Source organism: Myripristis murdjan, chromosome 5, assembly GCF_902150065.1.
Source record: "Myripristis murdjan chromosome 5, fMyrMur1.1, whole genome shotgun sequence".
NCBI classification, from domain to species: Eukaryota; Metazoa; Chordata; class Actinopteri; order Holocentriformes; family Holocentridae; genus Myripristis; species Myripristis murdjan.
The window spans coordinates 20,079,075-20,148,014 of record NC_043984.1 but is presented as its reverse complement, the minus strand read 5'-3'; the positions used below and the strand labels follow the sequence as shown (position 1 = coordinate 20,148,014).

At 41.4% G+C, this 68,940-nt stretch overlaps 4 protein-coding genes across 6 annotated transcripts; 2 read left to right on the top strand and 2 right to left on the bottom strand.

Annotated features, from left to right (window-relative positions):
* Positions 1 to 9,000: 9,000 nt before the first annotated feature.
* On the top strand, positions 9,001 to 35,964 carry LOC115359975 (zinc finger protein 385A-like). Of its 2 annotated transcripts, XM_030052689.1 has the most exons (8): positions 9,001 to 9,330; positions 21,378 to 21,523; positions 24,849 to 24,959; positions 31,090 to 31,264; positions 32,014 to 32,334; positions 33,173 to 33,360; positions 33,496 to 33,582; positions 33,734 to 35,964. In XM_030052689.1, the coding sequence occupies exons 1-8, from the start codon at positions 9,321 to 9,323 to the stop codon at positions 33,980 to 33,982; spliced, it is 1,287 nt and encodes a 428-aa protein (XP_029908549.1). In that variant the 5' UTR covers positions 9,001 to 9,320; the 3' UTR covers positions 33,983 to 35,964. The 2 variants fall into 2 exon arrangements, with proteins under 2 accessions (XP_029908549.1, XP_029908550.1); XM_030052690.1 differs by lacking the exons at positions 9,001 to 9,330; positions 21,378 to 21,523 and adding an exon at positions 22,989 to 23,028.
* A 4,521-nt stretch (positions 35,965 to 40,485) lies between these two features.
* gpr84 (G protein-coupled receptor 84) lies at positions 40,486 to 42,286 on the top strand. Its single transcript, XM_030051669.1, has one exon. It carries the CDS (start codon positions 40,613 to 40,615, stop codon positions 41,822 to 41,824), a length of 1,212 nt encoding a protein of 403 aa, XP_029907529.1. The 5' UTR covers positions 40,486 to 40,612; the 3' UTR covers positions 41,825 to 42,286.
* A 506-nt stretch (positions 42,287 to 42,792) lies between these two features.
* On the bottom strand, positions 42,793 to 56,728 carry stat2 (signal transducer and activator of transcription 2). 2 transcript variants are annotated; one of them, XM_030051667.1, is made up of 24 exons: positions 56,505 to 56,724; positions 55,523 to 55,654; positions 55,253 to 55,397; positions 54,687 to 54,785; positions 54,086 to 54,178; positions 53,879 to 53,957; positions 53,647 to 53,735; positions 53,387 to 53,538; positions 51,772 to 51,930; positions 51,583 to 51,672; positions 50,871 to 50,930; positions 50,719 to 50,739; positions 50,501 to 50,594; positions 50,173 to 50,220; positions 49,989 to 50,072; positions 49,741 to 49,839; positions 48,368 to 48,503; positions 47,489 to 47,541; positions 47,279 to 47,373; positions 47,014 to 47,153; positions 46,721 to 46,909; positions 45,845 to 45,899; positions 45,499 to 45,590; positions 42,793 to 43,852 (listed from the first exon to the last, which is right to left on the bottom strand). In XM_030051667.1, exons 2-24 carry the CDS (start codon positions 55,651 to 55,653, stop codon positions 43,626 to 43,628), a joined length of 2,430 nt encoding a protein of 809 aa, XP_029907527.1. In that variant the 5' UTR covers position 55,654; positions 56,505 to 56,724; the 3' UTR covers positions 42,793 to 43,625. The 2 variants fall into 2 exon arrangements, with proteins under 2 accessions (XP_029907527.1, XP_029907528.1); XM_030051668.1 differs by lacking the exon at positions 45,499 to 45,590 and having other exon boundaries at positions 43,675 to 43,852; positions 56,505 to 56,728.
* A 2,715-nt stretch (positions 56,729 to 59,443) lies between these two features.
* apof (apolipoprotein F) lies at positions 59,444 to 62,481 on the bottom strand. The gene is made up of 2 exons (XM_030052044.1): positions 62,414 to 62,481; positions 59,444 to 61,658 (listed from the first exon to the last, which is right to left on the bottom strand). The coding sequence occupies exon 2, from the start codon at positions 61,607 to 61,609 to the stop codon at positions 60,284 to 60,286; it is 1,326 nt and encodes a 441-aa protein (XP_029907904.1). The 5' UTR covers positions 61,610 to 61,658; positions 62,414 to 62,481; the 3' UTR covers positions 59,444 to 60,283.
* Between the last annotated feature and the right edge of the window lie 6,459 nt (positions 62,482 to 68,940).

Below are 68,940 nucleotides of genomic sequence, written 5' to 3'. Positions count from 1 at the left end.
AACGTCCCTGTCAAATAAACCAAATAAAAAAACAAAGTAAAAAACAAAATAAGATATGTGAAGAAGATCTATGAGAAAAGAATACTGAGTAAATGAGAGAGGGATTTTTTTTTTTGCAACATCTTCATGCTGGTTGGTGCAGCAGTTTAATGTGCAGGTGGAGAGAACTGGTCCCAACAGCTCCTCATACTGAGGAGAATGGAGAAGCACATGAACTAACATACTGTACATACAACTTGCATTCACACACACACGCAAGCATGCACACCTGCTGTCTTTTGGATACATGAGCACTCACTCTCTCTGTCACACCCACACATGCACACACATACACATACTTCTTTTTACGCATACACTCACTAGCACACATTTTTATCATGTTTTTGTTGATCCGTTGTTTTGTTTTCTTTCCTTGTACCTTGACTTGCATCAATCATGTCACTTGTTTTGTCTTTTGTGCTTCATCCCATTTTCTCTATTTGTATTTTTATGTTGTTATTTTGTGTTGTTGGTGAGGCTTTGCTTTCAGGCTTTTCCCTAACTCTGAGTTTTTTTTTCTATTTAATGTCTTTTTAATGGGTGCATAAAATAAGCAAAAGTTAAATGGGACATATAGATCAGAGAGAAAGGGAAATGAGATGTCCTGTATTAAGATACCATACTTGATGGCAAGTGTTCTTGTAAAAATTTTATTAGAATGAAATAGAGGGAGCCAGAGAGAGAGAGTGGGAGAGAGAGAGAGAGAGACAGACAGACAGACAGAGAGAGAGAGAGAGAGAGAATAATTTTAAGAGAAGAGAGGAACCTTGAGAGGGAGGGGGCAGGGATGAAGGAGTGTGTGTCCCTGTAACACTATCCCACTGCTGAAATGTGCTTACCGCTCCACTTTGCTGCCCTTCCACACTGTCCCTTAACCTAACCCCTACGTGACACGTTGCCAGGAGGTTTTGGTGGGCGTATGCATGTGCCTGTGTGTGTACTAACTAACTAACTAACTAATAAATAAACAAATAAATAAATAAATATCAAAGCAGAGGTGTCTACCTTGAATTAAACTGGCCTATGAGTTGAAACAGGCATCTGTTCCTCAGAACTCATACCATGGGACACTGCCAAGCCAGTGCCATTACTGCTTTACTGCTTGCATTAAACACTTACATTTTCAAATACCCTATCTGGTTTCCGCAGGTATTACAAGAGCCCTCACACATTAATAACCTACTGCCAATATACTGTTAATATGTCTTTGATAGGCCGCACTTGCACCGGCTTGTAGTCATATTCTGCAAGTGACTTGTAATGTGCAAGAAGGCAAAGGAGAGCTGACTTCTTCAAAGAGTTTTTAGCATAGCAAAATTAGACTGACATTTACTCGACATTGCGCCATGCGTCAATCTCACCTCACTCCTCACCTCCTCTTCTCCACCCGCCGCTCTCCTACCTCTCTTAAATGACACTTGCAAGCACATTTATAATATCCGATCTAAATTTACACTTAAACTGGCAGTAGCAAGGAATTGACATGCTAGAAAACAGGAGTCGGACAGTATCAGGTTTGTATTGTATCAGCATTTGTCACTGTGTCGTCATCTAAGAAGTATCCACTGATCTCACTCAATTTCATCATTGCAGCTATTTCCAGCTATCAGTTTGGAGGCTTCGCTGAAGGAAGAATTACACAGAATAATGAATGACCCAACTAAAAGCTGGTAGGTCTTGAGGGTGTTTAAGCCTTGCAGAGGATCTGGAGTTTGAAAAATGTCCGCTTACTGTACACACACATAAGTTATTTTCCAGATGTTTGATGCTTTGCACGGTGAGATGGCTTTGGAAAAACGAATGGCATTTTGGGCACTGCAATCTATTTAGACTACCTCTGCTGCTATCGTCAAGCACCTGATCAAGTGGATGAAAGGAGGCTGAAACACAAGAGTGGAAAAATGACAGAGTGATGGAGTGTGGGTTTTTTTATTCAGCCATTTTTTGTTCATTGGCTGCGTGAATAAACAACTTTTAGTTTATGAATTATTAGAGCCATATGTCATTCGCTGTATCCCTTTTATGTGAGACAGACGCCTATTCGGAAAAGCCATTTATGTGTGAATTTATGACCAGATCAAACAAGCAGACAGACATATATCTGTAAGACAACTGTTTCACCTGCCAATCATATTTCTCTTTGCCCCCTCCCAGGTCAACTTTTTCTGCGTCTCCTTGATGTATCAAGTTTCAATGACACACACACACACAAACACACACACACACACAGACACCATTTCTTGTTTCCTCTGACTGACCATCCGTTGGTCAGTCCCCACCGTCTCCCGCCCCTCCCTTTCCTTACACTCTCTCCCTGTCTTCGCCCTCCTTTCACAGTTGTCCTCACATATTAGGTTCCCTGTCCTAAGAAGCAGAATTAGCCTCAGGAATCTTGTGCACTTGTTACCTTCTCTCCCAGGAGTTGGAAAACCAAGGAGGAGAGAGGAAAAACAGAGAATCTGAGAGAAACAGGGGTGGTTCAGAAACATTTGAAAAGAGCCAGGTAGTGAAAAGAGAGCGAAGGGGCAAAGGAATACATGCAAAAAGATGGAAGGGGTTTCTGCGAGGTAAAGAGAATAGAGAGAAGATGTCTGCTGTTTGATCTCAGCTGCACTGTGGGCATGTGGCTGCCTGCGCTCAACTTTCCCCGCTCTCCGCTCTCCAGCCAACTGGTGCAGCGTCTGAGCGCTACTTTATATATCTCTGCACAGTAACGTGAGCTACTTTGATTGATTTCTGTTGCTTGGTCAAAGGGGACAACACCTCTGTATCTTTTTTTTTATGCTGACGGACACACTGACCAGTGGAATCTGTACTGGACCGAGGCTCTGGATCAGTTCAAGCCTCCAGCAGAAGAGGAGCCACCAATGTGGGGCTCAGGTAAGACATGACTGACTAATGAGCAATGCATACTGACCCACAACTCTGAGTGATCTTCTTTTGATCTGGGTAAAAAGTGAACCGAGCAGTGGATAAGCTGCGATCTCATTATCACAATGCTCCATGCACAAATAATGCGAGCCAAGTGACAGTTTCACATGAGGCTTTGAAGGCTTCACGCACATGAATTTTAGAGCAGTTTCCAGTATACATCAGCACCGAGTGTTAAACAAGACTTTGCAGTTACGCTCGGCCTGACCTTTGACCTTCGACATACATCGTCACCACTATGAAGGAGGGAGGGTGCGGGATGAGAGAGGAAGAATGTGCACTCTGTCGAAACAGACAGAGCACTGGGTGAACGCTACCCAACATCCACAAACAAATGTTTCGGTAACACTTTACAATAAGAGTACAACAATTAACATTAGTTTATGCCGTAATAAACATTAAGTACCGGATAATAAACATTAAGTAACAGTTAACTAACAGTTAACTAATGTGTGAATCATGTACTAATGCTGTTCATGCTAAGGTATTAATTCATATGTTATTTAAGGGTTATTGTAGATATTATTAACATTAGTAAATGCCATAATAATTATTATCTAACAGTTAATTAACCATTACGGTATTAACTAACATTAACTAACGGTAATTGTTGTACTGTTATTGTAAAGTGTTACCAATGTTTCAGTTAGCAGCACAATAGCATGGAAGAAGTTTGCACGTTTAGAAAATAGAAATGTGATGTATAATAAAGTAAAATTTAAAAAAAAAGCAAGAAGAATGAAGAAGAATTCATGAGACATATTTCATACGTTGCTGATGCAAATGACTGTCCAATGTCAGGTCAAACTTTAATAATCCTATGAAAAAAAGACACAATTTGAAGTTTTTTTAGCTCACTTTTTTGATCAAAGTATTAAACTTTTACCAAGATGTGTTCAAACGTGTTTGTGTACTTAAAAAAAAAAAAAAAAAAGAAAGGGTTAGGGTTAGAAAACAGAAGAAACAGAAGCAATGCAACCTCTTTTTCATCTGACATTTGTAAAGGACTCCATGAAATTCAGATGGAATGTGAGGTCTTTTTTTTTTTTTTTTTTTTTTTTTTTTTACAAATGCATGATTAATCAGTCCCTCTTTTATCCCCTATAACTAATCCAGCTGACAATTTTCTTATGGCTTTGAAATCGCTTGCGTAATCAAATTCAGTTGTTTTGACATGGATTATTTTCTGCTTTATGAGTACAGGTATGTACAATTGAACAATGCCAAGAAAAATATGAATAGATGGATGACGCAGGCAGCAAGAGAGGTAGTAAGCTGAAGTCCAATCTGCAGTGCTGTTACATATTTAATGTGCATCCGTGTGATCAGGTCTTTATTGAAGGGGGGAAATTTGTTGTAGTCTGATCTAACCGCCACAGCATAAAATATATAAGTCTGTCAGAGTCTGTATGTTTGGCTGCATGTGCATTTACAGCTGGGTGTCTCAGGTCTCTATTCAAGAGAAAGCTATTTCAATCGCTTCTCTGACTATAATCCGAAGGTGAAACAAACAGCCAGTCCCCGGCAAACAGGGCTCTGTTGTGTGCCTGGACCGCCTCCACCCTGTCACCAGTGGGGAAAGAAACTCTGCTTGTCAGTTTCCATCAAAGAGATTAACAGCCGCATACAGTTGGCTGCCTCTCCGTCAGCGGCGTTTGGGCTCCGGACAACTGGAGCCTCTGACCACAGCGTGCGCTCAAAGTAAAAATAGGAAATAATATTGTTGTAATCAGTCATCTGGATTTCTGGAGAAGCGCTGCCTGCTGGAATTTCACAACAAACGTTTGATCTTGTAACGTATGTGTGGATAAAAGTATGCTTTTGCTCATGTCTGTGGTACGAGAACGGCAGAGGGGTGGGCAGGAGGGGTTGAAAGGTGGGAAGTTGAGCTGTGCTTTCATCCGTCATCGGTCTGGCCACTTCAACCTGTAAGTGGCTGATTAAAGACATGCTTTAGGCTGTTTCATTGGTGTTACACATCAAATGAAGACTTCATTAAACACTGGCAGGGCTCCTCAGGACTCACTGTTAACGATCACGGTTAAAATTAGAGTTTAACAAGCCTGTCGACACAGTTACGGCCTCCTGGGGCAATTGGAGGGAGGGATAGGGTGGTAGGGGTCAAAACATACACACACACACACACACACACACACATACACACACACACTAGTATTATGACAACTGCAAGGGCACTATATTGACCTGCATTCATTCCATAACCCTTGCTTACTTACTTACTTCAGCTTTTGCATTCCCTGTGGAGCACAGACCATCGACGAAAGCCCTCCATCCTCTGCAGGCTTGTGCCTTTCGATCCGGTTGGTGCCATGACAGCCGCTCAGCCTTAATCTCTTCTTCTGTGCTTCTTCTTCAGATGGTTCTCGGTCTCCCTCTGTTTCTTTCACCTTGTGGGTTCCATGTTAATGCCTGTTCGGTGATTGTTTTACTTTGTCTTCTGAGTGTATGGCCTGCCCAGCTCCACTTCCTTCTCCTTGTTTGAAATTCTGCAGGTTCTTGTTTGGTGTGTCGGAGTCAGTGATTGATGAATGTTGGTGGTAATTTTCCATGTTCCAACACAATGGATTTGATGTTTCAATTAAAAATTTTCAGTTTGGTTTGAAGTGCAAGTTTTTGTTGTTGTTGTTGTTGTTGTTGTTGTTTCCCAGATGTTATTTGGGATGTTGAATTTCTTTCTAATCTGGCTTTGACACGTTCCTCCATTCCTCCAAACCCAGTGATTATGCTCCCAAGGTATGTAAAGCTGCCTTCCTCCTCTAGTTGGGTGTGATCTATGATTATTGGTGCGCTGTTCTTACTGATTCTCATGAATTTTGCTTTTGATGTGTTGATTTTGAGCCCGAGTGTAGCAGCAGGTCTCTCTAGTTGGTGAGTGTGTGGAAGTCGTGCTGTATTATCAGCAGTTCGGCATACTGTATGCCACTTCAGTTGTTGTTGGTTGCTTGATTCATGGTTCAGTCTGTGCAGAGGAGGAGGCCAGTCAGGACCTCGAAGGCCTCTGATGGGCATCCTTCATGAAGGACTCAACATCGCATGCCAAGGTTGATGATGATCCCACTTATGTTTTTTTCCCCCTTCTCTCACTCATTTTCTTGTACGTTTAGCCAGCGTTTTCTTTAAGTCTTTTTCTCTCTACCACTTCTTCATGTGTCCTTCCTTATGGTCTTCAGATCTTTCCACCTCTTCTCCAGTGAACTTGGGGATTCTGTTTCTTGTCTCATAAGTGCTTGAAACTGACTGTGTTACATGAACTGGTATAGCTCCAATTTGCCTATATCTTAAAATTGCTGTACATTGAATTTGAGTCTTCTCTCTCTGGGATGCATGCATTTCGACTTGAGCTGTGTCCCTGCTATGGCTAGGCGATGGTCAGACCCAGCATCAGCTCCCGTTTTCACTCCAGCAGTGAATGCCTGAACTCCTGATGCAGATGCAGTCAACCAGATTTTCAGTGTTGCTTTATGGATGTCCTTTTCTTGGGACAACCGAGCCTCTGCACATACCTTTGCAGATCTTTCTCCATTTTCATTCATGGTACCTAGCCCTTTCTTTCCCATTGTCATTTCATAACCATTGTTTCGCATGTTGTTTCCCCTATCTTCATGTCCATGTCTCCTGTTAAAGTCATGATGTCCTTTCCTGTCTTGGTCTGGAGTATGTGATGTAGTTGGTTGTAAAAAGGGTTGTTGGTCTCATCATCTGTGTTGTTGGTGGGGGAGTGACATTGTTTATGTTCTTATGCGTAGCATGATATTTTGCTGAAATTAGTTAATTGGTTTCCAGCTGATGAGTGCCTTCCGGGCTTCTTTGGATAGCATGAACCCCACTACCCTTGACAAGTGGTATGTGGTGAGCTACAAGTGTGCCCACATCGTCAGCGTTTTCTTGTTTTTAATCAATGTTTCTGTAGCATGTATGTTTTTTATGGGTTAGAGTTGCTACCCCAAGGCTGACCTTCCACCACCTCTGGTTTGTGGTGTGTTTTAGAGTCAGACTTCCCTCCCCTAGCTTAGGGCAGACAGGCTTAGGGTCGTGTACGAGCTGTCTCAGCACATCAAGCACAACCAACTCCTGCTACTGTGTAATGAAATCTGCAACAACAGTGTATCTATTGCAGTCATGTCATACCAGCAGTGCAAGACAGCCCTAACCCTTGAGCCTAACTTAAAACTTGGACTAAAAGAGTATTAGGAACAATCCTGACTCTAGAGGAATAGATTTGGCAAATGCATTACCAAACAGGGCTCTTTGATTGAGGGGTTGTAAGACACGAGGAATGTAGCATCTTCACCTTCACGTAGTTAGTGTACTATGGTGCTCCTACAACGCACAGTCATTATAGTATTTCCGAAAACAGATCACTCACAAAAGTATATTTTGTAGAGGTCTTTATTATTGCAAGTGGTTGTTTCATTTTCGTATGAAACTCATGTCTCTTGAACACACACAGGTGGAACAGACTTTCTTTGCAAAACATTGGCCAATTCCTGTGACAGTGGCTTCTCAGTAGTTCTCACAATAGGTCCTCACAAGTATAGCAAAACAAGCCCACACACACACACACACACACACACACACACACACACACAAAATGGTTTGTTACCTGAGTTCAGCAGTCCGGTTTCAGTTTCCCATGGTGACATCAATTAAAGTCATGCTGTGTCTGCCCTCTGCCCAGAGACAGCTCCATTAGCACCTGGCCCATTGGCCACAACAATACCCCTACCTGAATTATTCAGCCTGCCTCTACTAATGAGGTAACATTATCTTATACACACACACACAACCCCGATCTTAGATGCACATAAACTCACACACACACACACACACACACACACACAGATAGAAAATATTTTGTGCCATAGTAACTGTGGATCTGAGTCTGAGGTGCATCACTCCATACTGACTTTCACTGTGAAAGCCAGAGGTCATGCTTTTTCCTTTTCATAAACCTAACTGAGTTTGATGAAGTGTCACATATTCATTCATAACGCACGCCACATGGAAGATATTATTCGGTTAAATGTTGATAGAAAGGTGTGTGCAGTGAGCCTGTTTCTTCTTCTTCTTCTTCTTTTTTTTTTTTTTTTGCTCATTCAGCACCCACTGCCTCTGCCTATCATACCGCTGTCAGCTCCTTTATCCGCCTGCTTCACCCCATCTTCCACATTTCCTCACCTTCCGCTTTCATCCCCAGTCAGTCTGCGTTTACCTCAATCTCCCCCCTCCCCTCCCTCAGATGCTTCATCGAGTCTCTCAAGCTGTCAGTCTCCATACCGTCTCTGCGTCTGCTTTCCTTTTTTGTTCCGTTCGCACATTTCTGTAGAATGGCAGCTACCTACCCGCTCAGCATTTTCAAAATATACAACTGCTTCGTGTGTAAATACCCAACATCCCACAGTAAGACAGGAAGGAAAGGAGCCTGGAGCAATTACACAGCCTCATATGGGCTGAGGATGTGGTGATGGCAGAGACAAAGGCAGGCTTCAGACCCCTGCAGTGTGAGGCAGAAGGCAAGGAATAGAGGGAGAGAGAGATGAGGAAAAGAGGGAGGAATAACTGCCAAAAGTTGCTAGCATAGAGGAGTGGGGAAAAAAAGACAAGAGGGAAAGGGAGGTGGAGAGAAGGGGAGAGCAGAACTGACAGCAGCATTATCACACTAACGTATGCCTCCTGATTCAAACGCCCCGAGAAAAGGCTCAGCACCGGCTGCTCTCATTGGCTGAGCCTCCCACCAATCAGGTCCCAAGAATGTAAGGTGCCTTTAGGTTATACCCAGCCCCAAAAACAGAGGGAGAGAGAGAGAGAGAGAGAGAGAGAGAGAGAGAGAGAGAGAGTGAGAGAGAGAGAGTGTGTCTGATAGGCATACTGTGGTGCAGAGGTTTCTCCAGTGAGGAAAGGGTCCGTCTGAGCTCTGTTCTCTAGCGTTCCCTCTGCTGGAGTGAATACATAATAGTGAATAAATTACGGGGCTTCCTTGCAGCAGATTGAGTGCAGGTCTGTGTTGCAGTCAGGACTGCTGTGCGTCTCCTCTACCAACAGCTGGCTGCAGCCTCACATCACAACACAACACAACACAACACAACACGAGCCCGAGATCTGAAGAATCCACATCCTGCGTGGACAAGAGGGGGGAGAGGAGGAAGAAAAGAGACACAGTGTAGGGATCCAAAGAGAAGGGTTGCAATGTTGGACATTTTCTCCACGTTCTTTTGAGAGCCAAAGGGCGGGCATTTGAGATTTGAGTCATCTTTTATAGCTGAACGACAGAGGAGACTTGAGCGAGAAGATAAGTTGGAATAGAGGAGTTGACAGTGGAAGGCTTCAGGATGATCTTGGGTAAGAGAGTATTGTTTTTCTCTCTCTTTCTCTTTGCTCTCATGGATGTGATTGTTTAGTTTGTGACTACACTGTGAGGAAAAAAAAAGTCTTCTTAAGAAATATAGCCTCATATTCAGGCTTAAAATTTGAGTGTGGTGAGACAATTCCACTTGTTTCCAAGGCTAATCAACTTGTTTCCAGAATTTTCTTGAATCAAATGTCAATTTTGTTGATAGGCTCATCTGCCTCATTCTGCCTTGTTGAAAAGTGGGATTATCTCATCGCTCTTTTCACCTGTTTTAAGAAAAAATGGATGTTAAAACTGAATATAAGACGGGTTCAGATGATTTTTTTAATGTTGCAGTGTATAATTACTGCACTCCATTTGCCTCCGAGCAGAAACTTTTGGTTGCGTGTCCTGCTCTTTTCAGTTTATCTTGTATTTATATACTTTCTCACAAGGTGGGCTGTGTATCTTCTGAAAACAGCAGCCCGGTCACTGATCTGATGTTTATGGATTGCCAGCGTGCAGTACAAGGGCTTCTCTCTCTCTCTGCTTGGGAAAGCTGTAGGATGGTATTTGTGAGGCTCCCACAGTCTCATTGCTGTTGTTCCTGCGTTTCATTCATGTAATGTTGATGCTAGCTTTCCATTCCCATCTATTACTGCGTTGATGTATCCTGCTGTGATCACCGTCACTATATAAAAGGTTTACAGTCAGTCCAACATGGGACTGGAGTCTTCCATTAACAAGGTGCCAAGCTCAGGGAGCCACGTTGCCTCACACATGCTCGCACTAGCCCAGTGCCGCACACACATATAAAACTATATGTGTGTGTGTGTGTGTGTGTGTGTATTTAAAGAGAGAGAGAAGAGACAAAAGAAAGATAAGGAGGTTGTGAGTGTTAGAGGAAACAATGCAAATGACTTTCATTAGTAAATTGTTCACCTTAATCCCAGTAAGGAAGGAGGACCCAGTCTGCAGTTATGGGGATTAAGGTGAACAAATACAAAACAGCTGCTAATTAAAATATTCTGATATGATAATACAATATAAATATTGCACATCAATATAAAATGCAAGGTGCTTCATTTTCATCTGTGGCGATAGAGTGAGAGAGAAATTTACAGTTACTGAACCGTACACTCAACCCAACACCCTGAAATCCTTACATTATATTTACATACAGGCAGAATAAGAGAGATTTCATGTACTCTTGCAAACCACATAACTTGAACACATCACCCCCTTTTTAGGCTCCCCGAAGGCTGGCATTTGCACCTCTTGATTATAAAGTCTAAGTACGGCGCATCACATGACCTTTCCTGTCAATTTCTCACAGATTTACCCGCTCCCAATGAGACTTCCTTCCTGTACTCTCCACTTGCAAGACTCCATGTCATTCTCCGCATTTAGGAGGAAAACAGATGAGACAGAGCCTTCTTCTAAAATGCCCACCCCCCTTTACCAGTGAGCCTCATCATCAAGCTTCATCAGGAAATCAGACACACGTTTAAATTCAGAGTCAAGGTCCGTTTATTCAGTAGAGTCCACAATAGAAGGCAATCCTCTCTTTTTGTCTGCCTCCCTGCAGTCTGCTATTGTGCCACCTCTCCGGCAGGATTTTAAAATCCATTCACGAGAGTGAACACAGGCGACCACATATGAATGTTATTTATATTTTTGTGACAAACCTGTTTATTTAAAGTGGTTCAGATACACAAAGTCGCTGTTGGAGGAAAACCTTAGTCATCCAAAATATTATATTTTCAGAAATCAGTAAGAACAGATGTGTTTTTAGTTTGACAACAATGTTTTGTTTCGTTTTTTTTTTTTTTTTTTTTTTTTTTTTGACATCTGATGGAAATTTGATGCATTTTCACAAACACAGGAGTTATAGACTTTCCTGAGCTCATGTGATCTTTCAGCCTGAGGTCAAAACGTCATGTTTTGACCTCACAACACTGACCTCTGAACAACGCAGAACATTGGAGTTACAAGGCTTTTATGACAACAGGGTCATTATAACAGATATGCAAATTAGACTTTACTTGCCTTGATTATTACTGCATTCTTCAGAAATCGTTTTATTATACTTAGCCTAATCCAGTTCAACTACACTGATTTTCAGCACCAAGCAGAATGTGACAGAAGTGTGTTAAAAGTTAAAAAAGAAAGAAAAAAAAACAAATTTGTGAATTACTCTAGCAGATGTATGTTTTATTTTGATCAAATAACTGAAGTGCAAATTGTCTGGATCATTTTCTCATCACTCTGTGTGACACACTACACAGCCAGTCTCTTAAATATCATTGCCTCACCGTTCTGTTTTCATCGAAGGCTTTTCAGCATTTTACTTTTTCAGTTTTCTATTTCAAACAAATTACTTTCAGTCTTAGTAAACTGCAATGACCCTGTTCTCTCTCCCTGTTTGTGTATGTGTGTTTACTGAACTGCATATTTAACTACTTTATTTTTGTGTTTGTTTGCTTGCTCTTATCCACGCTTCAAAACTTGCTGTGATCTCTCCTTGAGCTTGAGCTCTTGGTAATCCTTGTGCCTGGTGCAGAAGCTCTGACTCTGTGTCTATCAGACACTAAACGCGCTGACACACGATCCCAATAACATGGAGTGACGGTGTTCGCTACACTGTATTAGTTTCCCTTCGCTAAGTCAGAGATGTGCAGCCAGAGACCAAAATAGTGTCGATGATAGAGTGATGACAGTGATTGTGTTGACAAAGCAAAGATGGAAGGAGAGAGAGAGAGAGAGAGAGAGAGAGAGAGAGACGATGAAGATGATGTGAGTCAGTGCACATTTTGAGTACTGTGTGCGAGCGCTTATGCCCCCTGGTGAAAGTCTCTAACTTCCTCCTCTCCTCTCCTTGTTTCCTATCCTTTCCTTGTTCCCTCTGCTCTCCTTGTTTCTTTTCTCCTCTTCTCCCCTCTATTTGTTTCCTTTCTTCTCTCGTCTTCTCTCCTTTAGTTTCCGCTCCTCGTTTCCTCTTCTCTCATTTCCTTGTCTCCTTTCCTCTCCTGGTTTCCTCTCCTTTCCTCTTCTTGTTTCTTATCTTCTGTCCTGTCCTCTCCTTGGTTCCTTTCTTCTCTTCTCTTCTCTTCTCTTCTCTTCTCTTCTCTTCTCTTCTCTTCTCTTCTCTTCTCTTCTCTCACTCTTTCTTATCATCTCCTCTCCTTGTTTCCTCTCCACTCCTCCTCCATCAGCACCATCCTCTGTCTTCATTCTGTCCATCACTGACAAAATCTCTCCTCTCTCTGTCACTCCATCCTTCCTTCTCTTGAAATTCCTAACTTTTTTTTTTCTTAGACTGAGAGTAGAAATCCAAACATGTCTACATAATCAGCAGTGGCGTATGAAATAAATGTGCTAAAGCTGGCTCACCTCCCTTGGTGCAGGGCTGTGTGGAAAGCAGTTTAGTAACTCCTGTGTGATTTTATGATAAATATTTCAGAACCAAAAGTTTGAAGTCTTTATTTATTTAGAAATGGGCGCAAAGTCCTCAGTCAGCACCATAAAAAAAGTTCCTGGCTTGCGTCACTGTTCACTGAACCAATATAAGTAGGCTAGTCCATAAATGTGTGCGTGACTGACTGTGTGTGTGTGTGTGTGTGTGTGTGTGTGTGTGTGTGTGTGTGTGCACCAGTGTAAGACCCAGAACACACATAAAAATCTCACCACACATCAATGTCCTCCAAAGGAAACACAGGTGCATGTGTCCCTGATAAACAACCTGACCTTTAAATCGAGGCAGCGCACTGAGGGATGAAAAGTATTGACATTTAAAGTGGAGAAACCCGCTTGTCATTCTGTATGTTTGACAAACTGACACACAGCACATGTGTCTGCGAGGCCTGACGCTCTATTACCCACAACAAAGCCAGTAGCCAGCGCAGGCGGGGGGACGGGAGAAGGTCACATTTCTTCAGAGGTTTCCGTTTATCACGCATGTCATTTCATTTCTTGGTCTTGTGGTTACTGAAGGAGTCGGCAGGGCAGAGCGGCTGCACACGAAGTGGGCTTTGTTGTTATGGATCCAAAACAAAATGACTGTAATTTTCTAGTCGCTGTGGAGCTGGCTGTAGGTTTTTGAAGCCTTCACAAAAAGAATCCATCATAACAAGCCACTTGGTCTCATATTCTCATCGTCTTCAGATAGATAGATCGATAGATAGAGAGAGAGAGGGTAGGGATGTAACAGCTCAATAAACCCACAGCTCGGTTTGTGTTGCGGTTTTTGGGTCACCATTTGAGTTTCGGTTTGGTTTGCTTTGTACATCAGGGAGAAAAAAAACACTACCTTTCCTCATGTTTTCTGTATTTTGTTTTATTTGCAAAAATAACTTTTTTTCATTCAGACATTTGGAATAACAACATTAAATCAACAAATATTATTTCAAAGGCAAATGTCTACTTAGACTATTTAACACATTGTATTGTGTACAGTTCGCTTTTACACCGCAAATAAAACAGATAGAAGAAGCCCTGGAAGAAGTGAAACTGCACTGAGAACAAGTGGCATTATCGCAGCCTGCTGGAAGATTTTTCCACTTGTTTTAAGAAAAGTTGGAGATTTATTGCAGTGTTGCCCTTTCTTGTCTTAAAGATATATGTTGACCTCAGCTGAGCCACCAACCTGACTTTAACCCGGCATAAACCTCGCGTGTGGCCTCAATAAAATCCCCCCTCAAAAAAAGACTGTATAACTAGACATTTCCCCTTAGACATAAATCACCTCTTTTCTCTGAAAACACAGCCTGTAATCATCCATCACGTCTCCTCCTGCTAAAAAAAAGGATGAGCTATATGTAGTTCAGCTGCGTGCATCTTGCTTTTGTTCTATTTTGATTTTTTTTCTTTTTACTGTGGACCAGGCAACAATTGCCTTTGTGTGCCTTCCATTGTAAAAACCCATAAGGAGGTGCACCTGTCTACTGTGTGGTCCTGTGCCATTGTTTTGCATGTATGTGTGTGTGTTTGTGTGTCTTGTTGCGTGTAGCCATTGTCTTTATGAGTATGTGTGTGCGCCCTCTTGGACATAAGCACTTGTGTGTTTGCATGTTTGCGTGTGTATCTTCAATGCTCAGGTTTCCATGCGTCAATATCTGCAGCGTTCTTCCCGTTCCCAGCAGGTGTGTAAATGGTTTGACAAGCATAATAATAAAGTGAGGCAGGGCTGTCGGTAGTGTTGACATCGTAGATCCCTTAATGGCTCTCACTCTGCTCTGTGCGGTTTCTCTGCTCTGTGTGCTGTGTTCGCCTGTATCTTCACTACATCATGAAAATGGTAAGATAAAAGAGAAAGTCAGCAGCCTGATTCATAATGTTCCAACATTTACCTGGAGAGACACAGCCTGAGAGGAGCTGCAGAGAACGGAGACACTTGTGGGCTTTTATGTGAAAGGAAGCCCTCGAGGACACGGGTTAGCGTTGACACAGGGGACTTAATAGACTGTGGCTGAGTTGAACCAACAAGGATTAAGCCTAAACCTGGATTAAAGTTGATCTATTAATCCTGCCCCAAACTTTAAACCTAGTTTATAAATACCCAGGGTTAAATTTAAATCTTCCATTTAAATCGTGGTTGTATTGATGTAATGTAAACCAGCCTCTGAGGCGGTGTAAAAACATGAAAATGGCAGCATATTTGAGGTGCACGGAGCAAAAAGAAAGAAAGAAAGATTTCCTCACAGGAAAATGAATGACAAACTCATGAGGCTTGACTTTTCGACCAACTCGATTAAAAGAATTCTCTTAAAATAAGAGAAGTTGCTTTGACATGACGTTGCTGGAGAGTTGGCCAGCGTAGAGAAAATGACAGTATGGCTGCAAAATAAGTGTTTTCATTAAATGAAATTGTTATCTGTAAGAGAGCATACATGATTCTCTGTCCAGTCCCTAGAAATGGTTTATGTTTTGTTAAATCACCCTAGAATTCAATATGGGTGATAAACTCTCACAGATTATTTTCCTAACCTGGAGATTTGTTAATCTGAGTTTACATTTAAGTGGTGCAACTCAGCTCAATTTTATAACCTAGATTTAGTCATTTCAAACCCAGATTTACTAAACTTTGATTACCCCTAATCCTAGATTAGTTTAATCCTTCCACATATATTAATCCTTTTTGCTGCAACCCAGACTATGTTTCGTATTTTTATGTTTATATCCAGTGACTCGACTATCTATCTTTGTCTAGCAATAGTATCACCATTAAGGTCAATACAATGTGTCACTGTCTTCCTTCTGTATTGCATGCAGAAATGTGTGCACCAGAGAGACACGCACGCTCATGTGCACACACACACACACACACACACACACACACACACACACACACACACACACACACACACACACAAACCCCGGATGGTTTTTTGCTGCCTCTTCTCACTGTATAATGTGTGACTCATGTATTCCTGTCAAGTCTGCTCAGTGGCGGTGACCTGCATTAAGCCCTGGCTTGCTTACATATGTGTGTGTGCGCACATTACACACACATACACCCACACACACAAACTGACAGCACACTGACCACAACATTCAGTGTAAACACACGCATCAAAAGTACCACAGAGGACCAATACACACACAAAACAACACCATGCCACAGAGGATTGCTGTGTGTGTTGATGGCGAGCCACACTCAGAACATCAATGAGCACAAAGACTAAATAGCCCCCAGAAATGTCGGCAAGTAATTCAAAGACAGAATATCAAAGATTCTTTTGCACATTTCCAGAGTGCATGTGACACTCAAAGGTGAACTCTAATCTCATGCAGGTAAAAGAGGTTGCACTGACTGGATTGCTCTCACAGCTGTGACGATGTAAACAGGAGGATTTTCGTGGTCCAGCTGTGTGGGTTGTGGCTCCCTTCGCCAGTCACCAGATGGTGTTTCTTCTGTACATTAACCTGCGGGTTAACGCAGCTCTTTACCTCCTGTGGTCACCTTGGACTCACCTCAAAACATGCAGTCTGCCTTCTCCCTCCCCCTCCTCCATCGCCTCCCCTCTCATTCTACCTCATCTCCCCTCCGCTCCACTAGTTCCACTCAGCCCCATTGCCATTACCTCTCACCAACACCCTCTTTGTTCCTTATTTTCAGTTCCTTTCCACCCATCATCCGCGTGCTCTCACAGCTACCGTATCTCTAAATCATCATCAGATACAACCGGCTTGGAGAACGCAGAACACAAATGGCTCCAGACATTTATTGCGGGTGTATGAGTGGACAGATTTTGGTCTTAAGGACGAATTTTGTTAGCAAAAAAAAAAAAATGCTGACAAAAATCCAAATGACAAAAATAACACCATGACATTATAATGAGTTTTTTGTTGAAGTGACGGTGGTGCAAAATCTGCAGGGGGAGGAAACAAAAGTCTTCATTTACTGCAATTACTGCATGAAATCAGAGATCAGAGCTGCAGAAAGAGTAGCTGTCCTTATCTCAAGAGCAATGGATAAAAGCACCACACACGCACGAAACAAACACACACTTTGAGTGAGCAAGGACTTGTGAGGGTACTTTAGGAGATGGCATTTAAACGTGGCCACTGGGGTGCAGAGCATCTATCATTAAAGCAGAGTGGAAACTGAAATCAGCTGTATGTTCTTCTTCAACAGCAAGCTGCAACACACTCTTCACTGTGCTGCCCAGAACAGACCCAGGCCACCATAATATTCATCATAACCAAGCCTATGATGTGCTTCCACACGTCATACCAGTATTCACTAACCATATCAGAGGTCTTTGAGTCACCCCTTATAGAGCATGATTCATCCAAACTACAAAAGTTTGTGTATCTGTATGTGAGTGTGTTGATGTTGTTTACCCCCTGCTTAGGTTGAAATAGCTGCCTTTGACTTGAGGGTAAGCTAGGCTGCAGTAAATTGGATTTCATGCTCAGTCTTTCACAGTAGCAGTATGCGACACTAAGACAGAACCATCTTCCCCCTGCAATGATGACAAAGTTAGCACTGTGCATCTGTAAAGGGTAAAACCCCAAACACAAGTACATTGCTCTACATTTACACAACATGCATTATAAATTATATAACTCGTGATTTAATGCACAGAGAACTTGTTTCAATGTCACATCTGCCTGCAAGAACAAACTAACAATCCAGCATTTCTGCCACAAGACTGAAAAGTAAAGTGGCCATAAATCTTCCTGATGGATGATACATGCCTGTGATCGTCGTCACAGTAAAGATGGCAATCATCTGTCACCAAATGCTTGTCGCTATTATATCATTTGGGCACTTTTCTCCTCCACCTTGGCCTACGCACAGACATCTGGGGCGAAGACAAATGAAACTCCAGTGGATCCAGCAGCAGCCAGCAGGGTAACAGACCTGCTGCCACCACAGACCTGCCCCCTCTCAGCTGTGCATCTCCAGAGCTGCAGTGACAGCAAGAGGGTTTTTGTCAGGGGAGGCTGGTTAATCCGCCATAGCTCATTTCAGTTTCGTCTGTGCACAGCAGCCCATTTAGATGCAGATGTGAGCAGGCTCACATCATGTGCGCAGCCAATGCTCTGAGTGCGGAGCTGAGGGGATGGGGACTAAATCTGGCTGCATTTCTCAATGGGACCCTGCAGTGCTGCTGCCCTAATCAGGCTTCATTTTGGGGGACGGCATGACACCCCATCCCACCCCCATCCCAACCCCCCTCCCTTCCCTTTCCTCCTGGTCCCACGAATCACAAGGATGGAGACAGGGAGGGAATACTGAAAGGCACCAGCACCATCACTGACATTGACATTACCTCTGTGATCATTAAATCTAAATTGGCTAAATGAATTGCCAATTTGAGGGGTCACAGCATATGGGTGCGCGTGTGCCTGTGTGTGCATTCTGGTTGTCTGAAATCTAGTGTGACGAGTCTGTCTCTTGTTTTCTTTAATTTTTTTTCTCTCTCTTTCCACATCTCTTCGTCCCCGTCCAACTACCCCTCTCTCTCTCTCTCTTACAATCTATGTAAAATTCAATAAGCTATTACATCGGCATTGATCTTTTTCTCACCCAAACATTTGCATTAGAAAAAAAGGCAATAAGATGAGGGAGTGGGTGAGCCCGAGCTGTCTGTTCATTTTAGTGTAGAGATGGAGCAAGAGATGGGGAGGTCTGGATTTATAGAGTTTGGCAGCGCTTTAACACTTTAACGCTCCTCAGAATGTGTGCAATCAATGCTCTCTCTCCTGCATGCCATCCGTCGAGGAGTCTCGGTGTTCACTTATCTGATGTCATTGTAAATCACTCAGGAAGATGGTAGGTCAGGGGATGTTGCTGCAACACTCACACAATGCATCAGACTGCTGTGGGATAGCGATAGAGGATACGGAAAAAAATGTGTCTGCTTTAAGTACATCAGCCTGTTATGAGTGTCTGCACTGTAAATGCAAATTAATAAGTGGTAGCAGACAGGGTTTGACCTTTAAATTGTAATGTGGTGTAAAATGAGCTGCAGATTGACCAGAAGCGTGACAGGAATATGCTTCAGTAACCAAGGAGAGAGCACAGCAACAATATCCTTCACCCTGAAGACCCAGTCTTTACTCGCTTACTTGTCCTCTGTTGACACATTGTTACCTCATTTGCTTAAGCAAGTGATTAACTGAGCCAAACACATTTTTCACTCTGATATTTATAGCGTTGACACAAAGACTGACACCATATAGCAGCTAAATGCTGAAAGTGTGTTAGTATTTGTCACATTTGTAAATACTGAAGTAAAACAGTCCTGGACTACGAATACTTCAAAAAACCTTGAAAAAATAATATACAAATGAATGTCTTAACATGTGTGAACATGTGTGAATACACAGAAATGAACTGCGTATGTACAAATGAACTCTAGATTGTATCTTTGACCAAATTTTGTCACGCTATTACTTACATCTATCCCTCCATGATGTTGACTGATCACATCATGTTTTAAATGTTGGTACAAACTAAGGTGTGTGGTTACCACTGGTTTTGCTGTCGGCACAAACCTCGCTGCGGTTGGTTTACCGAGGTGATAATGGCCACCATGTGAGCCGCAGGATTCCTGGCATGTCTTAAGGACATTTAAAGAGATCCATCTCTCCCATCCCCACCACAGGACGTTCCTCTCCCCTCCCTACCATCCACACTCCCTCCTCTCTCGCTGCTTTTGCAAAAGCAGCCACACGCAGACGAGGACAGCTGAGCTTCAGCTGCTGCAGCCTTCCAAGCAAGGAGAGGGTCTGACAAGGAAAACCAGAGGGAAAGACTTTCCCCCTCTATTTCTCATCCTGACAGCACATTCTTAATGTCTCCCCTACTGTCAATGAAAGGAGCTTCCTCTCCTAAAATAGCTTTCTCGTACACCGGTTTTGACAAGTGGCCAATTTTTCTTTTCAAATGTAACAAATTTGTTAAGTAGTCATCACAAAACGGCAGCAATAAGGGATGACAATGGCAGATAATCTCAGGAGAAAAGATTATACAAATTCTCTGCATACTGAGATTGGGCCTCAAGCACCCTGCTGGTTTTTACACTAAGGAGAAGAATAGCCATGTGAGGCAGGGGAGGAATGGAGAGAGCACAAGCAAAACACAAAGAGACGAAGGAGGAACAAAACAGCCAGAAGGACTGCACCGGAGTGGCGAGAAGTAGGGATGAGGGATACAGAGGCAGGCAGACAGGAAAGGGGACCATGAAATGGGGATTGAAAGTGAGGCTTGGTGCGAGAGAGAGAGAGAGACAGGGACTGGAGAAAAGGCTGATATCTGCAGCGCCCCAGCTGTGAGGCTTAAGGAGCTTAGCCTTCCTGCCCATCACAGAAGACTCCTCAAGTGCAGGCATTCACCACTGCTTAGCTGCCACTGAGAGAGAAAGTGAGCAGGAGAAACAGTGAGCGAAGGTTGGGGGGTTTCAGTGTGGGAAACTGATGCAGAAGATGACGCTGCTGCTGGTTTGATGTCTGTGCTTGTTCTGTCACTCAGAGAACCTCGGCTCGGTGGAAATATTTTATGAGAAGAAGTGGCTGTCGGGTGGAATCTTCCCTCTCACTAACTTGTGAAATGGTCTGAGTTTCTGATTGAGAAAGAAGGCTTTCGACAAGGGATGACACCGTACCAGAATTTTAGCAGCTGATACCAAAACCAGAGAAATTACGCAATTCTCGATACCCAATTTGATACCACAGGAAAAAAGAAAAATAATTCAGCACACAGTCCTTTACCTAAAAACTTGGAAGAAGCATTAAAAAAATCGAAAGAAATTCAGTATGTCGAGTACTTAAACATATGGGCTACAATATGAGTTACAAGTGCAAATTTTGTAGCCTGTGGCCTTTAAGAAAACAAAGCAAGCCAACAAAACGCTAATTTCAGATTACAGCATTGTTCTGCCGTAACAATAAATCCAGTGGTATGACTGTCTGCTCTCATTTTCAGTCACAGTCCTGTAAGCATGATGGCAACTTTCAATATTTAAATGTGCGCTATGCAAAATTACTGAGGGTTGATGTAAGTGTGGACCCTTTAGACTCGACTGACAAAATCATATGGAATAAGCGTGTAAATTATCAGTCGGTCCCATCATGAACCATGCACACTCAACCATCAAATTATGTCTTATTCCACATTTTTTTGTCTGTTCAGTCTAAATGACGTCGCTTAAACTGGAATTTCGCATAGTGTGGCTTTAAACATGATCACATTAGAAGAACAATACTGATGTTGCTGTGTCGACGTTACAATACTAATACTATCGTCTTTAAAATTTCGGTATCGACTTGGTGCCTAAGTGTTGATTCTTGTGACATCCCTGTTTCCAACTCATTCGGTCTGTGCAGAAGCAGAAGCACGGTCACAACACCAACTCTTTATCTGTTGTGCAATGTATGAGGCTACACAGAGGCACATCAGTAGTCAACTGGAAAACCTACTGTCTACCATGCATTGTGCACTCAGAATAATTTCTCTCGCTCTCTCTCTCTCTCTCTCTTTCTCGCTCTCTCTCTCTCTCCCTCTCTCACTCTTTCTCTTATTTCCCTGTGTATGCATGTACCTCAGGAAGTGTAAACCGACCAGGGCCGGTTCCTGCCTTCCTCAGGAGCCCTACTGTCATTCCACCCCCACTGGACATGAAGCCCTTCCTCCAGTTCCCCCTGGAGACACCTCACCCAGCCAGCATTGGCCTCTTCCACAACTTCAATACAGTGAGTGCTTACATGCATACATGCACATAAGCATGAATGCACATGTGCGCACACACAAAACACAGCTGTCAGTCTGTCTGGGATGGATCATCGCCTTGTCTTACTTAATAGAAGACAGTAATGGCATTCAGTTGTGGTTTGGATGTGCCTCCCTCTGAGCTGCGACGGGTGATAAAGTGCTGCAGATTTATGTAATCCAAATTGATAAGCTGACAAGTGTTTGCTTTTCGATCGGCCAGAGCGAGTTTCAGCATAACTGAGAAAATGCCCTGCTGAGTGTTTTGCTGCAATAAAATGAGTTACGGCTAATCAATTGTATAAGAGCCACAGGCTGTGTTCTCTGCAGTCAGCATTTTCGGCAGCTCCTTCTCATTTCCAGATTGGGTTTCATGTGAAGGTCAGTGTGGGAACAAACAGGGATGCACGTGCACCATACACGCGCACATATAAACAAACCCACACACACACCTTCATCGACCTCATCTACATGTATCCAGGCAGAATAACCCTCCCACAAGTTAATGATTCATCCCATTAGACTGAGGACATTTAGTGAGGCCGCTCCTCTGCCAGAGAACCTGGATCCAAATCACCTTCTACTGCACAGTAATAATCGAAGCGAGCCAACAACACCACTGTCATCCCGTGAGTGAAGGATGCAGCTCTACGTGGTTGTTATTTGAAGTGGCCAGCCATGTTTAGCCCAATCATCTCTGGAGGTTGCCTGTTCAGGGACTTAAAGGACGCAGGGAAGGGCAGACGGATAAAAACACACTCATTATTATGATTGTTGTCTCAAATCCACTTATTTTTCCAGTTTTGGGGGCGAAACTTTTGTGCCCATGTCCATAGATTATTACTGAGCTATTTAGGGACCTTACATCAGGCCTGCCTCACCTGCTTTATGGGTAATTGCCAGACACTTTACATCCTCCAGAGTATGGCTCTGCGTTAAGACATAAGCAGCATGGCGGGGTAATGTGTGGGCGGAAGGAGAGAATGAGCTTCTGCTGCTCCGTCAATTTGTAAAGCTAGATAGATGTAAAGCTAGGGAGGCGATTCTTTTTCCTAGAAGTTAAAAATGTAATGTGTTAACTGCCACATATCATTGGTTTCTCATTCAGCCCATCAATTTGGGAATGAAATATGACTTTAAACCAATTAAATTAATCTAAAATTGATCTCGGAATGATCTCACACCACAGAGACTGGGATTGTGAAAACAGTGTGCAGCAAGAACATGTGAGCCACAGTGTGAATGGCTTGTGCAATAAAAGTGTCCCTGTTTGGGGGCGGAGGGAGTGAAACAACAGACAAAAAGTGGACTAACAGGTTAATGAGGTTGTAACTGCAGGGAGGTTTGATGTGTGAAAAAGAGCTCAGAGCAGGTGGTCAAACAGAGGCAGAGAGACACATACACACACTCACACACACACACTCGGTAAAGGCAGAGAGCAAGACAGACATGGCTAAGCACAACCAGCAATAACAGAATGGGTGCATAGGTGAGTAGATCCATCTTGTTTCTATGTACACACACTCACACACACACATACACCTACACAAACATTTGCACACATACAGAAACACGTGCACTCACACTTGCACCCACACACAGCACCGTGTTGGCATAGAAACTCTTAACAAGGATGTGGCATTTTAACACGTCTCAGGAACATTTTGACAACACATACGTGTTACTTTTCAACCCAGCATGAGCTAATTACAATGTGTGTTGTGTTTCGAAATACACTGTCATTAGTGCCACTGTCACTAACATGTGGAAAAGTAATAAAAGTGTGTGTGCAGACGTTTTTAAAAATGACACATGGGCCTGCTTTCAAGTGTGCAAAATCCAAATGTAAAAAAAAAAAACACATGAATGAATAAATAAATGAATCAGTTGATAGATAAATAAATAAATAAATAGATATGCACAAATTCGCTCGATCTGTAGGTCTCCGTATTAAAGAGACAAAACACAAGAGAGGGCGCATGGAAATTGTTTGAGAGGAGAGTAAAAGAAAACGGAAAAAAAAAAAATCAGGTTAAAGCGGAAGTCTATAAATATTTGTAACAATGTATTCAAATATAGTTTAAGTTTTCAGACCAATTATGCCTCTCCCCTGGTGATTGGAGCTTGAGAGTGTAAACAGTCTTTCATTTGGCACTGTGCATTCATAATCTAAGCAAGAGATGAGAGGCTGAGTAAAAGCCGCAGAGTACTTCGGGCTGCTTAATGAGGGCAACACCCAGCATTGTGGTTGCCAATCCTGGCCAAGGGGTCAGGCTCACACGAGGCCGCTCGGGTCTCCTCAGACTATGTAGTAAACATTTCCCAAATGAGGGACGTGGCATATATCTGTTTACAAAGTAGAAATGCATAACAATGCACAATCCAACACTTTGTTGTGGCCTGATGTTAGCTGATATTCAGTGCTGCATTACTGATATTATGATAATGTGTTAGTGCTGTTCATTCAAAATGAGCCGGCCTATGAACTGATGTTCTAGATCAGATCATTTTAGTTAGCAATCAAAAATGTTAGTAATATGAACAACCTTATGAATAAATCCATGAATGTTAGTAGTCCATACTCTTTCCCATACTTCCATTATGTTAAAACTGTCGGTAACATTTGTTTACATAACCCTAGCACTGTTCTTTATATTTACTGTTTCGACTGTTTTAATTGCTTATTGGTGTCTCTGTGTGTTTGTGTTCCATTTGTTTCTCCCTGCTGAATCTTATTGCTTTTGTAGCTGCAATAAAGTTCAATAAAGATCACCATGGTTCACTATATATTTTCGCTTTTACGAACCTGTTATATGTAAATGTATGTATATTGTTTTGTGCAATACTGTAGTTTGATGTTTTGGATAGGGGAGAACTGCAGCTCGAAAAAGTACTCATATTTGGAGATAAAGAGTCTGTAATTAGGCCCCTCTAACCCCGCCATGAATTAAAGCGTTTGAACAGCACCCAAGAACGCAGACACAGACAGCAGCACCAGCTGCTGCTGAGAAAACACACACCCTCCTGTCCACATCAATCAGGGCTCTCTCTTCAATTCTCCCTTCTCCACGCTTTACATTTTTCCCATTCCGGCTTTCTTGTCTCTCTCCATTTCTCCTTGTCATTCACCTAAATTTTTTTTTTGCCTGTAACGCCTCTCTCATTCTGCCTGTCATTCACTTTCCCACTTCAAGTTCCCCTTTAAATGGACTGCAGATCCGGAAAACCTTGACCTCTGACTTCTTTCTGATCAGACAAAGCGTCTGTGGCACTAATTTTAAATGTGACCTCTAGCTTCTCTCTTATCAGATGGACCCTATCCAGAAGGCAGTGATGACCCACACCTTTGGCCCACCAATGGTGAAAACTAAGCGACCGATAATCTCCTGCAATGTGTGTCAAATACGCTTCAATTCAGAGGTACGTGTGCATGAATAGTCAACATAAAGGGTTTAGAACTGCAGATATTGCCGCAGCAGTGTTTGTTTCTCAATTAATATCCTTATAATTGGATAGCAAATGCTTGCCCGGAGGACCAGAGCCTTGCACCTGTACTCCAGTCACATCAAATCATGATCTAAATGAAAGTTAGCGGGGGTGATTGACTGCACTGCTGGAGCAGGTGAGAACTTGGTCTGCAGTTTCTCAGCTCCACTTTTAGCCCCTGGAGATAGGAAAAAGGGCGGAGGGGGGTATACAGAGCAAGAGAAAACCCCTTACTTAATTTACATCACTGTCACTGTCCGGCACCCTGCACTGTTTTGATGCCATTTCCCAGAAAGGAACCATCAAAGTGCAGCTGTGTACTAAGATTTTGTCAGGCTGAGCTGTGTGGCTGGGCTGTCGGTCATACCTCAGGAACTGGTACTGAGGCTGAAGGGTGTGAGATCTGTGAGGGCAACAGGGGAATGAACTACAACTAATACAAGCTTGTCCCAAAAGTTCCTCAAACTTCACGCTGATAAAGCACATTTTCAGCGTTTCAAACTTGACAAGAGGGCACAACGCCAGAAACGAGGCAGACAGACTGAAATTGAAGAGGACAGAAAAGGTGAAACTTGAGAGGAACAGTTTTACGTGTCCCCATTAAGAGGCAGCAGTGTTAACTCAAGTTTTACGGCTGAAAAACAAATAACTCATAACGTGCACGTCCAAGCTTAGCTACTAGATGACCAACATGATATATACAAGAGTGTCTGTGTGTGTTTGCCAGGGATCCATGTGGTATAAAGGTAGAACATTTATCCGTATATTCCCCAGTCAAGTAGTGACTGAAAGGCATACATCATCTAAGTCTAGGCTATTTACTTCTGTATCTTTGAGTGCATCTGTGTAAATGAAGCATGTTGGACTACATGACTATACTGACTCTGTACTCTGGATAAAAACCTCACAGAGAAAAACAACAACAAATTATTTCTACACAGCCCGGTAAATTATTTGTTCCCTGTGCAGAATTTGTTTTACAATGCAAAGGCTACCAAACAACAGCACCTGCTCGTATAAAAAGAGCTTTCAGGCAGGCAAAAGCTCTGTGTTTATGGCCTACTATATGTTGTGCCTTCTAAGCCAAACACGAGTCAAATTAAACACAAATTTGATATACAATCTCGCCTAAAAATATAAATGCATTCCAATAACGAAGTGCTGAATGCTCTTCCGCTAAATGCAGCAAGGTGTTAAGGACAGAGGCAGCGAGTCATCTGAAACTTGTGCAACACTGCCCTGTTCTCTCTGCGGGGGGCCGCTTAAGAATATCTGCCCCCTATAACTCCACTCGCCCGGCCCGCACCGTCTCACATGTTCTATGTTTGGGTGGCCTTAACATACAAGCCTGCATGAATATTTGTGTCTATTGAATGTGTTTGTATAGAAGATGTATGACTGCGTATGTGTGTGTGTGTGTGTGTGTGTGTGTGTGTGTGTGTGTGTGTGTGTGTGTGTGTGTGTGTGTGTGTGTGTGTGTGTGTGAAATAGTTTTATTTGTGTTGTTTTTAGTTAACGGAAATAAAAATAAATGTTAGACTTTTGAAAAAACTAAGACAAACTGAACCAATATTGTGTACTTATAAAACTAACTAAAATAAAATAAAAATATACACAAAATATCTTTAGTTTTAGTCTACACTTCAAGCATAAGGAGGCTTTGGTGCTGATGTTTATTGAGACCAAGATGTCTACATGACTGTGAGTCTGTTGCCTTGTGTTTGTATTGTGACACAAAAATTAAAAACTAAATAATAATAAGACCCAATGAAAAATACAAAATGATAATAACTCTGGTGCATACGTGCATGTGTGTGACATGTGTGTATGTCTGCATGTGAGTGTCTGTGGTACACTGCTAGCTTGTATTATGCAACGTGATGTCTTCTAACGTCGAGCCACCTGTTTGTCTTACCTCCTGTTTGCCTGTTTGAGAGTCCCGGTCTGCATCTGCTCTGCCGCAGCTCTACAGCACTTTCCACAGTAACCTGAGAGACTGGGAGCTGAAGGCATGGTGGACATTCTTTAATAATGAAAGAATGCTCTGCTTACAGTTCAGTACTTGGCTTACCCGCTGCGCCTGAGAAGTGCTGCAGTTTAAAAACAGTTAGGCAGATGGACGCTCTTATTGCCTCGCACTCTACCGCATTATTTCTCATCAAGTCTCTCACAGGTCAAAATAAAATATATTAATTTGTCCAGCGAAGGTTTAATGTCAGAGTAGTGTCCATTTTCTATTCAAATGCTCAAGCAGTTTCAACACATGAAGGGCACACAGCATGAGAGGGACATCGATTGATGGTGGCCATGCAGTAGCAAGTGCTTCACACTGCTACTAGACTGTAGCCCCACATGTCGTAAATATAAGATTGCAATTCATTTCAGGCCACAGAGGACAGATTAGCCTGCCAGTGTTCTGCTCAGCTCTGCTGCAAGGCTGACGTCACACCATGCTGCATTAACCATCGTCACCACTGCAGTACCAGAATACTGGACACCTCTCTCTCTCTGTCTCTCTCCCTCCAGTCCCTCTGTTTCAGTCTTTCTCGTTTCAGGCTTCTCTTTTCCAGGCCTACTGCAGGCCCTGCTTCATTCATAGCCTCTTTGCTTGGCAAGTTACGTTGCTCACCATTTTCCTCACCAGTTTTCCCGTTTCTGCTTCTCCCTCTGTGGGGTGTATCATCTGTCCTTTGCTCCTCTCCTTCTTCCTCCTTCCCACCCCCTCTTCCTTTCCCTCTCTGCTGCCTGTAGCCTTGTACAGTAGATTTGGCTGCTAGACCAGCTCTCTCTGGCTTCTGTGCTTTTGTCGCTTTATAGATAAAACATCAAAGCACATCCTGCTTAGAGAGAAAAGGATTTCAGGGACATTCTCTTGCACCCATTTTCTCCCTCTTAAATCTTTTCTCTGCTTCTTCATTCATCTTAATCCCCCCTTTCCACAGCCTCTCTTCCCAGCTTTTCTCAGTCCATTTCACCTGCTCTCCTGAACACCATTTCTACTTTATCATTATTCATTTTTCCTCTTTAACTCCAGGGACTTCAAAGATCTCCTTTACCTTCCTCCATTTAATCGCTTTTCTCTCCTTTTGTCTCAGTCCCACCCTCTGCTGTTCTTCCAGTCTGCTGTCAAGCCTTTTATGCTCAAATTGATAGTTGACCTTCATTGATTCCTCAAAACCTGATAGTGAAGGTCAGGAGGAGAACGGAAGTATCAAAGCTCAGAGGAGGGGGAAAAAAGGGAGACGCAGGAAGGGAGAGGAAAACTGCAGAGGAGGAGGGAAATAACACAACGAGAGGCAAGACTGCAAAGAGAGGAGGATAGAGCATCGAGTATTTCTCTCTTTATGCGTCCCTTTGGAACGCTTGGCTGTGATTAGTTCATGTGTTTGTAGGGCTTCCTCTCTTTCATGTCTAATCGCGGGGCTTTGGGGAACAGCAGTCTATGACCCTCACAGGAGTTGGGTTACACATGCGGAGCTATATCTGCCTCTCTGTCATCACCAATCAGGGCTAGGGCTATATGGGTAACTCTGTCATCGGCAGTTAATGCCTGGGGCTTACAGAGGCATCCCTGACATGTCCCGGTGGCTGTTTTACCTCGCTGATGCATCCCAACCCGGCAAGACCCCCCTCCGATCTATCACGCGCTTAATGTGGGGCCCTCAGCCTTGCTATTAACACAACAAAACTATCTAATCCCAACAGGTCCATGCTTGTGGACACACACAATCAAACACGCTGTCTTGTTTTATTGCATTACTCAGGAGCTTTTTTGGACTATATTCACTCCCTAACCCCTTGCTCTCTGCTTATGATGCAATTTAATTTGATTTTAATGAGAGCAAACACATTAAAATATCCATGCACATGCATATCTGTACTCAGAGGGTAACACACAGTTTCACTGTGGTCCCAGGTGGACACCTTAACTCTGGCCAATGCATGTTTAACCTTCACATGTAACTCTTAACCCATTACACTGATCTAACCGTAACCCTTACTGACCCTGACCCTGCAAAAGGCTCTCACAACTTCTGAACTCTTATCAGTCCTCATGGGCATAATAAGTGCATGCAGACACACACACACACACACACATTCATAACACAATTTCCTCTTGATTTAATGCATTGCAGTCAACTGTCACTGGTCCCCCACAGCCCTCCGGCCTATTTTAGATAATCCTACCACTCAATAATCATCATCAGCTCAGCAGGCTAGCTCAGTGATTACGCCTCTAGTGAACGAAGACAAGAACGTTCTGGAGGCCAAGTCTTCCCCCGACTTCCCAGACTCATCAGAGTCTCGCACCCCTGAGCCTTCGCCTCAGCAGGCATTTAATGCACCAGAAAAGCAGTGATGTAAAAATATATTTCACAGTTTGTAATTACTGGATCATGTTTGGGGACAAGGAAGTAATGTTTGCAGTTGTGGATTAAGTGGAACATTAGTTGACAGCGCAAAACCCAGTTCTCTATCCTCTAGGCTACTGGTGCAAAGAGTAAACAGCAAAACACATGTATGAAATGAGTGCAGAGTGATGTTTCACACAGAGCTGCTGTGATAGTTGATTAGGTGGATGCTCTCGTAAGTTGATGGGTAGATTACTAAGGAGAAAGTGGATATACTCTCCTATATATTCAAATGGATTTTTGGTTGCTGGGTGGGTATACTTTAAAGTAACAGATAAAGATGTGTATATACAGTGTGTACCTGTGTATACACCCGACTACACCACCACTTTCACATTTTGAAGAAGACATTTGGAAGTTTGACACGTTTAATTCATCTTTAGTAAGATTTCCCAATTGGCCTTAGTTCAAAATGGTTTGAAATGAGGTTGTGTAGAGTAATTTTTTGGGGGTAGTTACTGACTAGGACCATCAGAGGTCTGACTAGAGTTATACTTGCATGTGTTCAGTGATGAACCTCTCCCTTCTGATGAACAATCTTGGCAACTGCAAGCAATACTTACAAATTAAAATGCTTCTGCAGACAAACATGCCAATACAAAGCTATCCAGAGGGGAAGTCAGTATGCAAGCGCAGGGCTCATTTGACACTCCAGTGGAATCTGCTTAGACAAATCCACCCCACAGAGCAGGTTGAGTTTACCTCACTGACCCAACTGGCTTTCTGACTGACACTTACATGGTAATCAACAAGAAGTGGGCACTTAGGATGCATGGCATGGTGTAAAAAAATGAGATATGTGAGATATGGTGTTAAAATAACAACAAGGGTTCACTGGTGACCTGTGGCTTGTTTATGTTTTGTTTGCACATTGCCACGTTTCTCATGTGTACGGTTTGGTAGAATTGTCTTACAGCAAGCCAAGTGGCAAACACCCATGGAGTTATGAATATTAAAGCTGTGATCTCATGTACAGTAGATTCATTATTGGCAATTTCACAGCTGAACATGGAGAGAGACAGGAGAGGGCTGATAGAAGGGGGCTGACATGTGAGAGAGGTCCCAAAACAGATTGAAACAGATACACAGCATGCATAAATCAAGCTAGCATGTAAAAATAAATGTATTGCACAACAATAGTACACACACAGATATACTAGATATATAAAATGTATACAATTTATTTCAGTCTCGTAGTCTCTTTTTATTTATTGTGTTGATGTCCATTTGTACTCTGTTTTTTATGTGAACACTGACCACAAAACAAATTTCCCCTAGTGGGACAATAAAGATAACCTTGAACCTTGAAGCTTAATATATTCTGTATCTGCTGGTTCCAGCGCTACAGCGCTACAACATGTTCATACTGAGTTAAAGTATCAAACCCAAGGTGCCACTGTTTTATGGCTGTACCATTACATCAAATACAAAATATCCAGATGTGCATCATTTTATACACATTTCCCTGTAATTCAGCAGGACATATTTGGCATCTTTGGAAACCTTGGGGAGCAAAGCTTGGCTGCACAGCATGCCTTTGTAATAGTGAACCCAATGATGGGACTGTCAGAGTTGCAGAGTTTTATTCAGATTACATGTAAACATGTAATTACATGTAAACATGTGATCTGAATTGCATGTTTTTCTGCCAGAGCCAGGCAGAGGCCCACTATAAGGGGAACCGCCATGCTCGGAGGGTGAAGGGCATCGAAACATCCAAGACAGCTCGTCCTCAAGATGGTGACAAGCAACACCCTCCCCCCACTGGCTCACCCTCACCACCAGGCCCCTCGCCATCCAGCCCTGAGCCTGACCCTAGCAAACAGGGTAAGTATCACTTGTGCCATGAGATGCTGCACACACACACACACACACACACACACACACAGTGACCTGTCTCAAAATGGCACACATGCTGCTCTCACCAGGGAAAGCGTAGACATGTCTTCATGTTGGGGACAGCTGAGGGACAGAAAGTAGTGTTTGCGCCTACTAAGCAACGTCTCTGTCAGCACAGCTTCGTGTCGTAGACTCCCGTCCTCACGTTTGGCAAACACAGATTAAAATGCCATAAAACCTGTCAACAACTACAGCACAACCTGACCACACACAGTGGTTCAGTTGAAATACAAGATACTGAATGCACCATTTTATCAGACCATGCAGTTCATCTCAGCAGGAAAATTATCCAACATCATTATTATTTTAATGATCTGCATGAATCCCTCTGCTCATTATAGACTCTACAGACTCAGGATTTCCTCATGTCATTCTATGTTGAGCTCTACGCTGACTTAATTTTCAACAGTAGGCCTATAAAAAGTACAACACTGTGCCAAAGAACCTCTTTTAGCTGTCTAAACCCTGGTTTGGCCATCACTGCTGTCACTCCTCACCTGAATCCAGATGGAGCAGCAGCAGCTGTGTGGTTCAAGCACAGCACTGGTGCTGGAAGACCAGCAGCATTATTTTCACACATTATCATCCTGTTCTGCAGTGTTCAATGGGCTGATGTGTGCATGAGAACCTATTTCCCACATATTATTCACTAACCTAGAACTCTGTGCTGTTTACAGATGACACCCAATCCTGTCCCAGCTCTAATGAGTCACCTTTGACCCCCAGCCCCCTCCCAACACCCACACTGACCTCAGCAGACGCAGAGTGTCCTCTCCTGCCCTCCCTCAGCACGCCTTTGGCATCCTCTCCTTCCCCTTCCCCTGCCCTCAGCATCCCCCCTGGGGATCCAACAGTGGCTGGCCCTGCTGACACCCCGTCCCCGGCCCCCAGCCCTTCTTCAGGAGAGTCTGAGGAGGAGAAAGCCAAGAAACTTCTCTATTGCTCCTTGTGCAAAGTAGCTGTTAATTCCCTTTCTCAGCTGGAGGCACATAACAAAGGTAAGGCTCCCATTCCAATGAAGAACCAGTGGATATGAATCCTATGGGCACAATTTGTTTGTGCACGGTTATTTGTGAGCACATCAGGAGCACATCTTGAGGGAGGAAGACCTTTTGAGACTACATTTTACAGTTTACACCATCAGAAGCAATTTCAGAAACCTTGGAGCATGGCTCTCTAGCAGGAACGCTGCAGTATTTATTTGAGAACGAACCTAGGTGCATTACTGCCACTTAGTGGTGAGAATATTGGATTGAACTCTATGCTTATCCCACACTAAAGATTTTCACATTTGACTGATGTCATTACAGGAATTGGGACTGGATGATATGTCCATATTAGATCAATATTGTGATATGAGACTAGATATCATCTGGGAGTTTGTAATACGAAGATATGGTCTAAGTGTTATCTTTCTGTGATATTAAAGGCAGCATCATCATAGCTTGAGGCAATTTTCTGAACTTATTAGACTTTTCCAGATACTCTGTTATTTACGTGTCCTCCTTGGTCATCATATCGACATGACTAATGGTTGTTTATTAGAACTACCTGTGTGTAAGTATCTTATGAAAGCACTAACAAGTTATCCTTTCAGTGTCATCTCAATATTGATATTGTGGTATTTGGCCCAAGACATCACAATATTTTATTTTGCCCATATCACCCAGCCCTAATTCGGATTATGTAACTACTCTCTCTTATACTGTGTTATTAGCAAAACAATTGTGGGAAAAAAATCTTTGATGCTAAAGGTCTATACTTTGCTATTAGCACTTGTACTATATTGACCTCAGTTAACAACCTGGATTAAATGTTTTAATTTATTGTTCCTAGGTACCAAACACAAAACAATTCTAGAGGCGCGGAGTGGATTGGGACCTATCAAAGCTTACCCACGTCTGGGTCCTAAACCCAGCCCAGAGCAGGGAGGGGCGCTGTCCTCTGACCTTAATACTCAGGAACGCACCTTCCACTGTGAGATTTGCAATGTTAGGGTCAACTCAGAGCTGCAGCTTAAACAGGTGAGAAGTCCACAGAATCAGAACAGTGACTAATGAATACTGAGCCATTAATATCATCAAACTGAAAGCCCTGCATTGATGCCCTTACAATCTAAATATGTACCTCTGCCCCTCCTTTTCTCATTTACACTATAGCATATATCTAGTCGGAGGCATCGGGATGGAGTTGCAGGGAAACCCAATCCTCTTCTCAGTCGGCACAAGAAACGCACAGACTTTATGGTATACATACTCAATATTTTCCTCTCTATTAGCATTAACCTTCTTTCTTTATATTCTTTAAGATAATAAGAATTATTCTTGTTTCAAAATCATTTTAGATTTTTTTTCTCTGTCTTCTTTCCTTAATATCTATTTCTGATATTTGTTTCAGTCTTCCCTGACTTTCTCAAAGGAAGTTCCAAAAACTCTGGGCGCTGGACTCTTACCAAATCCTTTGGCTGTTGCTGCAGCAATGGCAGCTGCCGCCTCATCAAATCAACTGGCACTACGTGCTCCTGGCCCGACCTCCCACCCTCACCCCCATCACCATCTCCTACAGGGCACGCCCCTCAGCCTGTTACGGCCCGCCCCTGGGCCAATTCGCACCACACACGGGCCAATCCTCTTCACTCCATACTGATGGTGATAGAATGAGGACAATCAGGAAGAAGCACACTGTGAAGCAGTGGTCTGTAACCATGTGCATCTGTAGTTGCTGTTTTGTTATAATGAAAACCCACATACACGACTCTCTGCTGCACACGGCTGCAGACCACTGCTGTGATGTAAACAGGGAGAACCAGTGATAATCAATAAATTTCAGACATTTTACAGATGTGAGACTGTATGCCCTTCCACATTTCCCAGTTTCACTTTCATCACTTAGCTATCTGCCAGCTATTGGATGGACTCTCTGCAGTTGGTCTGAAAAGGAATTAAAGGTACACCACAGCCATTGTTGTCTTCCTGTCAAGCATGGACTTTGTCAAAAATCCTCCAATCTGCAACTGACTAAATATCTTCATCTAATATGTACTCCATTTAACTCATTCAAAGCCCTACCTCTTTCATCTTTTTTCCTGTGTCCAGCTCATCTCTGCAATGGTTCACTACATACCCAAAGCATCAATCAAAAACATGCCAACTGGGTTAGACATAGTAGCTGCCTCTGATGTTGACTGGTATCATACTATAGCTGTCACAGTATAGTGGATCTTACAACTACTTAGCTCTGTTTTGTGGCCTGAATACCATAAGGCACTGATAATTTCAGTATCTAAACTGTTGTTTGAGTTTCTAGACTTGCTACTGTATCCTCCCTGCAGCTCCGGGCACAGGTTTATTGATACTGTACTGTAAGTCTCAAGGATCAGAGTATGACTATCTAATCAAGAAATGATGGGTGAAGGATGCTGGTCTATATTAATCTCTGTGCAAGAGGAAGAGAAAGTTGGTGGAGAAAAGCAAGAGGTCAAAAAATACCCTGTGGCTTTAAGCAGACATTTACAGATGCATGTATGCACAAAAACAAACCCATTCATCATATGATTAATACACAATTGGGATTGCAAGGGGGATTTAATTGCTGCTGGGGCTCCATGCAGCTATCAGCATTTAGGGCCACGATCTTAGGGTGGAAGAGAGAGAAGATGTGAAGAAACAAATGAGATGGACAAACTGAGCTGAGTATATTTCTCTGTTGACAACCAAGATGTAACTGCCACTAGTCGAATCATTCTCCTAAGCATTCCTCAAATTTCTCCTCTAATTGTCACTGACAACAAACATTGCCAGTATACTAAAGATAAACGTCTGACAAAGCACATGAGCAATGATAATGCTTCCATGGTGATTATTCTACACGTAAATGACTTTCAAGACATTAAAATGTTGAGTCACCTCTTTTTTTCAGCCGCACATTAACTGCACAGTCCAACAAAAGGCCTTAGTGTCTTAATGGGAACGTTTCAACACTGTGAGCACACAGGGGCGATGACAGCGCTGCAGGTATTTGCAGTGACATTAACATACATTTTGATTAAACATATTTTTGTTTTGACAGCAGTGAGCCCATATAGCAGGAGTGTGGTAAACACTGGGATGAAAGACACCAGCATATGTTACAGAGGGAAGAATAAGGACCACGCACACAAATGTGTTTCACTTTCATGATTACATCACAAGCAGTGATGAATAGATGTATGCAAAAAAAAATAAAATAAAATAAAACAAGACAACATTTTTTTTTAATAGTATTATAGGCGTGTAGCGGGACAAATGATGACTTTCCGAACAGGGAAATGACCTGACTTTGTTGTGTTTATCTGCTCAGCCTCGTGTACTCCAGCCCTTCCTGACTCTTGAACTAATCCAGTGAACACTGTTGTGACGGGTGTGGTGGCCTGATGTCATTTAACTCTTATAGTTCGTGAAATATTAGGGGGGGGTTATAGGAAATGGGAACTGTAGCAATACTTACAGCACTTCCTGCTAACTTCTCAAACTGCAATAAAAAAAGGGGAAATACTAAAGAATTAATAGTTATTTAGGGAAAAGTGTACTGAATTATTATTGTATATGTAGATTATTATTTAAAAAAAGTGAGAGAAAAGACATAACTGTTGGAGCTTCCTTATTGTTGAATAAATAAATTAAATAAATTGTATATAAAATCATTAAACTAAACGTTTATGGTTGTAATCAATGTTGCTTGGTAATTTCATTATAAATTTTATTCCATTTTGCATTTTGTAGTGATTACCACTGGTTATGTTTGCTATTCTGTGATACACTCTACATATAGGCCTATGCAAGTTTTACATCACACAAAAAAATAATCCAAACATATGATCTGGTCCACGTGCTCTACCCACATACATAATGTTTAAATATACAGACATAGGCATTAAAACAACTTGTGAGTAGAGGTTGAGTTAATGTTGTGGTGTGCGTGTGTGTGTGTGTGTGTGTGTGTGTGTGTGTGCGTACATAGTGATGTTGGGGTGGGGGAGTGTGTGTGTGTGTGTGTGTGTGTGTGTGTGTGTGGGTGGGTGGGTGGGGGGGTGGGGGGGGGGGGGGGGGGGGGGTTAGTTAATAATTATTTAGGTCAGGAAATAAAATTTAAAAAAAAAATCTCTGCCTGAAATGGGAGGCAGCTTTCTCTAACCGAAAAAACAACAAGACTTCATTTGCATGTAGTATGACAAAACCACTTTGGCAATAAAGGAAGTGCTTTGCATGAAATACCAACACAGACCCAAGCACACAGAGCCTCACATCAGCACGCAGTCAATACACAGAGTGGAAGAATAACTTTGAGGTGAGAAATAGATTAATATTTGACAATTTTTTCTTTACAAGAGATGATGTTTGCCTGTTGAGTTGTGGTGCAAATAAATGGGAACAATGTAGTCAAAACTGCAGTTATTTTTAAGTTTGAGTGAGGATATTTTTTCTTATATCTGCTCAGTCATATCTATATTAAGATAAACTGTATGATCACTGAAATCTTTGTCCAACATGTCACAGATTGAGTGCCACAAAACTAAATGCAGGACGCAGCCACAGCAACTTGGCTTTTTTAGAAACTGCATTAGATTATCCTGAAACTCTAGAAAATGTTTCGAGAATGTCATAATGATAAAACATGGCCATACAAATAAAATTTAGGCCTAGCCTAATAATTCTGTCGGGCTCAGAAGTGGCCAAATGTCACATCATTAAATATGGGCTACTGAACGTCTACACACACCTCTTACAGAAAATAATAGGTAAAGAAAATAGGTAGTGCGGTAAAGTTTGTTGTTGGATATAAGGGTAATTCTTCAATTAAGGGAACTTTTGACTTCTTAAATTGTAAGAAAATACAACTTGTAGAAACATATTTTTATCCATCTGAATATTGCTTTTATTTTCTCAGGAATTCATTCTTGTGGATGGTTGTGACCATTTATTTCAGATATCTTAATATATTTATAGGTTTTTCCAAGATGTCAGGACAAAACGTCATTACCATCACATCATCAAATAGTGAATTATTTTTCAAAACAACATGAAAATATGGTGTTTTTAAAACATTGCATGTAATTTCAAACATTAATTTTGACTAAGCTGTGCTGAGAATGATTTTTATTTCATTTTAAACATATTTATAGGAGTTGTTTGTTCTGATATTTCAATATTATGTTAGATGCTACTCTGACAATTAAATTTATGCTTTCAGTACATTAATAATTTATATATTTTTTGGATAAAATGTTAAGAAAAAATGTTAAATTCTCACAAATACAAAATAAATATATAGAAATTATTTAATAAATTTGTTTTTCTCAAAAAATATGCGCTGTGTTGGTAATGACTGTGTGTTGCGGTAATGACAAAATGTTTTGGTAATGACATTTGATACAAACAGCTAATGTAAAAATGAATCAAATCCACCTTTTGAAATAGAAAATGTTTATTACCTTGTTACAAAACAGTTAACGTTAATGTTTTTGACCTTTGCACAGTTGTTTTTGGTGCCATGTTGAATTAACTGTAGCCTATTAAGAGAAAATGTATGAATTTATTTTAAATGACACGTGAGGCCTTTATAAAATATTCAGACATAATATTTATGAATTGGTGCAGAAAAATGTTATTCAATAATGTTATTTAACACAGCTGTTATTTTAAAATTTTAACACATATTATCCTTGGGGTTAAACCTCCAGAAAATCACACACACACACACACACACACACACACACACACACACACACACACACACACACACACACAGACAAAGACAGACACATATGTTTTATAGAAGCCAGGGCCCAAATTGACCGCATCTAAAACCCCAGTGTCAAAATAGTCAAAATGTGTACTAGACATTGATAATACAGTACAGGCCAAAAGTTTGGACACACCTTCTCATTCAATGTGTTTTCTTTATTTTCATGACTATTTACATTGTAGATTCTCACTGAAGGAATCAAAACTATGAATGAACACATGTGGAGTTATGTACTTAACAAAAAAAGGTGAAATAACTGAAAACATGTTTTATATTCTAGTTTCTTCAAAATAGCCACCCTTTGCTCTGATTACTGCTTTGCACACTCTTGGCATTCTCTCGATGAGCTTCAAGAGGTAGTCACCTGAAATGGTTTTCACTTCACAGGTGTGCCTTATCAGGGTTAATTAGTGGAATTTCTTGCTTTATCAATGGGGTTGGGACCATCAGTTGTGTTCTGCAGAAGTCAGGTTACTACACAGCCGACAGCCCTATTGGACAACTGTTAAAATTCATATTATGGCAAGAACCAATCAGCTAACTAAAGAAAAACGAGTGGCCATCATTACTTTAAGAAATGAAGGTCAGTCAGTCCGGAAAATTGCAAAAACTTTAAATGTGTCCCCAAGTGGAGTCGCAAAAACCATCAAGCGCTACAACGAAACTGGCACACATGAGAACCGACCCAGGAAAGGAAGACCAAGAGTCACCTCTGCTTCTGAGGACAAGTTCATCCGAGTCACCAGCCTCAGAAATCGCAAGTTAACAGCAGCTCAGATCAGAGACCAGATAAATGCCACACAGAGTTCTAGCAGCAGACCCATCTCTAGAACAACTGTTAAGAGGAGACTGCGCCAATCAGGCCTTCATGGTCAAATAGCTGCTAGGAAACCACTGCTAAGGAGAGGCAACAAGCAGAAGAGATTTGTTTGGGCCAAGAAACACAAGCAATGGACATTAGACCAGTGGAAATCTGTGCTTTGGTCTGATGAGTCCAAATTTGAGATCTTTGGTTCCAACCGCCGTGTCTTTTTGAGACGCAGAAAAGGTGAACGGATGGATTCCACATGCCTGGTTCCCACTGTGAAGCATGGAGGAGGAGGTGTGATGGTGTGGGGGCTGTTTTGCTGGTGACACTGTTGGGGATTTATTCAAAATTGAACCATTTCAGGTGACTACCTCTTGAAGCTCATCGAGAGAATGCCAAGAGTGTGCAAAACAGTAATCAGAGCAAAGGGTGGCTATTTTGAAGAAACTACAATATAAAACATGTTTTGAGTTATTTCACCTTTTTTTGTTAAGTACATAACTCCACGTGTTCATTCATAGTTTTGATTCCTTCAGTGAGAATCTACAATGTAAATAGTCATGAAAATAAAGAAAACGCATTGAATGAGGTGTGTCCAAACTTTTGGCCTGTACTGTATATCTGTGAATTTTATCTTTACTCAGTTATCTCCATTAAATAAGGAAAAATCATTGAGTATGAGGCAAGAAAAAAAAAGAAATGTCATTACCACCACAGTTTGTCTTTACCATCACAGCTTATTGTGTGGTGGTAATGACGTGTGATGGTAATGACATTTCTTACTTTCCTGGTAAAAAATAGCTCATTGTATGACTTGGCAAGGCTAACCCAACAGCTAGCATAAAATGCACTCTAGTTACACACAAACAGAGCAAATTTTCATAAAACTACACTAAAATAACAACATTGAAGCTTATTTGGTAATGACGTGTAATAAACATACTCTACTGTCACCCTATATAAATCTTGAATTTACTTACACTTCTGATGATCAAAATGTCAAACTTTCCTCTTGACAGCCATGTGCTCATCTGCCTCTTCACATATGCAGATGAGTGAAGTGAACTGATTTTGGAAAAACTTAATTATTCTGTGATTTGTTCAAAGTGATGGTAATGACCACAGTACTTAGGGACAGCCATATTTTGTTTGAGAAAACCCACATATGGCACATTAAAATGAAATATCTATGTGAAATGTATTTATTCAACTTGTTTTGAAGAATTATAATGTAAAAATTTAGTTATTTTTAAACTTTTTTTCACTTTATAACATAGTTGAAGTACCACACTCTGGGCTAGGGACATGGCCAAAGCACTGAAAATTTGACATAAAACACATTTAAAAAAGTATAAAAATACATGACAAAGAGACAATAAAAAAAGTTCAGGGTTAATTTTATTGCTACTTAGCAAATGTGACAAAACCTAATATGATTTTAATTTTTTTCATGAAATTTTAGGCCAGGGACTGAAAAGTTACCCAAATTGAAGAATTACCCATAAATAGTTTGCCCACTTGTTCAAAAGGAAGTGACCCAGTATGCAGAGCAGCAATAACCAACCACTTGAGCGCCCTGTTGTCATAGTTTCTGTTTAGATCTAAACTTAGCTTTCAAGTGGTCAAAATGTGTGCAACTTCTGCTGCATTTCAAGTAAGTCGTTCCCCTGTATTTTTTAATCAGAATGCTGCTGAACGCCACACGCCTCTGGGAGAATGACTCCCTCTCCTGCTACAGCCCCTCGGTGGTGGGCTACCGCTACTTCGCCGTGCTGTGGGGCTGCGCCGTGACCGTCACTGGCACGGTGGGGAACGTGATGACCATCCTGGCCTTTGCATTGGACTCTCGTCTGAGGACTCGCTTCAATGTGCTGATCATCAACCTGGCAGCAGCTGACCTCCTGTACTGCACCGTCCTGCAGCCCGTCTCAGCTGACTCCTACCTGCACCTCCGGTGGCGCGGTGGCCAACTCTGGTGCCGCACCTTCGGCCTGCTCCTCTTCCTCTCCAACTCTGTCTCCATCATCACCCTGTGCTTGATAGCAGTGAGCCGATACCTCCTGGTGGCGAGGAGGGCCATGTTTGACCGCGTCTTCTCCGGTCGTGGCCTCGCTCTCCTCCTGCCCTCCACCTGGGCGCTCGGCTTGGCCAGCTTTGGCCCGCTCTGGCCCGTCTACGTGTTTGTGCCACAGGTGTGCACATGCAGCTTCCACCGGACCAAGGGTCGCCCCTACAGCACCATCCTCCTCTTTTTCTACTTTTTCATCGGCCTGGGCTGCGTCGGGTTGTTCTACCTACTCATTTACAGACGCGTCCGGGTCGCATCGCAGGCTCTGCTCCGCTACAGGCTCAGCCGCCGCTCCTCAAGGAAGAAGCCTGCATCATCTGTGCAAGGCACCGAGGACAGTGGCGTGAGCAGCGCGATAGCCGACACGTGTAGCTGTGAGATGACCAGCCAGGTGGACCCAGACAAGGGTGAAATCACATTGGAAAAGTCTACAGCTGACACTCTGACGCTCGCACATTCTGTCCCCAGCTCTACTCAAGCTCCACATCCGTCAGGGACGGGGCAGCCACCCCCGGCCACACCTGCGGCCTCCTCCTCCTCCAAGCCTGCGGCCCCAGGTGGAGATGATGGGGAATTTAAACGCGTGACGCGAATGTGCTTCACAGTTTTCCTGTGTTTTGTGTTCTGCTTTGCTCCATTCCTGCTGATCAACATAGCCGACAAGCACAACCGGGCTCCCCAGGCGCTGCACATGTTCAGTGCAAACCTCACCTGGCTCAACAGCTGCATCAACCCGCTGCTCTACGCGGTCATGAACCGCCAGTTCCGCCAGGCCTATCTCCTCCTGCTCACCAGAGCTGCGGCACCCTTCACCTGCCGCGGCTCGTGAGCTCACTGAGAACTGTAATGTTTCTCGCCATAAAAGTGTGTGTGATCCTCAGGAAAGGGCACACAGATTGTGCCGGTGCTGCTTTAAATCACCACCAACTCCTCAGTTACCCTTTTGTATTATTTGTGGAAAACTTTATTTCTGGGCAACCAAATGCACACACGCACTGTTAAAGTATATTTTCAAGCGATTTTTAACAGTGATAAGCCTTCAATAATCACTGGGTGTCACAAAAGGTGGTAAACTGCATCATTTATAAACATTTCTGCCTGTTCTTTCTCTCAGGCTCTCTGTTACCACCATGTTATCATTTTAGGGATTTCCATGAGAAAATTGATGAAAGCTTTTATAATGTATTTACATTATTATTATTATTATTATTATTATTATTATTATTATTAATAATAATAATTCAGGACATCTCATGTTGTGTAACGCCTTCAGAGCAACAAGCCTGCGTCATCACCGTGTTTGTTTCTTAGGTGTCAGCATTGCATATGGAGTGTGTAATAATAATAATAATAATAATAATGATAATAATAATAATAATAATAAAAAACATCACACCAAAACACGTCATGCAGGATATTCCTATCTAGCACGTCTCATTAATGCAAGAGGATGCGCAAACAGAATTATTTATGATTAAGAAAAAAAGTTGGTGTGCTTGCCTCTGGTAATGTGTGGGTGGGAATATTCATATAACCGTAACTGATGGCTACCAGCTACTTATATTAACTACAGCTAACTGTTCCCATGAAAATAGTACTTAGTCCATAAAATCTAAGTCAGGCCTCAGTGTTCAGGAGTGTAAGTCACGTGGAAGAAATCATTTAGAGAGAAATAATATATCCTCTGCAGTATGAGGGCTGATTGTTATTAAATCTGAGCCTTGGAGGATGAGCTCTGGTAAATATTGCACTCAATCATGAGATGAGGAAGAAAAAAAAAACTTTTGAAACATGCAATCAACTCAGCACTTCCCCTTTATTGCCAACAGGAATATTTCAATTCTCTCTAACTGGACAGGATTGATATAAAAACATATAAAAGCTGTGGAACTGCAGAGGGGAGGAAATGCTATGATATATGTATGGGATTTCATGCAGCACAACATGTTACATGGCGGCATTATAAGCATAAAAACCTACGATGAGATTCACAGTCAACAATAAAACTATAAATTATGTGTAGTCAGTGCAAAGTACTTAAGTAAACCTTTTCCAATAGCTTAAAAGGTTTTAAAACATTGTACTGTAAGACACGCTATCAGAAAAACACCAAGCCCAATTGTAAGAAGCCAATGTGATTCCTAAAGGGGAAAACGTGCACCCAAGAAGCAGAGGGATCTATCACAGGTGCCAACTATGTGCTGTAATAAAAGGGACAAAAGCCCAACTCCTTCAGTTCTCTTTTTTTCTGTCTTCAATGCGGTCTTATGAAACAGGACTTGCTCTCTTTTACCAACAAGAATGGAAAGGCATTATAAATATATTCTAATGTTTCAAAGTGCACAGCAGCATTCCCGCCCTGATTACAAAAGGCATCCTTCAGTGCTTACTGTGTCATTATTTGTTAACCGTCTTTCAAGCATTTCACTGTAACAGCTATTTCTTCTCAGAGGCTTCAACACTTCAGGGAAGACTAATAATGTAAATAATCAAGGAAACAGTTCGGGTCAACCACTGGTTTAACTATGAGTAATACGACTTTGTAATGTGCATGGTGCAACATAAGTAAGAGTAAAGCTGATGATGAGTTTAAATGATGCACTTTAGAGAATGTGGAATAAGAAATATGCTTATTGGTAGGTGCTCCCACATGGCTGCAGGAAGGGGCCAGCAAGTCCTTGTAGACCAAATTCGGAGAACGTGTGATCGTTGGTAAACATTTCAGTGGAACTGAAAGTATTGGTGTTATTGAAATACAGAAGTAAATCTTCGTGTGGGGTTTCTATGGTGCCTGACAGCATGGGATCAGGATCAGCACTCATGGGCGACTCCAGAGGATGAAGATCCACACTTAGGCCTGAGAGAGGAGAAAGAGAAAACAAATACAGGCTACTGTTTCTGCTTTCAGGGCAGAGCGTCAGCTGCTAAACTGCTGACACTTGGCAAAACTACCGGTGGTTAGTAAAAGCGGCAAGTTGGCATGGGATATCTAGACCAAATTAAAAAGTACACAAAACCATTATTGTAGGAACTTGACAGCAAAGCGGAGTTTGATCTTGTGCAGCATACACATGCAAGAATGAAGGGCTGTGTGTAGGCTTGCCAATCAGGTAACTACCAAACTCTCAGACTTTTCAATAACTTGACCAGATGGCACACATTCTACGATTATTTTGTTACCGTCTAAAGTTCAACTGTTCATTAATGCTTATTTTTCCAGTGGTTCATATTTGTATTTGAAGGGAAAAAAACAATCCACCCTAAAATGCGTCAACACAGTTTAAAATCAGAAATTGGTGATTCACATTGTGTGTCTGGTGTCACTTTGTTGTTTTAGAGTGTAATTTTGTTTCTTCACTGATAAACTCCCTGAGTGGGATGCACATAAAGAGCAGCTACAATGGAGCTTAACAAGAGAAAGACGTGAGTTCTCCCTCTTCCATGCCGGATTTCCATTCTCAATCTTTGTTTTTCTCACATTGCTTCAAATCACTGAGTCCACAGTGATTGCTATTTCATTTTCAGGGGTTGATACTGGAATTTCTTTTTTTTTCCATATTAGATACCATGTTAGCTGTGCTGCGAATACCTGTCAGTGACTGGATTCACATTTGGCCAGTTAGCTGCAGAAATCAAAGAACAAAGCTGAACCACAAATGCAATGTAAACTGCTAGCTGTTTATCCTTTTAAGTAATAAAAATCCAATAAAAAAATAATGAATTCCTGTTTTTAAACAATGTTCAAGTGTTTTAGGCTAGATTTTTTATTTAAATACATATTGCAAGCTGCAACTATCTCTTGGAACTTGCTTGAAGTCCAGGTTAATGTTGACTGAATGGAAAAAATAAAAGATTACACCCAAGGGGGAAAAAAAGTTTTTTTTTTTCTAAAACTTTTTTTTATGTGTATCATTTTTCCTAAATTTTCCAAGACTAGAAAAAATACAAATTGCTTAATTTTTCCAGACAAACAATAGGAACCTTGCATATGATACGAAGCAAAGAAGACACACGTTAACACTGTATTTTACAGTGTAATAGTCATAGCAAATAGCCTGCACAGAGCTTTAATGAAAAATTTATCATGATCTTTTTTATATAAAAATAAAGAACAAAGATTGTTTACATTTGTGTTTTGGATAGATAGTTTTCATATTAAGAGTCTCTCAGCCATGCAGCGACAGAATGTGGAATCACAAAGTTATTAGATCATATACATGGTTAGTAACAGGGCAGCCCCGCCTAGTCACCTCCACATCAGACAGCGTGTATGTTCGGTGGAGTGAGCTGCATTACGCATGCAGCAGAAGAACCTCAGCCGTGCGATGGAAAAGCTGTCAAAGGACTTTATAGATATCCCCAGAAATGAACCTCTTCCTTAAAGATTTTCTACATGATTTGGCCAAAATCAAGAGGGGAAGACACAGACTGGCAATGAAGACAGAGTGATTTGTCTGGCTGGGTTTTCAGCTGGGTGGAACAGCGAGGACAGCTATGACTCACCAGCTGCCTCTCCACACAGGCCATTCACTGGCTCCAGGCCTTCACCCTCTGCCATGTCAGAATACATAGGTGACTTAGCCTCCAGTGTGTTCCTACATGACCAATGACAAAAAGTCATTACAACCAGGAGCTCATAAATAAAAAGTGTGTGGGTACATCACCTGTAAGATGTAGCAGTGTATTTTCTGTTTCTTCTCAGGGTTTTTGTATAAAAAGCAAACATTTAGAATATATAAGAAACAAACTGGTGGACAATACATGTGTTGCATTTATGGGTGACTTAATCTATTTTTCAAACAAGCAAGATGCTGTGCATGAGGATTAGACGAAGGGATGATATACTTACTCCTTTGAAACAAACATCAGCTTGGTTTTGATGTACTTTATGTATGGACTGTCATCTGAAAAAGAATGGATTTATATGTAATGCAATATGATTCACATGACAGATCATATGTGACATCACACTGATATCACTGATATGGTCCTTAAAGCATAAATCTCCTTTATCTTAGCCACAGTCCATATTCACTCCCATAGCTACTGTATGTCTTTGTTTTTGCAGCTGTCCACATTTGCACAGATTCTCCTCATATATATACATATATATATATAATATAGCAGGAACTGTTTGCTGACATGTCTACACTAAATGCAAGCTAAACAGGAGCTCTGAGCTAGTCAGCAACCTCAGGAGGTAAACAATATTCTTTAAAATTAACTTGCTCCTACAATATTTTCATAGCAACAGATGCCATATGCAAAAATATAGCTGACTATTGACCATTTAACATCATGTATAGCGGGAAACTTCCCCAGGAGAAGGAGAAGGTTGCCAGATATGTCTCACACTGTTGTAACTTAGAGCATCTTGTTGTGTACCAGCATCTGGGATAATGTTCAGTTTTACAGCTGGTTCAAGACAACAATATCAAAAATAAGGAGTTATGTGTGTCCATAACATCAGCCTCCCATTCACCTACAAAATAGCAACTCCCTGAAAGTGTCACTCGAAGGCAACACGGAACGTTTTTGTTCTCTGAAATCTAGCTTTGTGAGAGAGCAGATCACATTCACAAATGCTGACTGAACAGTCGCAGAAAACAGAAACAACATGTGAAGTCTTGTCTTATGGCCAGTTTGGTGATGAAGTGTCAAACAAATTTTTTGGAGCAACTAATTTGAAACATGAGCAAAGGAAGTGGTGTTTGTGTGTCCTCACCTCCAGTCTTGTCAGTGTAGTATTTGCCAAAAGCCTCATCTTTGGGGGTGTTGGGATACAGGTAAAGCAGAGGGTTTTCTGGCACATTCTCCGCCTCGAAGATCTGGAAATTCCTGATGATTTCGTGGAAGGGGATCTGGGAGAGGTCCACCTTGGTGAAGGGCTGGACTGACTTTACATCCGGCTCACCTAGAATAGGCAAAGGAAGATTATACAGAGGCAAAAAAAAGACGCCTATATATACACATTATATACATAATTCAAAAATTTTGTACAGCTTAATGACTTCTCACCAGTCGGGGAGTACTCCACCCAGGAGAAGGTGATTCCTCCATCTCTGACACTTTCACTGAAGCGCAACAGGAATGTGCCTGTCTGTTTTTTCTTCAGCAGGGTCTTCTCCCTGGCTTTACTTACAAAGCCCATGATGGAGCTACAGCACAGAGGAGAGTGAGAGGATTCAAGGTCATGCTGAGGTTAACAGGTAGATTATTTAAAAAAAAAAAAAAGAAAAATCAGTTCATATCACCCAGGTTTGACTGTGCTCTTCATACGTACCCATCTCTCCACAAGTTTTCAAGGTAGGTTTTCACAAGCACCAAGATGCCGTCAAACCAGACCCAAAACGTGAAGTTGGCGTTAGGAACATTCTCCTGTCGCAAAAGAGCAGGACAGGTTACTAATATTCACTGACAGGCTACATTCAATAAACAAACTTTTTTTTTTTTTTTTTTAAATCTTGAAATTGTAAAGACCCAAGACTCTCACCTTGCTAAATCGTGACCAAGTCATTTTGCAGGAGTCATAATTCTGCTGCTTTCCTGATGGGATGAAAAGCAGTTTTACGTGCGGTGTTACTAACATCATGTTGACAAGGAGTGTCACTTCCCTGAAAGACAATGTTCAATCCTCCTAACCCTTCACACATTGCAACGTAAACTATGCATAAATATTTTTTTTCTTCATAATTTCAACACTTTACAAAAAAAATCACCACTCTTGAACAAAGCAAAAACCCAACCCAAGTAAATATAAATGTGTGTGTGTGTGTGTGTGTGCGTGTGTGTGTGTGTGAGAGAGAGAGAGAGAGAGAGAGAGAGAGAGAGTGTGAGTGTATAACAAATCAAATATATACAAATATAATGTAAACAAATCAAAAATGTAAAAAAAATAAAATAAAATAGTAAAGTCTAAGAATTTCATTTCATTGGTAGAGTTTGGTAGTTACATTTCAGAATAAAAAGATTAGTTTTACATTACTGCATGTTCATCTAATGGAAATGAATATACAATTTAGCTTCAAAGTGGTGAATCAAATTGCTGACTCGAATAATTGTCAACAAATTTGAATCAAGCTGAATCATTCCAAAAAGGAAAATTCATTCTTAAGTTGAATCACCAACTAGTGAATTGAAACAGAATCTCTAATGAGCCAAATATTCACACGGCTATCATCACTGTCTTTCTTAAAGAGCAGAACACGGTATCAAAATGAATTATCCCTCCAAACTGGACCCGTTATAATTATAGTTCCTCCAGTATGATGCAATCTGCTCAGTGTTAGACATGGTTTGAGATCTGCTTGACAGACAAATGGATGGCCACAGCCCGAGATGAGTGGAGTGAGAGGGTAGAGGGCGGATTTACCGAAGAGTTTATATGCGATCATGTCTAGCTGCTCAGGTTCCAGACCCCGTTTGGTGGCAGAGAGGAACTGCCAGCTCAGCATCTCCCCAAGCTGCGGCCACATGGCAGCAGGACAGTTGGCAAAGAACGTGATATCCTGGAGGCAGATACACACACACAAACATCAACATTTTAACATTTCATTTTTTTTCCCCAAAAACAGCACAACTACAGCGATGATGTACTTAATGGCATGTGCTAAGCTGGACATCACTGTATGATTTTAGAAATGCTGGTGTCGTCTACATACTCAAACTGTACGAGTCATCAATAAGTAGTGTAAGTTCATTATGTCCTGAGGAAATTCCCATGGAGTTTTCTTTTTAAGGACAAAATTAAAAAACTTGATGTTTTACCTTGACAGTTTCGGCGTAAATCTTCCGCCTTCATCAGAAGCGTGGATGACGCTTCTGATGAAGGTAAAACATCAAGTTTTTTTAAATTTTGTACGAGTTATCATCTGCAATGTAAAGCCAAAGCTCATGATTTATGTTCTCACTCTGTACGGTCTGCCATCAAACCACGGCCAGAGTGAAAAACAACTTCAGCTGCAGGTGGGGTTGGGGGGTGAGGGGTGTGTGTGTGTGTGTGTGTGTGTGTGTGTGTGTGAGAGAGTGTAGACAGACAAGCCCTTAAGCCAATCAGTGTAACAAAACGTGTGACGCCGCCACAGGCCCATCAGCCCCTTTATGTGGACCGTTCTTGACATCAGTCAATCAAACACACATATTGAAGTGAACTGAGGCCAAACTGTATTTGTTTGTAGATTCTTGGAAACGTTTCACTTCTCACTACTAGAAGAAGCTTTTCAGATCTCCGGAACTGACAAAGCATCTTGAATAAGAACTGAAACTTTTTCGAGAAACTACAAATAAGTCCAGGTACCCTAAATTCAGGTTTCTGTGGTTAACCGTGACCTGGATGGCTTAGAACTTCCACATAAAATTGTCAACAAAGATGTTTGCAAGCAATAATGCTAACAAGGCAGAAACGTGCTGCCTTAATCATCTTGGTCTGCTGGCCATTTCATGCAGGCACGGTGAGAAAAAAGGCACTGAAGCTGGGGAATCGAGTCATGGTTCTGCTTCAACTGTGCGAAAGCCTGATGACAGCTGACCAAAATTTCTGACATGCCAGGAATTCATCTGAACATCCGTCAGCCAGTTGGAAGCTGCTGATCGGGCCTCGCTCCTCACGTACACTGTGCAGCAAACGACGCAGAATGAAGCTGAAATTCGGTGCGACTTCAAAATGAGCCGTGTTTTAAATATCGGGTGAGAAACGGACTCAAATCATGCAGTGTATGCCCAGTTTTAGTGACGGTGACCTCTGACCTTCGGGTCCTGGCTGAGCATGTTGAACCAGAGGATGGAGGACCAGGCGCTCTGCTGCTGGCTGGAGTTGGAGATGACCACCACCGGGAGAGAAGCGGCCTGGTTGGTAAACAACAAATATTTAGGACTAGTTCCATGAAGCAAACAACACACACACACACAGTTTCTCAAACAACAAACTGCTGCAGGTAAATTAAATATCTGAAGGGCCGACCATGAAACATGAAAAGAGAGGAAACACACTCCACCTGCAAGTTGACTGACAAGCCTTTCATCTCAAATACAGTGTCAAAGTAGATGATATGCAGCTCTTCGGTAACACTGAGAGAAATCTGTTCAGAGCAACACACACAGACACACAAGTCATCACTCTGTTGTCTAAATTCATCTTGAATTAGAGTTTAACTGTGCAGTCTGTCAGCGTGAACTCACATCATTCACTCCTTTGCCGCTGCCTCCAGACTTCTGCTCCTTCAGAGTCTAACAGCAAAACATCAGAGAATATTAGAGGACAGAATTGATCCGACATGACGTGGTTATCATAACTAACTGTGATTAAAGTTATTTTGCGACAGTAATTCAGTGAGATGCAAAAAACACCTCTCTCAAGTAGGTGCAGCAAGAAAGCATGCAACTTTTCAACAAGAATTTTGACAGCATCAAATATACAACGGTTGTTACACAGTATGCAGTAAATCTCATAATACAACAAGCGTTAGATTTATTTCTTGGGTCCGGTTTTCCCCAAATTGCCACTCACCAGATGTCTGAAGTCTGCCACCATGCCGCCGGTCTGGCTCTCTGCCATATTCAAGGCCTTGCTGTTGGACCCCAGGACATTAAAGCGCCGATATCTACAGGCATAAAAGGGTTTGCCAACAATCCACCTCATCAAACATGACAGCTGTAGTGCTTTCCCCTGTCACAAGCAGATGCAGTTAAAAAAAATGAGAAAAAGTAAAGAGAAAAAAGACTTACCCCTTGATAACAGGAGCCTCCCTATTTGGAGGAGAAAGAAAAACAGGTCAAAAATGATTCTCTATTGGTCAAAGTCAGAGGCAACAAGTGTATTCTATGTAAGGTAAAATAAGTAAGTAAAGCAAAGTTGAAGCTGTGACTTTTTATCTCACCTGGACATGGACACAGTCACCCTCATGGCATGATTCAACTCAGGAAACTTGACGAGAAGTCTGAAAATTTTATGTCAAGGGTAAGATTTTAGTTTGGCAACACTGTGGCAATAAATGTTAAAGCGTGGCTGCAGACAGGTTGTGAGCCAAATAACCATTTTACGCAGGAACACTAGTCTCAAGGTAAAACAAGACAACGGGAGGACATGGCGACAGCGGCCATCAATCTCCTATTCGCCTCAAACACAAGGACAACAGACAGTTTTGCTGCCAACAGCCACAAACAGGATTTCCATAGCTGGTCTGGGGGAAAAAAAATTCCCCAGCATTAATGTCTTCCTGTTTTTCCTTAAAAGACCTTATCCTCATATAACTTTGACTGGCTTGGTAGTACTTCCTACAGTGCATATTATCAATTGGCACCATAAAAATGTATGTCAGCTTGGTCTCTCTGTATAATTACAGACATCAGATACTATTCCTCCAATTGTCTTTACTCCTTCTTGTCTGAATAAATTATATTATTATATTATCTGTGCGTAAGTGCTATAATAACAACTTGCTATTTAATTATGCAAATTGATAGTACATGATGCGCCTTAATAATTAATGTATCAGTCCAACAGTTAAGGTGAAAAAAATCTAGACAGATAGATTATGTTGCACTGTGCAGACGGTAAATTAAAATGTAAGGCAGCATGCAGGATCTCACCTGGTCTTGACAGAGAACTGGACGTTGGTGCGCAGAACCAGGGGGCCTTTCCCCTGTGGCATGGATGGCTGAGTCTCAACCACAAAGGCACTTCAAGACACAATAAGAATTTACATTAATGAAAAAAAAAACCCTCATAGGAAGCTAGAAAGTGAAAAACTGAATATATCTTGCGATCATGAGCGAGACCTTTTGAGTAACTCTGTCAGCAGGCTGTCCACTCGGCTCTGCAAAACTGGTTTCTGAGCCTTTACGGGATCATTGGGGTAGGTCAGCTTTCCCATCAGCTCCTGCAGCTTGCTGAGAAATTCACGCACCTGGAACAGACACACTGCCACACAGGTGAACCTACGAAACAAGGAGCAAAGAAAGTGATGTTAACAGAGGCGTCGAAAATCAGGAAAAACATTGCTGATGGTCCTGCAGCAGCGGTGGAGGGAATAGAGATAATAACTGAGGTAATAATTGACCTGGAAATGATGAAAGTTTGCAGGTGGAGCTGAAGCTTAATTTACATTCATATTTCTACATCTTAGATATTTACTTCATGCTCTTACTCAGAGAAGATTACAATGAGGCTTGTTAAAAGCAACTGCAGGTAGACCAAATATATGTGTTGTTGGTGTTTCTGCAGGAAACACCGAACACTTTACATTGGCACAATATTCAATGTGCTTTTACGGCCATATTTCATGTTTCTCAAAGATTTTCAGGGCCCAGTAGCAGGGCTCAAGCCTGAAAGTGTAGGTGTGAGCTATTAGTACTGGTTTATTTGGCACTCGTCAGGTCACTCAACAAAACTTATAATTGAGTGATTTGTATTTGGGGATGTATTAAGTTTGGATTTAGTTGTGAGCTATTAATGCTGATTTGTTTTTTTACTGTAAATTTTTCCACACTAAATACCATGTCAGTATCTAGTTCATGTAATTTCTGTTTGCAACATAACTTGGACATGATATGCATGTAGTGGTGATCAAGAATAGAAAATGACCTGCATGTAAAAGCTATGCCATCTGCTACAGTGTACAGCAACTACTGCCTTTAGGGAACCTATTTATTTTTTTTGTATTTTGCTTTTTGAAGCACTACTTCATTTTTGCCTAATATAATTAGAAGACTCCATCAAATTATGTTTTCCATTTATCTAAAATAAAGCTGTTGTACACCTTTTTTCACTTTGAACATAATAAGTTAAAAAATGGTTTATTTAACAACTTTTCAAGCCTGTGACCCCATATTGCATTGTTCAACTCTAGCCACCACATGGCACGCTTGTAACCACAGTGAAACTACCAAGAGTGCCTCAGCGGTTTGCACTTGTTTCAAGATAAGAGCAAGTTGACTAAATACCAAAACCCCAGTTCAGCCTGTGATATGTCATTATCAGTTTCAGCCTGCTTGGGAAATACTGGTTTTTCTATTCTATTCTATCCTATATAAATATTTAAAATAGAGTTTATCTGCACTACACCAGACAGTTTGACAAGTAACCAACCACAGAGACCTCCCACACAAACGTTTTTTGGCTGGGAAAATAATGAAAGCGGGTGAATAGCTTTGGAGCATGATTCACTTTAACCGTTAAAGGGGGAAAAAACACTTTCCCATCATAGTATTAGTGTGCTGGTACAACAAAAAAGTACAATTTTCTGCTCTGATCCAACTGAAAAAGGTTAGGCAGATTTTGATCCAACCCAGAAAAAACAATATCTGTTTCGCACAGAGGCTCGTTGATCAGTTGTGTGGCCTATCCTGGGTCAAAATTGGGTGAGAAGTGTAAGGAGGTGAAAGCAGAACATGCCAGTTTTCGAGCTGATCCAGGCAAACGTTGTCTGGCGCTCCGATGCAGGCCTTCTGCTGCCTCTTCTGCCACTCCAGCAGCTCCTTCTTCACCAACACACTCAGCAGCTCCTCGGAACGATCCAGAAGCTTGCCCAGGTTCGACAGCATGGTCTGAAGTGATCAAAAGGTGTCAGAAATAAGGACTAAATGATTTAGGGAAAAAAAAAACCCAGACAGGAGCAATGAAGGTGTTGTGCCAGGACATGAATATTTCCGTACCTTTCTGCACTCATCCAGTCTGTTGATCAGCATCTGCAGGACTTTCATGTTCTGGTCTTGCTCCTTTTTCGCGGCCTCTTCTGTCGCACCTGCAGCACAGTTTCCACAGTGGGATCACAGTTTCCAAACAAGAAAAAAACAAAAAGCTGTGCATCGGTCCCTTTTATTATTCACTTTCTGAGGAGTGTTAGTCAGATCGTGCAAGTAAAACTGTAATTCTTCATAAGCTTACCTTCCATCTGGTGGGTTTTGTATTTAAAATCAAACTCGTCTTGCTGTTCTTCAAGGCAAGTCAGTGCGTGCTCGACACACTGAGTCCCCAGTAGCAGAAAACCAACAAACAAAACAATGAATGCTCTTTAGTGTCTTCAATCTACATGCACAAAATATGCTTTAACAGGGTAACATAACGGAGATCAGCTGTTTGAGAAAGACATACCTGAACTTCATTCCTTAGGCCGGCCATCCTTCGCTCCAGGTCCTTCTGGCTGTCTGTCTCCATCTGTTCCGGCTCCACCTGCAACAGCTTTACCTGAGACAAAGAGAGGGAAGGGCAGGTCTGAAGATATGCAATCTTTAAATGCGAAAATACTGAGGTAATATTGTTGTAGTTCAAGGATTAAGTCAGAGAGAAAATTATAATAAAAAACAATACCACTCATTGGGGAAAATTTTTCTCTTTTCTCTCATTTTCAGCTCACATACCCTCCTACACATTAATGAGTAATGTTATGAAGTCAGGCTTTTTTTATTGAAATGCAAATCAGTTCTTAAAAACTGTGAACATGGACACAGGACATTTAATTTTCAAGTGAAAAACGTTAATACACCCAAGGTCTCCAGTATTGGTGGTTGAGCACAAAGTCATATGGAGGCAAAAAAAATGAAAAAATATCAGGTGAAAACTCTGGAGCAAAGAGAATTGCTTTCACAATAAAATCTATCCCTGTAAAAATTGTGTTTTCTTAAAAATGTAGCACGTGTAGCACAGTGTGTTGTAGCACAGCACAGACAATAACTGAACTTGGAGTTGCTCTAACCTGCATATCCAGCTCAGCAGTCTCGAGGATTTCCTTCTCTTTTTGCAGGAACCACAGGATTGTGCTGGCCAAGGTGCACGGCTGTTCCTGGTACTTTTGCTGCGGAAATCAAGTCAGATGGGCATCACAGTCAGAATGACTGGCACAGGCAAAAACACTCACTCACTCGCTCACTGAAACCACACTTTGTATGAGAAACTAAACTGTTTTCACAAAAAAATAAATTGTAAGCAAAGTAAATTACTGTTCATTAACTGAAATTATTCCAGCTGGAGAAAGAAGTAGCTGACTGATGCTGGACAGCTGGGGGGTGCAGGGGGTGAGCGGGGAATATTTGCATATTCATCTGTACATTTTTATTGAAGGCAAGTTTTAGAGCTACATTTAAGGCACAAAGGGACATTTTTCATGGGAAAAAATGTCTAAATATGGAACACCAGTGAAAAGAGATTATTTTAGGGACTTAATAAATAGCTGGAGGGGGACTTTAATAATGCACTCATTCACATAACACTGTTTTTGTTCTGCAGGTCGTGGTAAATATCGTGAACGCCTACTAGACAGACCTGAAAGTTTTGTTTGTAGCGTCTGATGTTATGTTTCAATAAGAATTGTTCCTCTTGCACAAAACGACTGTGCTGGGTATCCAGATTGTCCAGCAGCACCTGGAACAGCACCATGGCCAAGTCATAATCACGCACGGCACGCTCCCTATACAATAAAACACAAACGTTTGTTAACCAAGCAGGCCAGATAATCCATGGATGACTCATCTCTGATTTCAAAGGGTGAGACTGAGAGGCCCTAAGGGATATCAGATAAAAACACTGCCTTACCACTCCTGCTTCTCTATCCAGGCAGCCAGGTAATACCGCACATCCATAGGTAAGCCGTCTCTGTCATACAGCTCATCCAGCTGTTGCTGGTACACAGAGTGCAGCTGCCTGAGCCTCTCCCACTGAGCCATCCTGTTGGGCAAGCACAGACAAAGACAAACACGCAGACAAACACAGGATTCACAACTGATTGAAATAGAGAAGGCAATCATATGTGTGTGTATGTGTGTGTGTGCATGTATTTGTGCATGTTTGTCTGTCCTACAAGAGCAGCGACTCAAAATGATGCCCAGTATCAGCAAAATTAATGTAGTCCTGACATACACACCTTACACAACTGTTCACCCTATAATGACAAGTCCAGCATGGCCTGTTCACCTCTTAGCTGAAACTCCACGGAAGTTAAATATTTTCTCCCTCGACTAAAGATATGCAGAAGAATTTTTTTTTTATTATTATTTTTACAGTGTTTTTTCATGTTTCAACCAACGTCTTTTAAATTTCGACTGATGTTCAAACATTCATTTTGGGGTGAAATATTCCTTGAAGCTCCCATTCAAGTGTTACCGCAGGCCTCTCACGTCGAAATATGACAAATAAATATCCTGTTTATGACTGCTCACATGTGTTTGCACGGAGAGCAGGCTACAGTCACATTTGCATAGAGTATAGAGCCATCTGCCAGGCGTGTATGTGCTGACCAGCGGAAAGTGGTACAAAGTGCAAACGCTGAGAAGAGACTAGGTGACGGTGTGTGATTGGCACACACCGGGAAATAAAGCAGTATTAAACTTATTATACATTGCCAGGGATAGGCTGCTGCAACTATAGTGCAGCCGATTGCAACTTTTGCAAATACATAAATATCTATATCGACAGACAGACAGACAGATAAATAGACAGATAGATAGACAGATAGGGTAGTCTCGAGTGACAGGTACAGTATTCGACCCAAAAACAATAACACGCTCGCTCAGCTCACCTCCAACGTCACTGTCCAATCCAAAAACACTCAGAAATGCAGTAGACAGCTGATTATTTAATGCAGATGCATATCCCTCCTTTGTTTCGCTGTGTTGTTAGAAGTCGATTTAAAGACAGCCACTAACTTCCGACAATACTCCGGCGTGCAGACGTAAAGCATCCTTGTTGTGGCCTCATCCTCTGTTTCATTGGATATGAGCTTGTCCCTCCCAGCTGCAGCTTCTCCAGCACACACAGGGCACCATTCTGGGTCTTGGTGTGTTATTATAATGGCAGGCCAGGAGCCCAAATGGCTTGGGCGCTCACGCAGTTTCCGCATCGTCGCCTCGTAAACAGCTGATTGGTTGTCGGCGGCCAGGGGAGGCAAACAGCGTTGGTTGATTAATTTGCCAATCTCCAGAAAGAGGCGTGTCAGAGAGAATAGAAACTTATGGCCCTGTCTGAAAATTTCCAAGAAATGACGTTGTGAAAGTCACATGAAAAGAAACGAAATTGGGCATGTGTGTGGCAGATTTTCCGTGCCACTCAAATGACAAACGATCGCAATAAACCCATCAGCGGATAATGGCTGTTCACGTCAAAAACAAGAATGAACAATTAAAACGTTCCACACATTGATTAACAAACAGCCACATCTCATTTGTTTGTGTTGCACGACGTGCTGCTTATGCATCAAAGATAATATAGTTGATTAGGTGAGACATGATGACAGTTTCTCTCAGTGTGCAGTGAGTGATTGTGATTTTCAAGAGCTAGAAATCCAGGTGAAGTTGTAATTAACATGTTTCCACCAGCAGAGGTCGCCTTAATCCTTTCAAGTGATGCTGAAAACTAGTGGTTCGCAAACATTTTTCAATTATGTACCCCTTTTGAAATATTTTTATCAGCCAAGTATCCCCTGACTTGTGGGGAAAAAAAAAAAAAAAACGGGAAAAAAAAGCCTGTATAAAGAGATCCAGCCCAGCTCCATCAGCATCTGAAACAACAGCCTGATGCTGATATTTGAAAACTGAATCTAACATTTACTTTATCAAAAAATTATATTCACATTTTTATTGAACTTATTATTGCAAAGGCTAATTATTTTAGGAATTATGCATGACTGATCTTTTTTTTTTTATTAAATTTTTAAAAAAAATCCATTTTCCCCCCTGCAGTGCTGCAACGTACCCCTTGAGGCACGCATACCCACATTTGAGAAGCGCTGCAAACATAGTTTTTAACACTGCAAGCAACACACTGCGGTTTTAGACAGACAAGTGCCTCGTTCCTGGCCACATCACTGTTGTGACAATAATGACGGTCATGCACCCTCTCGTGTAATAATGCTTAAATATCACACACAGAGCAGCTTCTGTTGGCTGTTTCTTTTTTCAGAAACAGTAGGATATATGGCTGTGGAGAATATGAATATATTCTTGTTTAATTCAAATGATGCTGACATTGCTTTCCCTGCTGATAAACTATATGTGTGTCGATCACAGATGAGAACGATGACGCTTCTGGAGCTGAGAGATGTTCTCCGTCTTGCTCAGATATCTGATGAGAGATTTTCACCACAACCACATCCACAAACCCACAATCCCCTCAGCAGATCTAAGGATTAAGTTTGTGTTTCTTTGTGTTTTTTGTTTTGTTTTTTTTCTCTTACCTCCTCTCTCTCTCCCCTCACTGTTAACATTGACGTATATCATGACTTTTTATTTTTGTTAACCTTATTTATTTATTATTTTCTTCTCCTTTCTTTTTCAATTCCTACTGCCATTTCCCCTTCAATTGCTGCCATTTTTAAATCCCTCTAACCTAATGAATAAATGTAATTATTCAATGTTCTGCTCATTATGTCAAAATCCTGCTCCCCTCCTACCTCTTTACTGTCACTGTGGCATTGTCTACAATGTTGTTTGACTGCTTACTGTCTGTCCATACACATATGTACTAAGACCATAATTGTAAAACATAAAGATCTGGTGGATGAATGAATTTGTAATCTCAGTTCAGTATTTTTTTTTCATCTAGTTCCGCAAGGATGGATACATACTGAAAAATGTGATCGAGGAATAATCAATCTTGGAAAAAGTAAAAAGTAAAAAAGGTTTTCATGTTGTCTTCTGTATTTTGTTCAGTAAATATATGTGCAGACGGCAGAGCTCCATAAAACACTGCATATAGGCCTTATTTTCACAGATAGGAAAGAGATGGATAGAATCCTTGCTAAAACCGTCAACAACTAATGAAATGTGGCTGATTTTCACATGTCATAGCAAAATTATAAGCCTGGGCCGATGTTTATCTGGCTTATAGATGCTGGAGTGCAACCCACAAACATCCACACTTTTTATTTTACTGTTTCATTTGGTAACATGGTGTGTGTTCTGTGCAGTTTGGAAACAGGTGGAGGCCTGGTAGAATTAGAGGTGAGTTTTGTGTTTGTTTTGTGCTTATTGGATTTGTTACTTTACCGTGCTTTTATATTGTGTACCTTTACATAAGCTTGCCAGCACTGGAGCTTTAATTAACATGTGCTCTCTGGCTGAGGAACTAGCTCACAGCGCAGCAGCCGGCCACATCAAACCTGTTATCCTTCATTTACTCAGTGAAATAATGGATGTCAAAATTCAGTTTGAGCTTCAGTTTCAATCAAATCAAATTATCATTATAATCTTAGAATTTCAGTCCAGTTAAAACAGTGGCAACTATAAGCAAATCACTGATGTTAAGAGATAAATTAAATGGGTATGACATCAGTATGTTAATACATAGAGTGTTTGTAATTATTTTCACTGTGTACAATGTGTCTTTACTGTAGGTAACAATGCAGCCAACGCTTTTTTTTCTGGACCATGAAACCCCAGGCCTGCCATGAATGCAGAAATTTGTTTTTATGTAGTGAAGAAATGAAAATTTCCACATCAGCAGTTGCTGTATACACAGATATTGAAAATACAATTTATTAACAGTTGATGGATGCATATAAAACAACAAAATTTAGAACTGATACAATAGTCCCTGCACTTAAACCCGAGGTGGAAATGTGAGCCTGACCTGACAATACTTTTATTTGTGAAGGAAGGAAAGAGCACGAGTGATAAAGGAGTACAATGAACAAGACAAAAATATGTTGACTGAGAGGCAGAATAAGGGGCTTGAGGCCATGGTTTCCTGAGACCAGTTCTTCTTGTGTTGCTGCCAAATCCGTTAAAATCATCAAACTATTTTGTCAGTTATACACAACACCAGATATTTTCTAAAAGCACAGGTTCACAGCTTACTCTTTATGGTTACTGTTTGTTACAGATTACTTAGCGATTTCTCATAATGTGTACTAAACATATTCCACTGGATCACTTTAACAATTATATTTCCCTTTTCACTATTGGATTAGTTTGTCCATCAAATAAAAACAAAGCACACACTTTACTGTAATTTAAATCATTAACATATGCAACCTGGAATAACCATTATTTCATATTGTGTAAAATGAAGTTTGTGCCCAAATGCACACAAACAAAAAGCTTTTTTCCCCTTGCAAACATGTAATCCATTGAGTGATGAGTCAAAAGTGATCTTGTTTTCACAGATTTTTCAGATTATATAAAACATGTTAAAGTAATTTGTTACTCCCCATTCTTGGGAATAAATTGTTGGGTCAGATGACAAAAAAAAATTATTTTTCAAATAATTTATTAGCTAAGCAATTAATTTAGATATGTATTGCCAAAGAGGAACTGGCTTTTCCAAAGAAACATTTAGCCAGTTTATTGCTTATCCTTTTGTCTAGTGTATGGTGATGACTCCCTCCTCCCAGCTGTACTGGTTCACCATCAGGTCTTCGTCCTGCTTCATGGAGCTGAGCAGATACTTGATGCCAGCTTTCACCCCAGTCTTCACCCCTGCACCCAGAGCGTAGCCCGCCACCCCAGCGGTCCCGCCTGTGACCGCCATGAGGGCATCGGTGCCGAGGTCGACGGCGCTCAGGATGGCTCTCTCCTTGGCCGTCTCAGAGCAGTTGACTGAGGCGTAATACACAGCTGTGCCTAAGTTGTAGAGGGTGCTGACTGCAGGGATCCACTCCACCACGCTGTAGACACGCTCCTCCCTCTTGTTGATACAGTTTCTCGGGGGGCTGCGCTTCACCCGTCCACCTGTTGTTTGTGAAGCGTCCTCCATGTTGCACTGGCGGATCCAGCTTTCATACTCTGAGGATTCTGAGGGCAGGATTCGGCTGCCATCCTTCAGCACCGCCTGGTACTTGAGTAGTCCACCCCGGGTGACACCGGCACACTGGAAGCCCAGACTCTCGCAGGCCCTCACAGCCTCCTCCAGCCTTCCTGTTGCTCCCTCCACAGCCTTTCCCAACAGCATGCTCCCATTCACCCTCATCCAGCCCTCACACACCTTGTCCGGATCCCCCATCTCAGAGTTTCCTTGTCTCATGCCGCCCTCTCCAACCATGGCTAGCTGCTGGATGTTATACATGACAGCTTCTATGTGTCGCTCTGCTTCCACTTTCTCAGAAGGTGAAGCTGCTGATGCTGGTGTTGGTGTAGATGCCGGCTGTGTCATCCTTCTCTCTATCAGAGCCTCCACGTCCATCAGGAGCTCGTTTACGTCGGCCACTCCCAGCAGGTCATACAGCCGGAGCATCAGGGTCTGTGCCTCCTTTGGGCAGCCTGCCACAACCAGCACGGGCACCAGAGAGAGACCCAGCAGCTCCTGCGGGAACACCGGTGAGGACGGGTCGTCCATGGTGGTGGCAGACAGCAGCTCCTCACAACTGACGTTCCCTTGAATGTGGATGTAATCTTGCATATGTCCCTTCAGCTTTGCCCCTAGAATGGCTATCATATGCCTGGCAGACTGGACTCGGTCCTCTGCCTGAAAGACCATGGCTGCCTTGTCTGCAGATGAGAGACCAGGCTGAGGTTCAGCCTCCAGGAGAGACTGCTGACCCTGTTTGGCTGTCCCTTCTTCCTCCTGGATGGTGGTTTTGCCTGGAAGTGGAGTTTTCCTCAGTGCCAGAGGAGGTGGGACCCTGCTCAGAGCCTGTTCATTCAGCAGGAGCTGGACCAGAAGCAGCCACTTCAACTTGAAGTGCATCATTCTGCTTGTTAGAGTCCTTTTCCAACACCGCTGCACCGGACACAGGAGTCTGGTAAAAGACAAAAGCCAACCACATAGCAAATGAGTCCTCACTGCTCTTACTGAACAAACAATCACAGTCGATCATGATAAAACAGGAGTTTTGTTTGTTTTACGCACAGTCGCCGAGTGAGTTAGGCCGGCAAGCTTTAATATGTTAACCTAATATTGTCACGCAGAGTTTAAGAGTTGCCAACCAGTTCACTAAGCCATCTGGTTATTGGCCCTTTTCTTCAAACTTTTCTAAAAAAAAACACCTCACAAATTCTTATACTGTATGTTAATGCTTTCCATTTCTTAAAATTAGTTATCTTGTTGATATTAATAACTTATAGAATACATACATAAATGTATTTTAGCTCTATGTTTGATTTAAAATTTTAAAAACTACACGTTTTTACCTGCAAATCTAAAAAAAAAAAAAAGTTCAGTAAAGGCTACAGGCTAAGAATACACAGCATTTGATTTTAAAATGCTGAGCCACAAAATAAATCCATGAGGAAATCAGAGTTTTCCTCCAGTGGCTTGTCATGCAAAACGAGTGCAGTGTAAAGTGTTTTCAGGTTAAAAGACAATTTTGGTGCAGGAAAGCACTGTAAGGAAACAAAAACAAATGGTCCACATTCCCTCACTGAGACAGGACTGTGAACTTTTGTGCACATCCCTGTTTTCCTGTACTGACAAGAATTAAAATCAGAAATTTCACCCACAACTTGATAAATCCAATGCATCTTTGAGCTTAGCAGTAATTTCTTGAGCACCTACCTTAAGACTGTGATCTGGATTCCAGAGTGTAATAATCACACCAAGATGGCTTCAATGTAGGATTTTTGTTGGCTTTGCTTGCTCTTTTTTCTTTCTTTCTTTCTTTTTTTTTTTTTTAACTGAAAACATGCATAGCGATCTTCTTTCTCTTTGCCTCCAATGAGATTCTCCTCCTTTACAGATGACATCCCACAGCCCTCCCTCCATCTCTCCTCTGTCTTTCAGCTCCCTCTTCTTTTTTGAGTTGGCCTCATTGCTCAACAGGGAGATCAGGGCTAGAATATTGATTCACGTGGGGAAGGTCCATGTTTTCTAAAGCGTTTTTGTTTGTTTGCCCTGGTATCCTCTCATCCCCCCTGTCTCTCTATATCACACTCTCTCTTTGTCACTCTCTCTGTCTGTCAGTGGGTTTTGTGTTTGACCCATATACTTGGCTGAAATCCCCCCTCCTGCCCTGAGCAAATTTCGCTCTTTATGGTTAAGTGGGGAAACGAAATGTGGGACTCTCAGAGGCAATAACTAAACTACTCAAAAATTAAAGAAAAAAATATATATACACTAATCCCAAAATTGTAGCGGCACTATTTTTGTTACTGCACTCCCTCTGCATTCCTACATCTCAACACACTCCAGCTTTCCATGCCTCTGAACTCCAGTTAATAATAGACCTCTTTTACTCCCTGAGGTCCCATTAACTCACACTATAGAAATCACGGATAAAAGTCCATTTCTTTGGCAAGCGGAGCTCCCAGAAGAGCACGGCTTGTCTCCATCAGTGTCAGCTGGAAATGTGACCTTACTTGACTCACTGTGGCTATCAGTCTCTGCCATTATTCTCAGTCAGTTTTTAGATTATAATAATCCTATCTGTAATGCTGATGAGAACGCAGCATGTGCTTTTTCCACAAATGGAGAGTTATTTTAATTTAAGGCTTGGTTCTGTATTTGTGTGAAGTTAAGATCATTGAAGTGACTGTTATATTACATAAAGCACTTACTATCAGGGATCTGTAATGACTTTTCTACAAGGAGCCAATAAAAAGAAAAGAGGACAGGGGAGATGAATATAAAAGCATACTAAAAATCTGTCAAAGTAACTGAAGATGCTATAATCTCAACACTGAATCTCAAGTTTCACACTTTCTCGGCTTCTACTGGTGTTTTAACTGTGACCAATGCTCAGGACAAAAGACCACTCTCATTTCGTCAGGATTCAAAGAATTTGGCCTGGTTTCCCTCCAGTCCTACTATGTCTCCCTCCCTCCCTCTCTCACTTGCACAAACGCACACACACACACACACACACTGATCTTACAAATGAAATGGCTTAATTCTGAGAGAGTACTCACACGATTTTTTTTCCTGAGTGAGAGTGGAGCTATTTACCCTTTTCAGAATGAGAGGGAAAGACTCATTCAAAGACAAAATGGTCCACAGAGGCTAAAAACAAACATCCAAAGTTCACAGCGGAGGCAAGTAAACCTGAGTTGGACTTGGATGAATAGAAAAAGTCTTTTGTCAGCGATGTGAGAGGATTTCTATAAATGGTGTGTGTGAGATTAGTCTTTTCAAAGGGAAATGTTAAAATAAAAAAATAAAATAAATAAATAAAAAATTTGACTTCTTGAAAAATTCTGATGTCAAGTTCTCATCAAAAGCGTCGAAGTGATTCTTTTTGGTTCTATCTATTTTGCATGTAATCTGATATCTATTATTGTTGAATTATTTTATCAATGAATCCGTTATGTAAAGAAATATCTCTCTATCAGATGATTGTGTGTTAAAAAAAAAAAAAAAAAAAAGTATCCTACATTTACTTTTGACATGATATAATAAATCCTCTGTGGTATATTTAAGTATAAGCATTTGGCATATTATTTTGTAAGCTGTGATTTAGGCCATCTTATAATAATCACAATCACAATCATAATTACTTTTATGCAGCACTTTACAAGACACATTGTTAAATACACATTGTTAAGTGCTTCACAAGAAAGAGGAATGGAAAAACAAAATGAAGAGGCACACTAATATAAGAGCACGAAAAAAATAAAGTCCTTGGGGAAATAAGGATATAATCAGGCTCTTAAAAATAATGAAGACAATAAAAGACAGTAAAAGTACTCTACTCTAACCCATGTAGCCCATCATGTACACAGCTGTACTGGGATCTGAGCACTCGAGGCAGAGCCGATCGTCTCAGAGGGAGAAACGCTCAGCGAGAGGCATGTGTGAGCAGGCTGAGGGAGGACCTTACATGAACTTGTGCTGAGTGTGTGTGTGTGTGTGTGTATGTGTGTGTGTGTGTGTGTGTGTGTGTGTGTGTGACTGAGATACGGTGATTTGCAGCATCAGAGGGTGTTGATTTACCACAAAAGTCATAATTCGATATTAGTCCTCTTTGTTGAGCCAATACTGAGAGGAGACACACATTAGGTCATCGAGCAGCTGCACCTTCAGAGCTGAAATAATACTTAGCGAAATAATACTTACAATACACAGCCTTCATGTGTAATGATACACTTAATACACATGCACAAACAGGTGACAAATTAAAGGAAAAACGAACATAAAATGTCTTAGCCAGAGCAGCTTCGATGCTCCTTGGCATTGGTTCTCCAAGTTTCTGCAACTTCACCAGAGAGATGGACCACCTCATTGCCGATGGTGATGGCAGTCTCACACATCAATCCAAAATCTTCCATGCCCTCATGCCCTGTAGATGGGAGCACAGTCATCTTGAACAACTGTGTTTCTCCTCTCAGGTATTTCCTTTAACCTGTCACGTGTCTGTAGCTCACACAATCAGGATCAGCAGGCCTGAGCGAGACATGATGTGGCCTGTGGACTAAAACTAAAAGTTAAATGTAGAATGAACGTCTTCTTGACTTGCTCTGTTGACATGATAAACTCACAGCTCTTTTGCCCTCTTTCCTTCAGGCTGACTGGTAGAGGGAAGAAGCAACACACAGTTCAGTAAAACTAACCAACTAACCCTGCAAGTGACTGTCAGAAGGTACATTGATCTGAGCCTTGTTTCTGAAGGGAATACATCATCAGAGGCCAGTCAAAACACAACTATAACTGCTCTGTGCTCAGTTAGAGGATTTGTGCAGGCTTGTCTATGGCAAGTCACCATTGTGACGTATGAGATCACAGTAATTATCCCAGATTATCCCAATTATCATATCTGTCATTCCATCCAAAGTAATATAATTATAATAACACTATAAACCTATCAAGTATGGTATAATTTATTTAATAATCCTCCCACAGGGGCCTAAAGTCAGGTTGTTCTGTAATCCAGATGAGGGCAGCAAGGAGGCAACAGAGGGGAGGTGAATGCAGCTGATGTTTTATTACAGAGCAGAGAATCATCATAAACTTAAATATGACATGGTGTTTTATCACACCTTGATCCTTCTCCAAACCCTGTGTCAAAACTCTAACATTTGAAATTGGACACATTTTCTTGTCAAATATTTATACATAGGCTATAGTAATAGTATAAATATCATAGAAACACTGATGTTGTTATTTCTTGATGCTAACTCAAATACTCCTCTCAGGTGGGAAATTCATTGTTGTCTTATGATGTTGATGCTATGATTTCACCGGGAACTACTGTAATCACGCAACAGCCGAGCTGATTGTGTTTTTGTGACCGCAGTTAAAAGCAGGCAGAATTTGACTGCTTCTTGCTAAGACAAGCAGTTCGTGACTTTATTAGATAACACACTGAGGACGGACCAAATAGAGTGCAATGTTTAACAAGTATATTTTAAGCCCCGTGCTCTGGGGGCAGAATGCACATGGTTTCTGAGTTTATCTGTCAACTCGACCATGCAGCAGCTCATTGTGCATCTTGCATGCAACCTTTATCCTGGTGTAAAGTCATGCAGCTTGAATGTGAAAAAAAAGACTGTAACAGTAAAATCTGAGTGAAGAACATTACAGAACAGAATTGTTCCTTTTCTTCAAACAAACATCACTTCAGGTCATTATGTGCTTATTTATTTATTCTGCTTTATTTGATAGGGGCCAATACAAGTACACAGACAATCTGAAAACAGCTATCCAATGTAAGTATAATAGTGTTTGTAGCAGATGCTAATTTGCAACACTCATCCCCAGAGGGGCCTGTGTAAAAATAAGCCATTAAAACAGTAACTTTAAAATAAAATAAAAAAAAAGGTAAACTTAATACAGCAAGTTACAATAAAACACACAAAAACAAGAACATAGTTATAAGCACAGGGGGAAAAACAACAAAAAATAGACATGAGTAGAGGTTTGTTTCTGAATTAAGATTTGGATCCATATATGTTCTCTTAGTTGATAGGTTTTCTAGTGTCAATATGTTCAGTTTTTCAGTGACAGTGTGTTGACATGCGATGACTGCAGCGCTGTTGTCCGCTCAAAGAGCAAATCTAAAAAAAAATCCATGTAAAAGTGTTAACTCTGATAGATGTAGACTGGCACCGTGTTGAATTTTATACTCAGAATTGAATTTACACTCACAAACATCACTGTGGATTTATCCAATGATTGAACCAAAATTCAGTTTTTACAACTGAGTGTGATATTTCCCTATTATATTGCCCCTTATATTACTCTATTGTGTTTTTTATTCATTTTATCGTGTTTTTCATGCTGGATTTTATTACTTTATCATTTTATTGAGACACTTATTTTATTGTTAAACACATTGTAACCCCTGTTTTAAAAAGTGTTTTATAAATAAAGTTATTATTATTATTATTGTTAGTAGTAGTAGTAGTAGTAAAAGTATTACTATTATTTAAGTGCAACCCAGTGTGCCCCAATAATTTCTGTGCATATTTTCTGTCTTTTGTATATGTGTTAATGAAAACACAATACACATTTGTGTATCATGAGCTGTAAATACACATTCTGCTTTCATAGTTTTCTCATCCTATCAAGCTGCTCTTCTTTTCAGCTGCTTTTCCAGAATGTCTGTGTTTAAACCACACACACATAAACAAGCTCACACACACATTGTGTTCCCAGGCTAATGATACGACTAATTACAGACTGACAGGTTTTATACTTTGAGAAGCTCATCAGCAACTGGACTCCTCGGCTGAGGTTCACCTGAGTACAAACCTCCAAACATCCACCGGGCACCACCTGGCCCGGGTGGAGGCAGCTGGAGAAAGACCCACCCTGCCCAGCCATGTAGCCACGACTGCACTCCTTTTTATGGACATGTTTATTGCTGTTTACTGTTTTATTGTGTTTGCACCTTCTCTCTCTCTCTCTCTCTCTCTCTCTCTCTCTCTCTCTCTCTCTCTCTCTCTCTCTCTCTCTCTCTCTGTGTGTGTGTGTGTGTATGTGTGCAGTCTTTGCCTGTATGAAGGCTGAATTATTCTCCTCTTTTATCCACCTGTGTTGGTACATCTGGCAGAGGTGGGAAGCAATTTACTACATTTACTCAAAAACTGATGTACTGGTACTAATTTGAACATTTACAGTATGTGACAGTTCTTTTTTTTTATACTTCACATACATTGCACTGTGCCCTTTACTGTCCTACATTTTTCTTACAGTTGCAGTTAGCAGCTACTTTGCAGAATAAAATGTAACCTTTAACCTTTAATATGAGCTTATGTTAGGAGTTGTTTGATCTGTAGCACCACCTGAATCATCTAAATCTATAACATTAAAGTAACTTTTTACAGGTTAATGCAATTTTTCTGCTTTTGATACTTAATCACATTATGCTGCTAATAATTATTAGAATTTTTATATTATATTTCATGTTGTAATATTAGTATTTTTTTTACATTTTAGATATTTGTATTTGTATTTTTATTTTTCCATTAAAGTAATGCTACTTTAACATAAGTATAGGAGGAGAGTATTTTTTCTAGCAGCTACCTCTGGACCTTGTCACAGGGCACGGCTCATGTCTGTTGTTTTTTTTAATTCTGTTGATTTTAATTCTGTGTGCCTGTGTGTGTTTGAGCTAATATTGATAAAGCACACAGCCCATAACGCTCATAAAGCAAGTGCTCTGACAGCTAGTGTGTGTGTGTGTGTGTGTGTGTGTGTGTGTTAGTTATCTGGGTTAAGTTGTTCCATGTTTGCCCTGTTACAGTTTCTGCCAACCAGTCGGCGTTGGTGCAACATTAGTATAATCAAACCATATATTTACCTCCAGAGTCTGCTCATGATCTTCATCTAACTGCAGTCATTGTGACACGTGTTCACATCATAAAAAGCAGAAGAATTTGATGACATTTGATCTACAGCCTGGAAGTTTTCAAAACCACAATAAACTTTTATTGGTGAATTCAAAGTCAGTCTAAGACAGAGTACCGCAGATATTTCTCGCTGTTTGTAAGACTGATAGTTTGGGGTTTTCATATCTTGGACTGTTAACAACACCATGTTTACCACCTTGTGTGCACACACCTCCTCCAATAGAGAGATACTGGAGCCCGCACACTCATGTCCCACATGCTCTCACTGACCACCAGGAGACTGACCAAACTTTTCTCCTA

What these genes read in the sequence shown, in the direction of transcription:
- LOC115359975 (XM_030052689.1), top strand. An exon ending in TCTTCCACAACTTCAATACA is followed by an intron (nt 21,524 to 24,848) that starts GTGAGTGCTTAC and finishes CTCTCTTATCAG; the next exon opens with ATGGACCCTATCCAGAAGGC. An exon ending in AGAAACGCACAGACTTTATG is followed by an intron (nt 33,583 to 33,733) that starts GTATACATACTC and finishes TATTTGTTTCAG; the next exon opens with TCTTCCCTGACTTTCTCAAA.
- gpr84 (XM_030051669.1), top strand. Translation starts at nt 40,613, where the DNA reads ATGCTGCTGAACGCCACACGCCTCTGGGAGAATGACTCCCTCTCCTGC.
- stat2 (XM_030051667.1), bottom strand. Translation starts at nt 55,653, where the DNA reads ATGGCTCAGTGGGAGAGGCTCAGGCAGCTGCACTCTGTGTACCAGCAA. An exon ending in TGGCAGACTTCAGACATCTG is followed by an intron (nt 50,221 to 50,500) that starts GTGAGTGGCAAT and finishes TTTTGCTGTTAG; the next exon opens with ACTCTGAAGGAGCAGAAGTC. An exon ending in TGCTCAGCCAGGACCCGAAG is followed by an intron (nt 48,504 to 49,740) that starts GTCAGAGGTCAC and finishes ATCTGCCTCCAG; the next exon opens with GATATCACGTTCTTTGCCAA.
- apof (XM_030052044.1), bottom strand. Translation starts at nt 61,609, where the DNA reads ATGATGCACTTCAAGTTGAAGTGGCTGCTTCTGGTCCAGCTCCTGCTG.